We start from the raw sequence: 72,089 nt of genomic DNA, 5'->3' as shown, positions 1-72,089 counted from the left end.
AGTAAATAAGCGAAGAACAATATATGGAAAGCTCGTAGGCAATGGATCGGTGATGGAGAATTATGCCGGATGTGGTTCATCATGTAATAGTCATAACCTAGGGTGACACAGAACTAGCTCCAGTTCATTGATATAATGTAGGCATGTATTCTGAATATAGTCATACATGCTTATGGAAAAGAACTTGCATGACATCTTTTATCCCACCCTCCCGTGGCAGCGGGGTCCTTACGGAAACTAAGGGATATTAAGGCCTCCTTTTATTAGAGAACCGGAACAAAGCATTAACACATAGTGAATACATGAACTCCTCAAACTACGGTCATCACCGATAAGTATCGCGATTATTGTCACTTTGGGGTTAACGGATCATAACACATAATAGGTGACTATAGACTTGCAAGATAGGATCAAGAACACTCATATATTGATGAAAACATAATAGGTTCAGATCTGAAATCATGGCACTCGGGCCCTAGTGACAAGCATTAAGCATAGCAAAGTCATAGCAACATCAATCTCAGAACAAAGTGGATACTAGGGATCAAACCCTAACAAAACTAACTCGATTACATGATAGATCCCATCCAACCCATCACCGTCTAGCAAGCCTACGATGGAATTACTCACGCACGGCGGTGAGCATCATGAAATTGGTGATGGAGGATGGTTGATGATGACGATGGCGACGGATTCCCCTCTCCGGAGCCCCAAACGGACTCCAGATCAGCCCTCCCGAGAGGTTTTAGGGCTTGGCGGCGGCTTCGTATCGTAAAACGCGATGGTTTCTTCTCTCTGATTTTTTTTCTCCTCGAAACACAATATATGGAGTTGGAGTTGGAGTTGGAGTCGGAGAGGCAACAAGGGGGCCACGAGGTAGGGGGCGTGCCCCCCACCCTCGTGGAGAGGTGGTGGGCCCCCTGGCCTTCATCTTTTGCAGGTATTTTTCATATTTTCTGAAAAGTTGCTCTGTGATGTTTCAGGTCATTCCGAGAACGTTTGTTTCTGCACATAAATAACACCATGGTAATTCTGCTGAAAACAGCGTTAGTCCGGGTTAGTTCCATTCAAATCATGCAAGTTAGAGTCCAAAACAAGGGCAAAAGTGTTTGGAAAAGTAGATACGACGGAGACGTATCAATCATAAACCCACAATTCATTAGATCTCGACAAACACACCGCAAAAGAAGATTACATCGAATAGATCTCCAAGAGAATCGAGGAGAACTTTGTATTGAGATCCAAAGAGAGAGAAGAAGCCATCTAACTAATAACTATGGAGCCGAAGGTCTGAAGTAAACTACTCACACATCACCGGAGAGGCCATGGACTTGATGTAGAGGCCCTCCGTGATCAATGCCCCCTCTGGCGGAGCTCCGGAAAAGGCCCCAAGATGGGATCTCTTGGGTATAGAAGGTTGCGGCGGTGGAACTAGGTTTTCGTGGTGCTCCTGGATGTTTTCGGGGTACGTAGATATATATTGGAGGAAGAAATAGGTCGGTGGAGCAACGAGGGGCCCACGAGGGTGGAGGGCGCGCCCAGGGGGTAGACGCGCCCCCTGCCTCATAGCCTCCTCGATTGTTTCTTGACATCTACTCCAAGTCCTCTAGATCACGTTTGTTGAGAAAATCACGTTCCCGAAGGTTTCATTCCATTTGGACTCCGTTTGATATTCCTTTTCTGCGAAACACTGAAATAGGCAAAAAACAGCAATTTGGAATGGGCCTTCGGTTAATAGGTTAGTACCAAAAATAATATAAAATTGTATAAATAAGCCCATTAAACATCCAAAACAGAATATATAATAGCATGGAACAATCAAAAATTATAGATACGTTGGAGCTGTATCAGATCTCATCCGGGACTCCGAACAAACTTTGGTCATCAAATCACATAATTCATAATACAAATCGTCATCGAACGTTAAGCGTGCGGACCCTACGGGTTTGATAACTATGTAGACATGACCAAGACACATCTCCGGTCAATAACCAATAGCAGAACCTGGATGTTCATATTGGCTCCTACATATTCTACGAAGATCTTTATCGGTCAAACCGCATAACAACATACATTGTTCCCTTTGTCATCGGTATGTTACTTGCCCAAGATTCGATCGTCGGTATCATCATACGTAGTTCAATCTTGTTACCGGCAAGTATCTTTTACTCGTTCTGTAATGCATCATCCCGTAACTAACTCATTATTCACATTGCTTGCAAGGCTTATAGTGATGTGCATTACCGAGAGGGGCTAGAGATACCTCTCTGATACACAGAGTGACAAATCCTAATATCGATCTATGCCAACCCAAGAAACACCTTTGGAGACACATGTAGAGCATCTTTATAATCACCCGGTTACGTTGTGACGTTTGATAGCACACAAGGTGTTCCTCCGTTATTCAGGAGTTGCATAATCTCATAGTCAGAGGAATATGTATAAGTCATGAATAAAGCAATAGCAATAAAACTTAACGATCATTATGCTAAGCTAACGGATGGGTCTTGTCCATCACATCATTCTCCAATGATGTGATCTCATTCATCAAATAACAACACACGTATATGGTCAGGAAACATAACCATCTTTGATCAATGAGCTAGTCAAGTAGAGGCATACTAGGGACACTCTCTTTTGTCTATGTATTTACACATGTACTAAGTTTCTGGTTAATACAATTCTAGCATGAATAATAAACATTTATCATGATATAAGGAAATATGAATAACAACTTTATTATTGCCTCAAGGGCATATTTCCTTCAAAGCGTGCGGACCCTATGGGTTGGAGAACTACGTAGACATGACCGAGACACTTCTCCGATCAATAACCAACAGCGGAACCTGGATGCTCATATTGGTTCCCACATATTCTACAAAGATCTTTATTGGTCATACCGTAATGAGAACATACGTTATTCCCTTTGTCATCGGTATGTTACTTGCCCGAGATCCGTTCGTCGGTATATTCATACCTAGTTCAATCTCGTTATCGGCAAGTCTCTTTACTCGTTCTGTAATGCATCATCCCGCAACTAACTCATTAGTCACATTGCTTGCAAGGCTTATTATGATGTGCATTACCGAGAGGGCCAGAGATACCTCTCTGATACTCGGAGTGACAAATCCTAATCTCGATCTATGCCAACCCAACAAACACCTTCGGAGATACCTGTAGAGCATCTTTATAATCACCTAGTTACGTTGTGACGTTTGATAGCACACAAGGCATTCCTCCGCTATCCGGGAGTTGCATAATCTCATAGTTAAAGGAATATGTATATGACATGAAGAAAGCTATAGCAATAAAACTGAACTACCATTATGCTAAGCTAATGGATGGGTCTTGTCCATCACATCATTCTCCTAATGATGTGATCCCGTTCATCAAATTACAACACATGTCTATGGTTAGGAAACTTAACCATCTTTGATTAATGAGCTAGTCTAGTATAGGGTTACTAGGGACACGGTGTTTTGTCTATGTATCCACACATGTATCAAGTTTCCGGTTAATATAATTCTAGCATGAATAATAAGCATTTATCATGATATAAGGAAATAAAAAATAACAACTTTAATATTGCCTCTAGGGCATATTTTCTTCAGGCGGGAGCATGGCGCATCTCTAAAAAATCGGCGGGACAATTTCACATCACCGCCCGGCACCCACCGATTCGGTCGCCCTATATAGCCAAGGTGACTGCCGCGAAAAAACTCCCGCCACCATTTCCCCCATCTCGAGCTTTCCCTCTGGTGCGGATCCATTTCGTCGACGAGGTAAGCGGCGCAACTACCCTGGCGACCGGTTGACTGCAGCGATGGATCGACTGCTCCTCTTCTCCGACGTGCCAGGAACCTCCTCCGTGGCTCCTATGATGGCGTATGTAAGTTCAATCACCCACTCTTCCCTACTAGTTATAGCTAGATCTGTCCATGTGGTAGGGTTAGATCTTTCGATCTGTGTGACTGTGATGTTGTAGTAGTTAGTTGTGATGGATTTGAAGCATGCTAGGGGGTATTTCCATGTCGGCAAGGATTGATATCTAGTAGTCATGGATGGATTGGTAGTATGCTTAGATGTGTGGTCATCGATGTGTCCATGATTACTGTTCCGTTCTGTTGTGTTGAGCTGTTGTATGATTTGATGGATTTGGTAGTGTTGTCTTGAACTAGGTCATCCATGTGTGCATGTGTTACTGCTAGTTCAATATGTCCATGTTTACTAGTAGTTCCTACTATCGATGTGTAGTGTGTTATGGTGTTGATGACGCTTACGTTTGTAGGAGATGAGCATGCAAGAGTTTAGTCAGGCCATCGTGATGTCCGAGAGCCAATTCCCGGCGTCCTACATCGAGGACTCCCAGCCTACCATCGACCAAATGCCTCCTGATTTAGATTTTTTCGAGGTGTCGCCTACGGTTCCTCCATTTGTGTTGGCTCAGCCCAATTAATGATGTAGCTCATGATGCTGCACAAAAGGCTGCCAAAAAGGAGAAGGAGGATGGCAGGGAAAACAACATGAAATGGCAGTCGTTTCTCTCCACTTTCGGGCTTAACAAGATGTGTGAGATCATAACTAGTGGGGGAGGACTGACAAGGGCTTCAAGGATGTGGACTTGAACGCTATGGCAAAGTAAGTGTTCGAGTTTTGTGGATAGGAGGTCACCTCAACCCAGGTCTACAACCACCTTAGAAAGTGAAGAGGGAGGTGGATCACCGCGTCCAAGGTCAGAGACCTGAGCGGTGCTTCATGGGATGAGGACATCTGTTCGATCCTTTTGGAGGCAAAGCACTACCAAGGCCACATCACGGTTAGCTCACAAACCATGTCATTCTGAATAACGAGATGTTTAAACCTATGAACCATTGCCATACTAACTAACCATTCTACCCTGTTTCTTTCCTAGGGTCACCCAAGGACGCAGAGTTCCTCAACACACCTATCCAGAACTACCACAAGATGCAGCAGATCTTCTCCTTCGGGCTGGCAACCGGCAAGCATGTGCTACTTGTGAGCTGTGTTGGGATTTCATTGAAGAGGAGAAGATGATGCAGTACAGTAGAGATAAACATTTCCCTCGGTTAAGAACCAAGGTTATCAATCCAGTAGGAGAACCACACAGAACTTCGTGAACAACAGATGCACACACAAAAGCAAATACTTGCACCCAACACAAACAAGAGGGTTGTCAATCCCTTTGGCAGTTACTTGCGAGCATTAAATCTTGTAGTGGTAGATAATAAAGTAAATTGCAAAACAAAATAAAAGAAAAATAAAATTGCAGCAAGGTATTTTTGTGTTTTTATATATGTTAAAAGTAGACCCGGGGGTCATAGTTTTCACTAGAGGCTTCACTCTCGAGGACATAGCATACGGTGGGTAAATTTTTTACTGTTGGACAATTGATAGAAAAGCACATAGTTATGACGATATTCAAGGCAATGATCATGTATATAGGCATCACGTCCAAGACAAGTAGACCGACTCCGTCGTCCATCTACTACTATTACTCCACCCATCAACCACTATCCAGCATAGCATACAGTTACTTCAAAACAATATGAAAAAAAACTGAAACTTTGGGGGACCACACATTTTCCCTTCTCAAAGCATTTCCTATGTGCACATTAGTTGAAACACAATTACACTACGTATATTTAGTGAATTTGCATACTACTATTGTTTGAGTAGAAGAATATTTCCCAACTTTAAATTGTTTTATCAGAATATAACAATGTTGATTCTTTTGATATGGACGGGCAAAAGTGATTATATTTTCATGACTGGTTTGGGGTATTTTCCTTTCTACAATATTTGTTGCATCACGTGTACTGAGAGGAGAGCTTCAACAATCTCAAGTGAGTATTTTTTTTCTAGCATGGAAGAAGATGGTATGCATTTATTTGATTAATATGTAAGTAAACAATAGTAAAACTGTGTATATTACAATATTACATTCTACTTATACTTATGTATACATTAATGGGGACATTCATCCACGGAATTACAAATCGGTGAAAAAAAGGAGCGCGCGGATGCAACATGCTATAGTGTAATGGCCAACCTCATCGCCTTGAAATTCATCATGTTTACCATGATTAGGTGGAATACATAACCACCATCGACGAACGGGAGAAGTGTTTACCATGATTAGGTGGAATACATGACCACCATCGACCAACGAGAGAAGTGGCAAGATCGATGTGTCGCTAGGTATGTGCAAGGATTTTGTCCACCCGTTGCAATGCACGGGCCTTTTTGTTGGAAATATGAGCAATTTACCAAATGATTTTATTAACAGAAATACTAGATAAAGCATGACTAATATAGAAGAGATAAAACAAGTCATGCGTTCTGATAGACAGAAGGTAAATAGCTTTTGCATATATGAACCGTAGCCTACCATATCTAAAACAGACAGTATAGCAAGTAGCATATATGAAGTAGAACCTAACATGTGTAGGACGAGGACTAGAACAAGGAACTGCGGCAGAACCTTTAACAGGAAAGACAAGAACACGTACGGGACAGCAGCAGCAGAAGCGCTGGACTTGGGGTCGGTGTCCTCGCCTGCCATGTCGTCAAGGAGGTCGTGGACGTCGGGGAAGAAGTCGTCAGTGACCGGATCGTCCGTGATGAAGCAACCAGTAGTCGCGCTGAGTGATGAAGCTATGTACCTAGGGTAGGGTCACGGACCTGTCCTAACTGCCCTACTCAAGGACACCTCTAGAATAAATCACCTTTCAATCGACTTGAAGGTGTTCCACTCGACAGACTCGAAGTCACTCGACCAAGAAGCGATCACTCGACCAAGATCCAACCACTCGACGGCCAGGAGACCTAAAGTCACCCCGCACGCTAACGGTCGGTCATTAAATAGCTTTTATGGTCATCATAGCATTTTATTACTAGCGTTACCAATAACGCCCTGCCTTAATGTACATTGAACCCTTCGTAACGTGGGCGGGCCGGGGTCCTGGCGCACTCTATATAAGCCACTCCCCTCCTCTAAGACAAGGGTTCGCACCTCTGTAACTCATACTCACATAATCCAGTCGACCGCCTCCGGGCTCCGAGACGTAGGGTTTTTACTTCTTCCGAGAAGGGCCTGAACTCATAAACCTTGCGTCCTTACAACTTCTCCATAGCTAAGATCTTGCCTCTCCATACTTACCCCCCTACATTACTGTCAGACTTAGAGCCACGACAGTTGGCGCCCACCGTGGGGCAAGTGTTTTAGCATTTTGTTGGAGGAGTTGCGATCTTTTCCGACCCGAATCATCATGGTTTTCAACGGAGTTTTGGTGGAGGGCCCCGAGATCCGTCTCGGCGCGCTCACGTTCATCGCCGACGACTCCGCCTGGCTTCAGGAGGCTCCGCTCGACATGGACGCGCTCCCTGTCCGCGGGGCAACGCACTTTAGTGCGTGCGTCCGCGGTGTTCTCCTGCGGCAACCGTCGACCCCCTACCGGTCGGCTCCCGTGTTGTCCTCCCTCCCCGTTTCCCGCCGGCGCAAGCGCTCCGGTCGGTCGAGACTTCAGCGGTGGGTGAGACACGCGGTGGCCCGTCAGTCGGCCACCCCTCAAGTCGCGGCTATCGAGCCCGGCGAATCCCTCTACGGCCTGTTCGACCTGTCGACTGGCTCCGAAGAGACTGCATCCGAGTGCGACAGCAGCGATCCGGCGGCGGAGGTTCTGATGGTCGATGGACCGCCCAGTCCCCCCGGTTTTACCCGCACCAACGGAGGTGCAGGAGGAGGCGACCCGTCGCGTCCCCATGAGGAGTATCTTCCCGAGCCTCTCATGTCGCTGCAGAGAGAAGAACTTCGCCGCCGGAACATGGATGCGCTGCACACTCCTATCGTTGGAGAAACCCCCGAGGCTCGCGCCTTGGAGGACGCGCGCCTGGCAAACTTGGCCGAGCGCACTCGATTGGAGAACCGCCAGCGAGCACTCGACGAGAGTGCGCGACAACGGGTTCCCGAATCCAGTCGACGTCAGCTCTTCCCGCCCCCGCAGGTATATCGGACTCCGATTCAGAATTTAGCAGCTGTGGCCCGTATAGCGGAGTCGATTCAGCCTTCCTAGTCGAAGGCTGGCAGAGGCTTGCTGCAGATCAGAGCATTACTCCGGGCAGCAGGAGATCAGAATTCCGCTGTTTCTCAGTCGCGGAACAGAATTCACAGCAGATCCGTTGCCGCGGACACAGTCCAGTCGGCTCACAGCCCGAGATCGCCCCCGAGGCGTGAGGGACGTGGAGACCGGCGTGACCAGTATGGGAACCATGAGTAGTATGATCACTGAGTCGATCATGACGGTCGACGTCGAGTGCCCACGCCTCCCTCGAGGAGCGGGTCGTATGTGCCTCGCCAGCAGGATGACAGGCGCCTTCATAGTGGTGGGCGAAGGATTCCAGTCGACCCCAGAGGGCCAGGCTTTGACGCGAGATCCATCCTCGTCCAAGGTCTGGTCGACAGAAACAGGGCTCACCAAGAAGGCCACGACAGAGATGCGCCTGCCAGCAGCAGAGTACATGTTTCGGGGCTAGAGTGTTTTAGTAGAGCCATCAGGGCTGCTGTGATTCCTCCCAATTTCAGGTTGGCGACTGGAGTCAGTAAGTTCACTGGCGAGTCCAATCCCGATACTTGGCTTGAGGACTACCAAGTGGCCGTCCAGATTGGCGGCGGCAATGATGAAGTGGCCATGAAGCACCTGCCTCTCATGTTGGAGGGCTCGGCCAGAGCGTGGCTAAACCAGTTAGCACCTAGCAGCATTTACACTTGGGAAGATCTCTCCCGAGTGTTCGTCACCACATTTGAAGGCACATGCAAGCGACCGGCAGGACTGACGGAACTGCGGTCCTGTGTGCAAAAGCCGAATGAAACTTTGAGGGATTACATCCAGAGATGGATCACGTTACATCACTCGGTGGAGAATGTGCCTGACCACCAAGCAGTTTGTGCTTTCAAGGAAGGCGTCAAGTACAGAGAACTGAATTTGAAATTCGGTCGAACCGGAGATATGTCCCTGAATCGGATGATGGAGATTGCTACCAAGTACGCTAACGACGAAGATGAGGATCGACTCAGGAGTGGCAAGCTCAAGTCAGTCGCCCAAGAAACTGGAGGCAATTCCAGTCGGAAATAGAAGCGGAAAGCCGAGCCAGCGGCTCCCGGGGAAGCCTTAGCTTTGGCCCAAGGAAAGTCTAAAGGGAAACCTAAAGGGCCTTGGAACCCCAAAAAGGGTAAAGACCAGGAGGGAAATGATGTGTTGGACTTACCGTGTCTCGTCCACACGAAGAAAGATGAAGAGGGTAATTTTATTTACCCGAAACATACCACTCGAAAGTGTCTACTCTTGATCCAGCAGTTCCAGGGCAAGCAGCCCAAGGGTAAGGAAAAGGAGTCAGACAAGGTCGAGGACAAAGAGGACAGTGATGACGGATACCCTCAAGTCAATTCCACCCTGATGATTTTTGCAGATGTTGAGAGCAAAAGTCGACTGAAAGTTATTAACCGAGAGGTGAATATGGTCGCTCCGGCGACACCTAGTTACCTGAAATGGTCTCAGACTGCCATAACATTCGACCAGTCCGACCACCCAACGCACATCGCCACCCCTAGGAGACAAGCTTTGGTGGTCGACCCAGTTGTTGAAGGCACTCGACTGACCAAAGTCCTGATGGATGGTGGCAGTGGTTTGAACATATTATACGCTGAGACGTTGAAGGGGATGGGCATTCCGATGTCCAGACTCAGTGCCAGCAACATGAGTTTCCATGGAGTCATTCCTGGGAAGAAGGCTGAATCACTCGGCCAGATTGCTCTTGATGTGGTTTTCGGTGATTCCAAGAATTACCGCAAAGAAAAATTGACATTTGAAGTTGTAGACTTCCAGAGTGCCTATCACGCTATTTTGGGCAGGCCGGCTTATGCATGCTTCATGGCCCGACCATGTTACGTGTATCTCAAATTGAAGATGCCTGGCCCCAAAGGTGTGATCACCATTACGGGCAATCGGAAGAAAGCGGAAGAATGTTTTCAGAAGGGTTCGAAGATCGCCGACGCATAGATGGCAGTGGTGGAGTTGCAGGAATACCAGAAGACTGCAGACCCGAGTGATCTGTTGCGAGCCAAGAAGCCCGCTACAGAGTCAGCTTTCCAGTCGATTGGCGACACGAAGACAGCTCACATCCACCCGACCGACCCCAGCGCCGCCCCGACTCATATCTCGACAACACTCGACTCCAAATAGGAAGAAGTGCTCATCTAGTTCCTCCGTGAGAACTGGGACATCTTCGCATGGAAGCCTTCTGACATGCCAGGTGTTCCCAGGGAGCTGGCTAAGCATCGCCTAAGAGTCGACTCAAAAGTAAAACCTGTCAAGGAACATCTTCGACGGTCCGCCGTCCAAAAGAGAAAAGCTATTGGCGAAGAGGTGGCTCGGCTCTTAGCAGCGGAGTTCATCCAAGAAATCTACCACTCTGAGTGGCTCGCCAACGCTGTCATGGTCCCCAAGAAGGACAAGTCACTTCGCATGTGCATTGACTTTAAACATATCAATCGGGCCTGCCCGAAAGATCATTTTCCTCTCCCCCGCATCGACCAGATAGTCGACTCGACTGCGGGATGTGAGCGACTGTCTTTCTTAGACGCCTATTCCGGGTACCATCAGATCCGTCTGTATGGACCTGACGAGATCAAGACAGCTTTCATCACTCCATTCGGGTGCTTCTGTTATGTTACCATGCCGTTCGGCCTCAAGAATGCCGGAGCCACATTCATGAGGATGATTCAAAAGTGTTTACTCACTCAAATCAGTCGGAACGTGGAAGCATACATGGATGATATTGTGGTCAAGTCACGGAAGGGTTCCGACCTGCTGACTGACCTTGCTGAAACCTTTGCCAACCTCAGGAGGTATGATATCAAGCTTAATCCATCAAAGTGTACATTCAGAGTCCCTGGCGGAAAGTTACTCGGCTTTCTCGTTTCCGAACGGGGAATCGACGCCAATCCATAAAAAGTTGGCACTATACTCCGAATGAAAAGCCCTGTGTGAGTGCACGACATCCAGAAGCTTACTGGTTGTTTGGCCGCCCTAAGTCGATTCATATCTCGTCTCGGTGAAAAGGCATTACCTCTTTACCGATTGATGAAGAAGTCCGACAAGTTCGAGTGGACTCCCGAAGCTGATGCAGCGTTTTCAGAGCTCAAAGCTCTGCTCTCCACCCAGCCGGTGCTTGCTGCCCCAATCAGCAAAGAGCCTTTGCTGCTTTACATTGCAGCCACGGGACAAGCCGTCAGTACGGTACTTATAGTCGAGCGGGAAGAAGAAGGGAAAACCTTCAAAGTTCAGCGCCCAGTATATTATGTTTCTGAAGTCTTGACCCCATCGAAGCAAAGATATCCTCACTATCAGAAGCTTGTATATGGGATTTATATGACCACCAAGAAAGTTGCTCACTACTTCTCTGATCATTCCATTACAGTCGTCAGCGACACTCCATTATCAGAGATCCTGCATAACAGGGATGCAATTGGTCGAGTGGCAAAATGGGCGATTGAACTCCTTCCCCTTGGTATCAAGTTTGAGGCAAAGAAAGCTATCAAGTCCCAAGCAATCGCAGATTTCGTCGCCGAGTGGATTGAACAGCAGCTGCCGACTCAGATTCACTCGGAGCATTGGACTATGTTTTTCGACAGCTCCAAGATGCTGAGTGGTTCCGGTGCCGGAGTGGTGTTGGTCTCCCCCAGAGGAGATAAAATCAGATATGTTCTTCAAATCCATTTTGATTCCTCCAATAACGAGGCAGAATATGAAGCACTTTTATATGGGTTGCGCATGGCCATCTCACTCAGCGTCCGTCGCCTCATGGTCTATGGCGACTCAGATTTGGTGGTTAATCAGGTGATGAAGGAGTGGGATGTCAGAAGTCCAGCCATGACTGGTTATTGCAATGCAGTGAGAAAGCTGGAGAAGAAATTCGAGGGGTTAGAGCTTCATCACATACCCCGACTGAAAAATCAAGCAGCTGATGATTTGGCAAAAATAGGTTCCAAAAGAGAAGCCATTCCCAGCAATGTGTTTTTGGAACACATCCACACACCATCAGTCCAGGAGGATCCCTTCACGGAAGAGGCCCCGCAGCCAAAAAGCGCCACGGATCCGACTGAAGTTAAAGTTCCAGCTGTGGTCGATCTGATAATGGAAGTGCTGGTTATCACTCCCGTTTGGACAGAACCGTACATCGCGTACATCCTAAGGAAAGAACTCCCAGAAGACGAGGAAGAGGCTCGACAGATCGTTTGTCGATCCAAGGCCTTTACAGTCATAAAGGGACAGTTATATAGGGAAAGCGCGACTGGGGTCGGCCAGAAGTGTATCACACCAGAAGAAGGTCAAATGATCCTTAATGATATCCACTCGGGGACCTGTGGTCATCATGCGTCCTCTCGTACCATTGTGGCTAAAGCATACCGAGCGGGGTTCTACTGGCCAAGGGCCAATGAGATGGCTAAAGAGATAGTCGACAATATGAAGGGTGTCAGTATTACTCCAATATGCCGCACAAGCCCGCGTCAGCCCTGAAAACCATTCCACTCGTCTGGCCCTTCGTTGTTTGGGGGCTGGACATGGTTGGGCCACTGAGAACAGGCAGGAGCGGCTTCACTCATGTGCTGGTAGCAGTCGACAAGTTCACCAAATGGATTGAAGCCAAGCCTATCAAGAATCTCGATGCTTGCACCGCTATCAGTTTCATCAGGGAGTTGATATTCAGATATGGAGTTCCGCACAGTATCATCACGGACAATGGGTCAATGTTCGATTTCGATAAGTTCAGGGCCTTTTGCGCCTCTCAGGGCACTCGGGTCGACTATGCTTCGGTCTCTCACCCCCAGTCGAATGGACAAGTAGAAAGGGCAAATGGCCTAATTCTCAAAGGACTGAAACCCCGATTGATGCGCGATCTCAAGCACGTAGCAGGTGCATGGGTCGACAAGCTCCCATCAGTCCTTTGGGGATTGAGGACAACCCCGAATCGATCGACCGGAAGAACCCCATTCTTTCTGGTCTACGGAGCCGAGGCAGTCTTACCGAGTGACCTGCTTCACAACGCTCCCAGAGTTGAGCTCTACTCAGAAGATGAAGCAGAACAAGCCCGGCAGGACGCAGTCGACCTCCTAGAGGAAGAAAGAGAAATGGCCCTGATCCGATCGACCATCTATCAGCAAGACTTGCGTCGATTCCATGCTAGAAACGTGAAGAGCCGAGCCTTCCAAGAAAGAGACTTAGTCCTTCGAGTAGATCAGCAGAAACCACACAAGCTTGCTCCTACTTGGGAAGGCCCCTTCATAGTCACCAGAGTCCTCCACAATGGAGCATACCACCTCTACAATGTCGATTGCCAGATTGATGAGCCACGAGCCTGGAATGCGGAGCTACTCCGCCCCTTTTATACTTGAATTCTCACTCGGATGAGATGTAATAAGAAAAACTCCTGTAGTTTCTTTATCAAAGACAAGAGCGTTATAATTTTCCCAGTGATTATTATTGTTTTTTTTGCGTAAGAAATCCCCCAGTGGGTGGCTTAGCTGTGAATCCGCTTCGCCTAAGTTTGAAAAATCCTACCAAGTGGAGAGCAATCCTCCCACTCGGGGGCTTAGCTGCGAATCCGTTTCGCCTAAGTTTGAAAAATCCTACCGAGTGGAGAGCAATCCTCCCACTCGGGGGCTTAGCTGCAGTCCAGTACTCGCCTAAGTTCTCCCACTTAGAGACTTAGCTGCAGTCAGGCACTCGCCTAAGTCTGAAAAATCCTACCGAGTGGAGAGCAATCCTCCCACTCTGGGGGCTTAGCTGCAGTCCAGTACTCGCCTAAGTTCTCCCACTTAGAGACTTAGCTGCAGTCAGGTACTCGCCTAAGTTTGAAAAATCCTACCGAGTGGAGAGCAATCCTCCCACTCGGGGGGCTTAGCTGCAGTCCAGTACTCGCCTAAGTTCTCCCACCTAGAGACTTAGCTGCAGTCAGGCACTCGCCTAAGTCTGAAAAATCCTACCGAGTGGAGAGCAATCCTCCCACTCGGGGGGCTTAGCTGCAGTCCAGTACTTGTTGGAAATATGCCCTAGAGGCAATAATAAATTGGTTATTATTATATTTCCTTGTTCATGATAATTGTTTATTATCCATGCTAGAATTGTATTGATAGGAAACTCATATACATGTGTGGATACATAGACAACACCATGTCCCTAGTAAGCCTCTAGTTGACTAGCTCGTTGATCAATAGATGGTTACGGTTTCCTGGCCATGGACATTGGATGTCGTTGATAACGGGATCACATCATTGGCGGAATGATGTGATGGACAAGACCCAATCCTAAGCCTAGCACAAGATCATGTAGTTCGTATGCTAAAGCTTTTCTAATGTCAAGTATCGTTTCCTTAGACCATGAGATTGTGCAACTCCCGGATACCGTAGGAGTGCTTTGGGTGTGCCAAACATCCCAACGTAACTGGGTGGCTATAAAGGTACACTACAGGTATCTCCGAAAGTGTCTGTTGGGTTGGCACGAATCGAGACTGGGATTTGTCACTCCGTGTAAACGGAGAGGTATCTCTGGGCCCACTCGGTAGGACATCATCATAATGTGCACAATGTGATCAAGGAGTTGATCACGGGATGATGTGTTATGGAACGAGTAAAGAGACTTGCCGGTAATGAGATTGAACAAGGTATCGGATACCGACGATCGAATCTCGGGCAAGTACAATACCGCTAGACAAAGGGAATTGAATACGGGATTGATCGAATCCTCGACATCGTGGTTCATCTGATGAGATCATCGTGGAACATGTGGGAACCAGCATGGGTATCCAGATCCCGCTGTTGGTTATTGATCGGAGAGTCATCTCGGTCATGTCTACATGTCTCCCGAACCCGTAGGGTCTACACACTTAAGGTTCAGTGACACTAGGGTTATAGAGATATTAGTATGCGGTAACCCGAAAGTTGTTCGGAGTCCCGGATGAGATCCCGGATGTCACGAGGAGTTCCGGATTGGTCCGGAGGTAAAGAATTACATATAGGAAGTGCTATTTCGGCCATCGGGACAAGTTTCGGGGTCACCGGTATTGTACCGGGACCACCGGAAGGGTCCCGGGGGTCCACCGGGTGGGGCCACCTGCCCCGGGGGGCCACATGGGCTGTAGGGGTGTGCGCCTTGGCCTATATGGGCCAAGGGCACCAGCCCCAAGAAGCCCATGCGCCAAGAGATAAGGGAGAGGAAGAGTCCTAAAGGGGAAGGCACCTCCAAGGTGCCTTGGGGAGGAGGGACTCCTCCCTGGCCGCACCCTTCCTTGGAGGAAGGGCCAAGGCTGCGCCCCCCCCCTCTCCCTTGGCCCTATATATAGTGGGGGGAAGGGAGGGAAGCAATACCTAAGCCCTGGCGCCTCCCTCTCCCTCCCATGACACATCTCCCTCCTCCCGCAGCGCTTGGCGAAGCCCTGTTGGAATCCCGCTACTTCCACCACCACGCAGTCGTGCTGTTGGATCTCCATCAACCTCTCCTCACCCCTTGCTGGATCAAGAAGGAGGAGACGTCGCTGCTCTGTACGTGTGTTGAACGCGGAGGTGCCGTCCGTTCGGCGCTAGGATCATCGGTGATTTGGATCACGACGAGTACGACTCCATCAACCCTGTTGTCTTGAACGCTTCCGCGCGCGATCTACAAGGGTATGTAGATCCACTCCTCCCTCGTTGCTAGATGACTCCATAGATTGATCTTGGTGATACGTAGAAAATTTTGAATTATTGCTACGTTACCCAACAGTGGCATCATGAGCTAGGTCTATGCATAGTTTCTATGCACGAGTGGAACACAAAGTAGTTGTGGGCGTTGATTTTGTTCAATATGCTTACCGTTACTAGTCCAATCTTGTTTCGACGGTACTGTGGGATGAAGCGGCCCGGACCAACCTTACACGTACGCTTACGTGAGACCGGTTCCACCGACTGACATGCACTAGTTGCATAAGGTGGCTGGCGGGTGTCTGTCTCTCCCACTTTAGTCGGAACGGATTCGATGAAAAGGGTCCTTATGAAGGGTAAATAGCAATTGGCATATCACATTGTGGTTTTTGCGTAGGTAAGAAACATTCTTGCTAGAAACCCATAGCAGCCACGTAAAACATGCAAACAACAATTAGAGGACGTCTAACTTGTTTTTGCAGGGTATGCTTTGTGATGTGATATGGCCAAGAAGAATGTGATGAATGATATGTGATGTATGAGATTGATCATGTTCTTGTAATAGGAATCACGACTTGCATGTCGATGAGTATGACAACCGGCAGGAGCCATAGGAGTTGTCTTTATTTATTTATGACCTGCGTGTCAACATAAACGTCATGTAATTACTTTACTTTATTGCTAACCGTTAGCTATAGTAGTAGAAGTAATAGTTGGCGAGACAACTTCATGAAGACACGATGATGGAGATCATGATGATGGAGATCATGGTGTCATGCCGGTGACGATAATGATCATGGAGCCCCGAAGATGGAGATCAAAAGGAGCAATATGATATTGGCCATATCATGTCACTATTTGATTGCATGTGATGTTTATCATGTTTATGCATCTTATTTGCTTAGAACGACGGTAGTAAATAAGATGATCCCTCATTAAAATTTCAAGAAAGTGTTCCCCCTAACTGTGCACCATTGCGAAAGTTCGTCGTTTTGAAGCACCACGTGATGATCGGGTGATAGATTCTTACATTCGAATACAACGGGTGTTGACGAGCCTAGCATGTACAGACATGGCCTTGGAACACATGCAAAACACTTAGGTTGACTTGACGAGCCTAGCATGTACAGACATGGCCTCGGAACACAAGAGACCGAAAGGTCGAGCATGAGTCGTATGGTAGATATGATCAACATGAAGATGTTCACCGATGTTGACTAGTCCGTCTCACATGATGATCGGACACGGCCTAGTTGACTCGGATCATGTAATCACTTAGATGACTAGAGGGATGTCTATCTGAGTGGGAGTTCATAAGATGAACTTGTTTATCCTGAACATAGTCAAAAGGTCTTCACAAATTATGTCGTAGCTCGTGCTTCAGTTCTACTGTTTAGTTATGTTCCTAGAGAAAATTTAGTTGAAAGTTGATAGTAGCAATTATGCGGACTAGGTCCGTAAACTGAGGATTGTCCTCATTGCTTCATAGAAGGCTTATGTCCTTAATGCACCGCTCAGTGTGCTGAACCTCGAACGTTGTCTGTGGATGTTGCGAACATCTGACATACACATTTTGATAACTACGTGATAGTTCAGTTAAACGGCTTAGAGTTGAGGCACCGAAGACGTTTTGAAACGTCGCGAAACATATGAGATGTTTCGAGGGCTGAAATTGGGATTTCAGGCTTGTGCCCACGTCAAGAGGTATAAGACCTCCGACGATTTTCTTAGCCTGCAAACTAAGGGAGAAAAGCTCAATTGTTGAGCTTGTGCTCAGATTGTCTGAGTACAACAATCATTTGAATCAAGTGGGAGTTGATCTTCCAAATGAGATAGTGATGTTTCTCCAAAGTCATTACCACCAAGCTGCTAGAGCTTCATGATGAACTATAATATATCAGGGACATATATGATGATCCTTGAGATATTCGCGATGTTTGACACCACAAAAGTAGAAATCAAGAAGGAGCATCAATTGTTGATGGTTGGTGAAACCACTAGTTTCAAGAAGGGCAAGGGCAAGAAGGGATACTTCATGAAACGGCAAATCAGCTGCTGCTCTAGTGAAGAAACCCAAAGTTGAACCCAAACCTGAGACTAAGTGCTTCTGTAATAAGGGGAACAGCCACTGGAGCAGAATTACCCTAGATACTTGGTAGATGAGAAGGCTGGCAAGGTCGGTAGAAGTATATTGGATATACATTATGTTAATGTGTACTTTACTAGTACTCCTAGTAGCACCAGGGTATTAGATACCGGTTCGGTTGCTAAGTGTTAGTAACTCGAAATAAAAGCTACGGAATAAACGGAGACTAGCTAAAGGTGAGATGACGATATGTGTTGGAAGTATTTCCAAGGTTGATCAAATATCGTACGCTCCCTCTACCATCGAGATTGGTGTTTGCGTTGAGCATAGACATGATTGGATTATGTCTATCGTAATACGGTTATTCATTTAAAGAGAATAATGGTTACTCTATTTATTTGAATAATACCTTCAGTGGTCTTACACATGAAATGAATGGTTTATTGAATCTCGATCGTAGTGATACACATGTTCATGCCAAAAGATATAGGATAGTAATGATAGTACCACCTACTTGTGGCACTGCCACTTAAGTCATGTCGGTATAAAACGCATGAAGAAGCTCCATGTTGATGGATCTTTGGACTCACTCATTTTTGAAAAGATTGAGACATGCGAACCATGTCTATTGGCATATATGCATGAAGAAACTCCATGAAGATGGATCGTTTGGACTCACTTGATTTTGAATCACTTGAGACATGCAAATCATACCACATGGGCAAGATGACTGAAAGCCTCGTTTTCAGTAAAATGGAACTAGAAAGCAACTTGTTGGAAGTAATACATTTTGATGTGTGCAGTCCAATGAGTGCTGAGGCGTGTAGTGGATATCGTTATGTTCTTACTTCACAGATGATTTGAGTAGATGTTGAGTATATTTACTTGATGAATCACGAGTCTGAATTATTGAAAGGTTCAAGTAATTTCAGGGTGAAGTTGAAAGATCATCGTGACAAGAGGATAAAAGATCTATGATATGATCATAGAGATGAATATCTGAATTACGAGTTCGGCACAGAATTAAGACATTGTGGAAATTGTTTCACAACTAATACAGCCTGGAACACCATAGTGTGATGGTGTGTCCGAACATCATAACTACACCCTATTGGATATGATGCATACCATGATGTCTCTTATTGAATTACCACAATAGTTTATGGGTTAGGCATTAGAGATAACCACATTCACTTTAAAAGGGGCACCACGTAATTCCGATGAGATGACACCGTATGAACTATGGTTTAGGGAAACCTAAGCTGTCATTTCTTAAAAGTTTGGGGCTGCGACGCTTATGTGAAAAAGTTTCAGGCTGATAAGCTCGAACCCAAAGCGGATAAATGCATCTTCATAGGACACCCAAAACAGTTGGGTATACCTCCTGTCTCAGATCCGAAAGCAATAAGGGATTGTTTCTAGAATCGGGTCCTTTCTCGAGGAAAAGTTTCTCTCGAAAGAATTGAGTGGGAGGATGGTGGAGACTTGATGAGGTTATTGAACCGTCTCTTCAACTAGTGTGTGGCAGGGCACAGGGAGTTGTTCCTGTGGCACCTACACCAATTGAAGTGGAAGCTTATGATAGTGATCATGAAACTTCAGATCAAGTCACTACCAAACCTCGTGGGATAACAAGGATGCGTACTACTTCAGAGTGGTACGTAATCCTGTCTTGGAAGTCATGTTGCTAGACAACAATGAACCTACGAGCTATGGAGAAGCAATGGTGGGCCTGAATTCCGATAAATGGCTCGAGGCCATAAAATCCGAGAAAGGATCCATGTATGAAAACAAAGTGTAGACTTTGGAAGAACTACTTGATGGTCGTAAGGCTGTTAGGTACATATGGATTTTAAAAGGAAGACGGACAATGATGGTAAGTATCACCATTAAGAAAGCTCGACTTGTCGTTAAGATGTTTTCCGACAAGTTCAAGGAGTTGACTACGATGAGACTTTCTCACTCGTAGCAATGCTAAGAGTCTGTTGGAATTATATTAGCGATTACTGCATTATTTATGAAATCTTGCAGATAGGATGTCAAAACATTGTTTCCTCGACGATTTTCTTGAGGAAAGGTTGTATGTGATACAACCGGAAGGTTTTGTCAATCCTGAAAGATGCTAATAAGTATGCAAAGCTCCAGCAATCCTTCTAAGGACTGGAGTAAGCATCTCGGAGTTGGAATGTATGCTTTGATGAGATGATCAAAGATTTTGGGTGTATACAAAGTTTATGAGAAACTTGTATTTCCAAAGAAGTGAGTGGGAGCACTATAGAATTTCTGATGAATATATGTTGTTGACATATTGTTGATCAGAAATGACGTAGAATTTCTGGAAAGCATATAGGGTTATTTGGAAAGTGTTTTTCAATGGAAAGCCTGGATTAAGCTACTTGAACATTGAGTATCAAGATCTATAAGGATAGATCAAAACGCTTAATGGTACTTTCAAATGAGCACATACCTTGACATGATCTTGAAGGTGTTCAAGATGGATCAGTCAAAGAAGGAGTTCTTGCCTGAGTTGTAAGGTATGAAGTTAAGACTTAAAGCTCGACCACGGCAGAATAGAGAGAAAGGACGAAGGTCGTCCCCTATGCTTAAGACATAGGCTCTACAGTATGCTATGCTGTGTACCGCACCTGAAATGTGCCTTGCCATGAGTCAGTCAAGGGGTACAAGAGTGATCTAAGAATGGATCACAGGACAGCGGTCAAAGTTATCCTTAGTAACTAGTGGACTAAGGAATTTTCTCGATTATGGAGGTGGTAAAAGAGTTCGTCATAAAGGGTTACGCCGATGCAAACTTTGACACTAATCCATATTATTCTGAGTAGTAAACTGGATTCGTATAGTAGAACAGTTATTTGGAATAGCTCCAAATGTAGCGTAGTAGTTGCATCTACAAGATGACATAAGAAATTTGCGAAGTACATACGGATCTAAAAGATTCAGAACCGTTGACTATAACATCTCTCACAAGCATAACATGATCAAACCCATAACTCATCGAGTGTTAATCACATGGTAATGTGAACTAGATTATTGACTCTAGTAAACTCTTTGGGTGTTAGTCACATGGGGATGTGACCTTGAGTGTTAATCACATATCGATGTGAACTGGATTATTGACTCTAGTGCAAGTGGGAGATTGTTGGAAATATGCCCTAGAGGCAATAATAAATTGGTTATTATTATATTTCCTTGTTCATGATAATCGTTTATTATCCATGCTAGAATTGTATTGATAGGAGACTCGTATACATGTGTGGATACATAGACAACACCATGTCCCTAGTAAGCCTCTAGTTGACTAGCTCGTTGATCAATAGATGGTTACGGTTTCCTGGCCATGGACATTGGATGTCGTTGATAATGGGATCACATCATTGGGGGAATGATGTGATGGACAAGACCCAATCCTAAGCCTAGCACAAGATCATGTAGTTCGTATGCTAAAGCTTTTCTAATGTCAAGTATCGTTTCCTTAGACCATGAGATTGTGCAACTCCCGGATACCGTAGGAGTGCTTTGGGTGTGCCAAACGTCACAACGTAACTAGGTGGCTATAAAGGTACACTACAGGTATCTCCGAAAGTGTCTGTTGGGTTGGCACGAATCGAGATTGGGATTTGTCACTCCGTGTAAACGGAGAGGTATCTCTGGGCCCACTCGGTAGGACATCATCATAATGTGCAGAATGTGATCAAGGAGTTGATCACGGGATGATGTGTTATGGAACGAGTAAAGAGACTTGCCGGTAACGAGATTGAACAAGGTATCGGATACCGACGATCAAATCTCGGGCAAGTACAATACCGCTAGACAAAGGGAATTGAATACGGGATTGATCGAATCCTCGACATCGTGGTTCATCTGATGAGATCATCGTGGAACATGTGGGAACCAACATGGGTATCCAGATCCCGCTGTTGGTTATTGACCGAAGAGTCATCTCGGTCATGTTTGCATGTCTCCCGAACCCGTAGGGTCTACACACTTAAGGTTCGGTGACACTAGGGTTATAGAGATATTAGTATGCGGTAACCCGAAAGTTGTTCGGAGTCCTGGATGAGATCCCGGACATCACGAGGAGTTCCGGATTGGTCCGGAGGTAAATAATTATATATAGGAAGTGCTATTTCGGCCATCGGGACAAGTTTCGGGGTCACCGGTATTGTACCGGGACCACCGGAAGGGTCCCGGGGGTCCACCGGGTGGGGCCACCTGCCCCGGGGGGCCACATGGGCTGTAGGGGTGTGCGCCTTGGCCTGTATGGGCCAAGGGCACCAGCCCCAAGAGGCCCATGCGCCAAGAGATAAGGGAGAGGAAGAGTCCTAAAGGGGGAAGGCACCTCCGAGGTGCCTTGGGGAGGAGGGACTCCTCCCTGGCCGCACCCTTCCTTGGAGGAAGGGCCAAGGCTGCGCCCCCCCCCTCTCCCTTGGCCCTATATATAGTGGGGGGAAGGGAGGGAAGCAATACCTAAGCCCTGGCGCCTCTCTCTCCCTCCCATGACACATCTCCCTCCTCCCGCAGCGCTTGGCGAAGCCCTGTTGGAATCCCGCTACTTCCACCACCACGCCGTCGTGCTGTTGGATCTCCATCAACCTCTCCTCCCCCCTTGCTGGATCAAGAAGGAGGAGACGTCGCTGCTCCGTACGTGTGTTGAACGCGGAGGTGCCGTCCGTTCGGTGCTAGGATCATCGGTGATTTGGATCACGACGAGTACGACTCCATCAACCCCGTTCTCTTGAACGCTTCCGCGCGCGATCTACAAGGGTATGTAGATCCACTCCTCCCTCGTTGCTAGATGACTCTATAGATTGATCTTGGTGATACGTAGAAAATTTTGAATTATTGCTACGTTACCCAACAGTACTCGCCTAAGTTCTCCCACTTAGAGACTTAGCTGCAGTCAGGTACTCGCCTAAGTTTGAAAAATCCTACCGAGTGGAGAGCAATCCACCCACTCGGGGGGCTTAGCTGCAGTCCAGTACTCACCTAAGTTCTCCCACCTAGAGACTTAGCTGCAGTCAGGCACTCGCCTAAGTTTGAAAAATCCTACCGAGTGGAGAGCAACCCTCAAGAACGACTAGGCGCAGGTCGACTGCCACCTTCTCCTCGAGAGCTTCACCACAAATACAATGTGCGCTCCGTCCCACTCTGCAGTAACAGGGTGTGGGTCGACTACCGCCTTCCCCTGGAGAGCTTCGCCACAAATACAAGACATGGGTCGTCTGCTTCCCTCTCCTTCGGGGCTGCGCTGCGAATACAGAAAGTTGTCTCGAATGAAGAATGGTTTCACTCAGCAGGAGACTCATAAAGATATTCAACGGTAAACCAAGTTGAGATAAAATTCTAAAGGTTCTGGATCACGGATCGAGGTACTCGGGCATGCAGCCCGAAAAATTTTAATGGTTACAAAAACCACTCGGCATTCCGAGGCAAATTTAAGGTAGGACACAAGAGTTTATTCACTCCGCGAGAGGAGGGCTGGCAGGCTCAACGAACTCATCCAGGTCGACGCCATCGGCAATCCGAGTGGCGGCAGCTATGAAGGTCTCCATAAAAGTTCGGAAGTCGTGCTTCTGGGTGTTTGCGACCTTGATTGCGGCCAGCTTGTCTTGTCGCACCTCCTTGCAGTGGACACGAACCAAGGACAGAGCCACATCAGCGCCACAACGAGCAGAAGACTTCTTCCACTCCTGCACTCGGTCAGGGATTCCGTTAAGTCGAGTCATCAGAGACTCAAGATCGTTTTGGAGCGTAGCCTCTGGCCAGAGTGCCGGGTCGATCCGTGACATGGCGACCTTCAGTTGAGCCAAGTAGTCCACAGCACCGTCGATGCGAGATTCCAGTTGGAGCAGATTCATGGCAGTTTCATCTTTCACTGGAGAGTTGATTGGATCCAAACCTGGTTCGATCCTCCCAGTCTCTTCTTCAAAGTTCTGGCAAAACTCTGCATTCACGATCCAAGGATAAGTCAATCTTCATACACTGAGTCGACACAAAAAAAATCAGTCGGAACTAAATGTGCACCTTCAAGCTTGATATACAACTTCTTGGCAAGGCTCCTCAGGTAGCTCTCCAGATCGTCCCTCCTGCGAGCGATGCCTTCCATCTTTTCGCTCAGGTTGAGGTTTTCGTTCTTCCAGCGTGCGCACTCCCTGTTGGCTTCATTCAGAGCAGTCTTCAGCCTGGTATTCTCTTCTTCCAACTGGCCGACTGAAGCCAGCTTCTGTCCAGCCAGAGCGGTCCTGTCGTCAGCCTCCTTCTGGGCAGCAGCCAAATCTTGATCTTTTTTCGCCAAAGCTTCCCTTAGTTTTTCTGCAAAGAAATGACGATTGATTCAAAAATAGCAGAAGGATGCTCGAGCTAAAAACTGACCAGTCGACAAACTTGTCTTACCAGCGACGCCGTCTCTGACTGTCTGCAGTTCTGTCCTAGCCAGCTCCAAGTCAAGTTTCAGTTGAATCTGCTGCCTCTCCAAATCAGTGAAGCGAGCTCCAAGATCACAAGATTTCTGAAATCAAAGGGGAGAAATTATTCCATAGCAAAAACGACAAATACTAAGACTATAGTCGACTGCCCGCAGTCCACCATAGTCTCGGGGACTACACCCAGTGGGTGCACTTTGCGTGCCCCCACCGGTTCTAATTCCACTCGACCGGCCCGCCGGAGTCGAGTTCAAAAAAAAGCGAGACAAAGTAGAACTCAGACCACAGTCGACTGCCAGCAGTCGACCGCGGTCTCGGGGACTACACCCAGTGGGTGCACTTTGCGTGCCCCCACCGGTTCTGATCCCTCTCGACCGGATCGAGCGGAAGAAACAAACTACCAGTTCGGTTTTACTTGACAAAATACAAAGACTACGGTCGACCGCCAGCAGTCCACCGTAGCCTCGGGGACTACACCCAGTGGGTGCACTCAGCATGCCCCCACTTGTCCAAAACTTCAATCGACGCACCCAGTGGGTGTACAGATGCAAAGATTTTTGGAAAGAATCTTCAGATAGCCGACTAACCTGAACGTTTCTCTGGAGAGCCGAGCTGGCATCATAGGCGGCTTGGCTGGCGTCCCGCACCGTCTTCATCTTCTCCATCATAATGCCCGCCTGGCATATGGCTTCCCTAGCAGCATTCACCTCATCCTCTGGGACATGATGGTCGCAAAAACTAAAGGCGGGTCGACAGGGGCCTGAGCAGCCGACGAAGAAGGCAAGGCACTCGACAGGGGCTTGGCGAAGGTAACAGAACCCTGATTGATGTCACCAGTGTCCTGAACGACTGGTTCCGCCCTCGGCGTCGACTGTGGCGCCTCGCTTGCAGGAGCTCGCCTATTCTTCCTCGTCAAAGGCCTCTCGGGCTCTTCATCGTCACCAGGGAGGTCAGTAATGTTGGGAGCTGTGCAAAGTTCAAATTGCCAAAATCACGTCACCCAATGATGCATGATGCAGTTGAATCGACCAAAGAAAGATAGTATGGCAGAAATCATACCCGGATTAGAAGTGACCACATCCTCCATCACCTCATCATCATCCCTGTAAGCTGAGGTCCCGGAAGTGGCAGCGCTAACAATTCCAAAGTTCGTCTAGTTAAAACAAGAAAAACAAACAGCGTGGAGCATCGAGTGAATACAAGGAGAGACACTCACGCGGAGGCGACAAGGATATCGATCTTGATCTTTGGCAGCGCCTTCCGAGTCTTCGGCTCTGCAACTTTGGGGTGCTTTGGCGCCTTCTCAGTCGGGGTTGGTGAAGAGACCCGAGGACGCTTCGAAGACTGACCAGCCTGAGCAGTTGCCTTGTCGCGGGCACTCGGCCGTTCTTGGTCAAGCTTGGATCGTCTCTCTATGCGAGGAGGCGACTCGACTTCTTCCCCATCACTTGAGTCGTCACTTCCACCATCCCCTTCACCATCGGAAGTCCACTCGCCACTTTCGCCACCACTCGCCTCGCCTTCCAGAGCTTGCTCTTGCTCCCCGTTGGGCATCGAATACATTTCAATAATGGCCTGAAAGAAAGCAGGGAGAACAAAGTCAGTCGACGCAATACAGACAGCTGCGCGAGTGAATTCAGATTACAAGCAAAAACTCAGAATCAGACCTGCTCTGGTGCACGCGACTGGTCGAATGGGGGAACTCTCCTGGCTCCTCTGGGATTGTCCTTGTTCTCGGTAATGCTCGATAGCCACTTCTCCAGCGTGTCGTCATCGACCTCCTCTGGGTGGATCCGAGTGGAGTCTTCTAGACCCGAATACATCCACATCGGGTGGTCTCGAGCTCGGAGAGGCTGGATGCGCCGCTGAAGGAAGACCTCCAAGAGATCCATACCAGTGACCCCGTCACGAATGAGCTGGACCACTCGGTTGACCAACACCTTCACGTGCGCCTTCTCCTCCGGGAGCACCTTCAAAGGGGAGGGTTTTTCCACTCGGTCCATGGTAAAGGGAGGGAGGCCAGTCGATTGCCCTGGCGTCGACTGGTCTTTGCAGTAGAACCAGGCCGACTGCCATCCGCGAACTGAATCGGGAAGAATCATGGCCGGAAAGGAGATTTTTCCCCTCGTCTGGATGCCAAGACCCCCACACATCTGGATCACTTGGGTCCTCTCGTCACTCGGATTAGCCTTTTTCACTGTCTGGGAGCGACAAGTGAAAATATGCTTGAAAAGACCCCAGTGGGGTCGACAACCCAAGAAGTTCTCACACAAGGAAATGAACGCGGCAAGATAAACGATTGAGTTGGGGGTAAAATGGTGGAGTTGAGCCCCAAAGAAGTTCAGAAACCCTCGGAAGAAAGGATGAGGAGGCAAGGAAAACCCACGGTCGACGTGGGTGGCAAGAAGAACGCGCTCACCCTCCCGGGGTTGTGGCTCGGATTCCTTCCCCGGAAGCCGCGCCGAGTCGTAGGGGATCAGCCCTCCCTCGGCCAGGTCGTCGAGGTCTTCTTGGGAGATCCTCGAGTGGATCCAGTCACCCTGTATCCAACCCCTCGGTAGGCCAGTCCGCGAGGAAGATCCGCCCCGGCTCGTCGCCTTCCCCTTTGACCTCGCCGTCGCCTTCTTTGCCCGCTCCAGAGCCGCTGTCTTCTCCTTCACCATTGTCGCCGACGAGACGCGTGTGGCGCGGTGGCGCTGGAGCGAGAGCGAGCGCAGAGGAGAGGCATGAGGAGGAGAAGAGATAATGGGGCGCACTGTTCGGGAGACCCCGGTCCAACGCCTTATATGAGGCCGCTTCCGAGTGGCTGACAGGTAGGCCCAGATGGCTCTGTCAAATCCCGTAACGACCGCACAAGCGATACGTGGCGAAAAAGGTGGCACGGGGATCGAGGCGGCTCCGCTCTATCTCGTCCGATTACTGCGGCCTCCCCCGTGCCACGCGCTTCCCAAAATTCGGATCCCACTAAATCCGCGGGCAGCAAATAACTTGTCAGACCAAAGATCTCCTCTGCACCGTCACTCGGGGCCTTACAAGTAAAGAAACTCACTCGGCAAAGAATTAAGAATGGATCAAGGCGACTGAAAAGGGAGTTGTTGTCATCACTCAGGTCCGTTGATCCAAAACAAGATATGCTCACGGCATAGAAAACGAGTCGGAGAAGTCCTCAACTCCTTCCCCACTCAAACCTTGATCCATTCGGGGGCTAATGATGAAGCTATGTACCTAGGGTAGGGTCACGGACCTGTCCTAACTGCCCTACCCAAGGACACCTCTAGAATAAATCACCTTTCAATCGACTTGAAGGTGTTCCACTCGACAGACTCGAAGTCACTCGACCAAGAAGCGATCACTCGACCAAGATCCAACCACTCGACGGCCAGGAGACCTAAAGTCACCATGCACGCTAAGGGTCGGTCATTAAATAGCTTTTATGGTCATCATAGCACTTTATTACTAGTGTTACCAGTAACGCCCTGCCTTAATGTACATTGAACCCTTCGTAACGTGGGCTGGCCGGGGTCCTGGCGCACTCTATGTAAGCCACCCCCCTCCTCCGAGACAAGGGTTCGCACCTCTGTAACTCATACTCACATAATCCAGTCGACCGCCTCCGGGCTCCGAGACATAGGGTTTTTACTTCTTCTGAGAAGGGCGTGAACTCGTAAACCTTGCGTCCTTACAACTTCTCCATAGCTAAGATCTCGCCTCTCCATACTTACCCCCCTACATTACTGTCAGACTTAGAGCCACGACACTGAGTGCTCCCCAAATTTAGACATCGGCTCGGCTCATTCCCGCAACCCGCGGCGCGGCGCGGCGCGGCGGCGGCGGAGGAGCGCGCGTGGATGTCCCTCTTGTTCTCTTGCTCATACATGTGGGGAAAGAACCTCCCTTATAAAGAGGTCCAACTCCCTCTAAACTAGCAAAGTGGGACTAAACTTTTGTTCCACCTCTTGCCTTGCACAAATGGGCTGCGTGGGCCTCTAGGATTTATTAGTAATTTCTGAAACTGTTATTGGGTTAGGCCCAAAATAGACAAAATTCCAGCACTTTTTTCTAGTAAATAAATAAAAGGGGTAGCAACCAAAATCATCCACTTGAAAGTCAATGACCCAAAATACAAATAATCGCCGTCTGTTTCAAGTATAAGATGTTCTATTTATTTTCTTTAAAATTGAATGTAGGTAGATGCATCCATATTAAAATATCTAAAATATCATATAATTAGGAATGAAGGTAGTAAAATAAATGACTCATTAGTAAGAATACATCTTACATGATTTCACAACCCAAATTACAATGTTTTCGAAAAGGGGTGCTTTATTACTTAAAAGATTTAAGCATTACATTCGGCATCTGCATAACTAAGATGTACACAGCTAAATAATATCCTCTCACACAAAATAAAAATAAAAAGGCGAATTACAACGAAACATGTACAGTCCGTATAACGCCTAATGTGGAGGGGGAAATCCTTAGATCATGATGCCACCCATGTTGGGTAAAAGTATCCCTCGCTGTAGCCTCCAATCGTGTATACACCTCCGTAAACAAGCCTCGATTCTTCACGCGTTGTAGAGAGGACCATAAACGAAGAGTCCGAGTACATCTGTACATAACCTACAACAGAGAAGTACTTTTATCATTAAAAACCTTATCATTTCTACATAGCCAAAGCGACCAAATAACGGCAAGCGCTCCCACCAAGCGCTCCCACCCTGAGAAGAGTTCTAAACCTGTGATCAATCTCATGTAACCAGTTGCCAAATACATTAGCAACACTACAGGGAGGATACAAGCCAGAAGCTATTTGGATGACTGACCATATGGAACGAGCCAATTTGCATTGAAAGAATAAATGTTTTATTGTCTCCTCATAGTGACAAAATACACATTGCGGGGTTCCATGCCAATTCCTCTTGATAAGGTTATCTTTAGTAAGAATGACTCCGCAACGAAGATATCATGCAAAGATTTTATTCTTAAGATGTATCTTCATTTTCTAGATCTTCTTGTTATTAACAACTGGCACATCAGACTGAATTAACGCTCTATACATAGAATCCACTGAGAATTGTCCATTCCCATGAAGGTTCCATCGGAATACATCAGACCCATGTGACAATTGCACCGTGGACAACCGTTGGAGCAGGATATTCCACGATTGGAGTCTGGGTCCAATTAACTCTCTTCTGAACGTCATATTTGGCGGAAATGATTCCATTACCGTGGCGATAGTATCACCTTTGTGGCGTACAATGTTGTTTGCCCGATTTACATATTCTGGAAATTGTAAAAGCGAGTATAACAGGTTGTAACTTATTCTAGACGAAGAACCTGGACAAGAAACATAAGAAACACTAGTCTTATTTCAAAACTAATCACAACATTCTTTGTCCCGATTTTCATATTCCAATACATCTAAAATCTAGTGTAATAGGATGTAACTTGTTCCGGGCATAATAACCTACCAATGAAGTAGGGACGCGGGCGGCGCGTGACAAACAAAAAAATTGACAAGAACTTCAAGAGCCTCCGCCCACCTTGCTTTCTCCATGTGTGGGGTAATATCGAGCGGACATGGTTGCTCTCCATTTTCTCTCTCCCTCTGTTCTCTCACTGGACCATACTGAGCAAAGCTTGGCATGTTAGAGCAACTCTAGCCGAGTTGTTATATCTCTGATTGTCATATGAGATATTGAGCGCGCTCCATATGGATATGGAGGCCACAACCACTGTGCGCAAACATAGTCACCATAATGGGGCATCCATAAATTTCATCCTTTTTGTCATTTGTTCAATTTATAGGGGCAATTTAAGCTCAAATTAGTCTAACCAAACACATGTATTAGCACGATAACTTAACAACTATATTCAGTGGCCAAAATGCGTCTTTACATATAATTAGTGACTTGACATGGTGTTTAATAGCATTTTCAAAATAAGCAATGTCGCTATTTGAGTGACATTGCTACCCAGTACCACCTACACTAGTTGGTGGCCCGGTGTCGTCTAGTCATCACCCTCCGTCTCGTCATTGTCCTCCTCCTCCTCCTCGACATCCTCGAGGAAGGCATAGGTGTCAGACTCATGAGCGGAAACTGCAAGCTGCCGTTGCTCCTCCTCGTTGGTAAGTGTGGGAGCGTACTCTCGGAGGATGTGCTCCTCATTGTGAGCTTCGAGAGCGAAGAGCCTCAACACGGTGTCGAACGAGCCCTCAGGCCCCGGCACCGGCTTTGTTTGGGCCTCAACAGGGATGAGCGTTGTTCACTGGGACGAGGCGACTAGCGGAGCCGATAAGGACATCGTCCTCGTTCACCTGGAGGAGGGGGCTGGATCCCACGTGTCCTTCAGATTCGCAACTATCGCTGGAGGAGGATTTAGCGGCAACCGCGACTAGTGCACTACAGGAAGAAATCATGCCGGTGCATCGTGTTTGGGATAGGAGGTTTTGATCCATCATCAAGTTGAGCTAATAGGATGCGTTCTTGTGCAGTGGCATTGTCTCCGATGATGGATAAGATGGGAGAGGAGTAGGCGGCGGGGATGGGGAGTAGGCGGTTAGGGCTTTGGTGATGCGGATGACATGCCGCCGGAATTTTATAGCCGAGGATGAAGATGTGTAGTGGGAGCGGTTGAGACCATTAATGGTGGCTGGTTATCGGTCATGTTGCCCCGCTCGTCGATCAATCGGAACACATAGATGCGTGTACGAGCGGCGTGCGGCTTCAAACCCGGCCGTAGCACGAGGAGGAAGAAGTTGAACCTCCCCCCCCCCACGCAACTGAGTATGGAGCGAGCTCTATATCGAGGCTCCTCAGCCTCCAAATATGAAGCCTACGAGGTTGTTTATGAAGCAGAGTTTCGGAAATTGTGGCGATCGGGAGCAATATGGCGACTCTGTTAGAGTGATATTTTGACCAAAGTTCACCGTATTGTCTGTTAAAAATTATGACAATAGGGAGCAATATGGCGACTCTGTTAGAGTGATATTTTGACCAAAGTTCACCGTATTGTCTGTTAGAAATTATGGCGATCGGGAGCAATATGGCGACTCTGTTAGAGTGATATTTTGACCAAAGTTCACCGTATTGTCTGTTAGAAATTATGGCAATAGAGAGCAATATGACGACTCTGTTAGAGTGATATTTTGACCAAAGTTCACCATATTATCTGTTAGAAATTATGGCGATAGGGAGCAATATGGCGACTCTGTTAGAGTGACATTTTGACCAAAGTTCACCGTATTGTCCGTTATTATGGTGATGGAGGCCACATGACGACTCTGCTAGAGTTGGTCTACAAGCTGATATGTTGGAAAAAACTTGCAACCAGTTCCATGCAACAACAGTAACATAATTCAATCCAAACAATTGAGCTCTTCGACTAAACTGCTTTGGGTCAAGGTTAGAAACTACTACTCCGTCCCATAATGTAAGACGTTTTTGGAAGCTAACATAGCTTGTAAAAATGTCTTACATTATGAGACGGAGGGAGTACTAATTAGGGAATAGTTGGGCCAGAAATGGACACACCAACATGAGCAAGTGACGAAGCAAATGGCACAAAAATTTGAATGAATCCGCAAAAGAAATCAGTTGACTGTAAAATAGCATAACCGAATTCTTTCAGTACAACCTTACCGACATGGTAGAAATAGGATGTTTTTTTCTTCTGAATTCCATTTCTCCCCTTTTCCTCCATAATTCCACTGATCCACGGACGTCACAAAAAATTGCACTTGTATGGTTAAAACTTGGGTGCAACGGGAGGCCATGCCACAAGCAAACTCAGGCTGGGTTGGGTTTAGCCACTACTCGAAGATGGTTGCTGAGTATTGATGCAGTAGTTGAAGAGTAGACTTGCAGCAGCATCGTCAAGCAGGTGCGCGCTTGTTTAATCCAGGCGGTCGAGTTAATTGATTCCCAGCAATTCTCCATGACCCAACTGCTGCCTACATTAAGCTAAGAAGTGGCCTGCCTTTACGTTGCACCATACAACTGCAGGTAGCAGTACTCCACTTGGCCTTAACAATTGCGCAGTGGCAACAAAAAGGTTCACCTAACCAGTAACCACTGATCATGCATGGACCGGCCAGCAGTTGCATCAGCCATCAGCAAGCCTCCAGCCGTTTGCACGTTTGCCATATTATATTTAGATTGCCTACTAATCCTTTTCATGATCCCTGCGGATAGTATCACTATGCTATTGATTGATACCGCTGATTTCAAGGAAAGGTTGATTGGATCCCTGCAAAACAGAGAAGGTTGATTGATATGGTGAGAGCAAGTACGCACTCCCTCTGTCCGCATGCAAAGAGAGCCTTGGCTCAGTGGTTGGGCATGCGGTTGTGCAGCCTAACGACCCAAGTTCAATTCCTAGAATTGACAGGTGATGCACAGGGGTTTTCCCCCGTTTATTGAGGATCAAATTTGGTGTGTGGTGAAACCACTCATCAAGAAATATCTTGATACTCATTTAAAAAAATCTGAGGACCATGTTTATCTTGGTACTCATACTAAAATGGTCGTATGCATCCCTGGTTGGTGCAGAGGCCGGGAAGAGAAATTCTCTCCCATTTTTAATCAGAGAGGCTGGAGGTGGAGCGGCTTCATCTTGCACGGAGTTTCGGTGGAGATGTCAAGTCATGCCTGACCGACAGGTGCTACGCTTTGTCATGCCTGGTCGGCAGGTGCTACGCACGACAGATCTTCCAAAGACTTCAAGTTGTGTCGGCTGGTGGTACTTGGCAGCATGGTGCTGAGGTGTATCAGTGGCGACCGCGACGTCCTCGGATGTTTGCGCGCAGGGAGGAGGTGCCGTTGGGCGCCGTGGTGGCGTCGACGATAGCTGGACCGAGTAAGGTTGATGCATTAGTACAGTTCTGAAGATGGAGCGGTGGAAGTTGGTGGCGGCGGCCTCTGAGTGCATGCCGGACCAGTGAGACCCATGCCCGGCAGGCGTCCTGGATGGGATCTCAGGTCTTAGATGTTAGGTTTGGCTGCGATGCCTGTTTAGTATTAGGCACAGGCTATCTGCGCCCCTTCATCAACTGGATAGAGTGGCTTAGACGGCGGCTTTAGTCTTACTGTTGTATTTCTTTGTAAGGTCTTGTGAGAATAATTAATAAAGTGGTCGTATGCATCGCCCAGATGCAGAGGCCGGGGGTCATCCTCCTTTTCTAAAAAAAACTCCCTCTGTCCGCGAATAAGTGTACATCTAACTTTTGTCTTAAGTCAAAATTAAAACTTTGACCAATTTTATAGAGAAAAGTAGCAGCATGTATGGCACTAAATTAGGATCACTAGATTCATTATGAAATGTAGTTTCATAATATACCAATATGATGTCATATATGTTACTATTTTTTTCTATAAAGTTGGTCAAAATTTTAGAACTTTGACTTAAAACAAAAGGTAGAAGTACACTTATTCACGGACGGAGGTAATACAATAGAGCCGGGTCAGCTGGCTATAAGAAATAAACTAGTATATACTTACTTAGTTGAAGGAAAGAAAAGATGAGAAAGAAGGTAAGCGGGCTCATGATGAAAAGCTAGCTCTAGCACGTACTCCTATGTACTTTGTGAGAGTGAAAGATTGGTCATATAATAAAAAATAATACATTTTTCTAATCAACTATTATATATATTGACTATAAGATGGACTATAAATGATATGTAAATGACTTATAGCCAGCAGTTGGTTATACTATTAACCACCTCTGATGTTTCAGTTTGACAGATCACTTGATGTTAAAATGGGGCATGCAAAAGCTTGACAGTCAGTACATATGCTTCTTTTACTCGTCGTCTAGCCATGCTTAGCTGCAACCCACCACGGACGCGGTACTAAAGTGCACACGATAGCTTATTTAAACAGAAGCACACCAAGTTTCCAGTTCATCGACCTCCTGAGTCCTGATGCTACTCATTATAAAAACTAATTGGGTGATTCAGCCTGCACAAACTAGATGCGATTTTGCATCATGGCAGAGCGAGAGAGATGCATCGTGATTAGGTCAAAAGAAAACAGGGGAGATAGTGGGCAGAAGGAAAATTTTGCTGCTACTAGATCTTAGGCACCCTCCTTTTCTCTAGGACGGGATTAGGTGCTTAATAGAAAGAGACATGTCATGGTGCAGAAAGAGGTGTGATATATGGCGGAGAAAGTAAAGTACATGCTACAGGGCCGTGTTGCGGAAGCACATTTCATTTCATCAGCCTGTCGGTGGGTTAGGTTGATCGATTAGGTAACTCACGGAAACTAAAGAGGTAAATACACTAGGAGTTATAGAATTTGCACGTGACGGTCAGTTTGGTGCACAAAGTTGTAAAATACATGTTTCTGGTCATCAAACTTGCACAAACGTTCATATACGGTCACATTTCATGTACGCAGACGTATCCATAGCCTATGTGGCATGCCAGCATGGCCAGGGCCCACTGTAAGCCCACCACGCATGGTAGATCTGTAGGCTTTTCTTTATTTACGTATTATGCACCTATTTTTTAACTTATTAAGCCTCTAAAATAAAATGATTTTTTATTTACGTATAAAGCCCCTAAAATAAAATGGAAAAATAAGGGATGGTTCGGTTACAAACTAGGGACGTGCCCCTACTAGGCTTGGGTTAACAACCACCAAACCAATGACCATTCATGTCTAGATAGCACGAATAGTTTTTATATCATATAACACGGCCGAAAAATCAATTTTGCAAGAAATGTAACTCCAAAAAAGGGAGCACCATGGCTCGACTATGTGACCTCGTGGTCAATGTTAACTAAGATTACCACCGGGCTTCGACAACACAACATATCAAATGGGATAAATATTTTTCATGTTGTTACTCCTTCTTGTTCTATGTAAGAAAAAAAATTATATTATTGTGTTTGTGATATTTAATAAATGTTTATGTGTTACAAAAAAAGGTGTGTGACATTTAAAAAAAATAAACATTGTAAACCACATTTGTGTAATTAAAATGATACGTTGCATTTTAAAAATGTTCATGCATTCCAAAAAAACTGGTCATGACATTTTTTAAATGCCTATACAATGTATAAAACAGTTTGTGTAGCTTTAAAATGTTTCGTACCATCCGAAAATGTTAAAAACATAGTTGAAAAAAGTTTCAAGACTTTTCAAAAGTTGTATTTGAAAAAAATGCCAATCATACACTTAAAAAGTATTAAGCATATATTTTTTAAATACTCCAAACATAGATGTATACTGGAGTATTTAAAATATATGTGTATCAAAACATAGATGTATACTGGAGTATTTAAAACATCAAAAGATATATGTATCACATGGAGTATATGTTTCAATACACATAAGTTTCAAAACTTGTATTTGAAAAAATGTTAATATGGACGTGTTGTGTTGATTAACATTTTTCCAAATACAAGTTTTTGAAACTTTTTAAAATGCCGCGTACCTTTTTTGTAACACATAAATATTTTTTGAATGTCACAAACACAAGAATATAAATTGTTTTCTTACATCTGGACATGTTGTGTTGTCAGTGGTAATGTTAGTTAACCTTGAGCACAAGGTCACATGGTCGAGCCACGGTGCTCATTTTTTCCGTGTTACATTTCTTGTAAAAATTATTTTCAGTCAATGTTTATATGATACAGAAATTAGTCATGCTACATAGACATGAATGATCAGTAGTCTGGTGGTTGTCCACGTATGACTACTAGGGCACGTTGCAGCTTCAAGACCCCACATCGCTTGTTTTTTCATTTTATTTTTAGGGGCTTAATACGAAAATAAAAAAAGCCAAAGGCTTCTCTGCAGATCTACATGCTACAGCGGATGACAATGGGCCCTGGCCACACTGGAATGCCACATAGCCCATGGATACGTCCGTGTACATGAAATGTGATCGTATATAAACGCTTGTACAAGTTTGATGACCGGAAACATGTATTTTATAAGTTTGTGCACCAAACTAACCATCGCGTACAAATTCTATGACTTCGGGTGTATTTACCTCGAAACTAAACCGTACTGCGAGCTGCAGTGGTACAAGTACAACAGCATGTCCTCTTATTTAGAAGGCAAGGTAAGGTATGCGATAAAACATTTCGTGATGCAGCTCACCGGGCTGCTTTCAAGTGGTTTCGAGGATAAATTTGAGTGTTAACGTCCATTAAATTTTTGCAAAAGGTGTGGATAGGTCTCAGTCGACTAAGATTTAATCAAGTCTTAGTCGAATGTTATAACATGTAAGAAAGGACAAAGAAAAGACTAAAAAAATGCACGGATCTAATTGTATAATCTCATGAATATAACGTCGGCAAAGAGTCTGAAACATAACAAAGTTTTAGTCTATTGAGACTTAGCAAGGCTGTTTTGCGTTTGGGTGACACGGGAAGGGCAAGAACACAAGTGGAATTCCCATGAAACCGAGACAGATACTGCATGGCAGCAATATTCTCTGCCGGGCTGCTGCCGCCTGCCAGTGCCCCCTGGCCAGTCAATCAGCCCTGCTAGATTAAGGAGCAGGAACAGCAGAGACGCATCAGCATCAGAGACTGCAAAGGAGGAAACTGAAAACGAGCCATCAATGCAAAAAGAGAGAGAGAGAAATGAGACAGAGTTGCTAAACAAACAAACCTGGAGGAGTGGTGCCAACAAAAGCGAGCCCAAAGGCGAAGCTGAAAGCTGCCTTCCCATCCATCCATCAATCCGCGCGCTTTCTTTTCTTTTAAAGCGCCTCTTCTCCCTCCTCATCCTTCCCTTTCCCTGAAGCCACCAGCCGCCACTGCTGCCTGCCGGAGCGGGACAGGACTAGCAATGAAGAAGATCAAGGCGGCGCGCGGGGGAGCGGCGGCCACGGCGCCGACCGACCTGCTCGTCTGCTTCCCCGGGCGGCAGCACCTGGCGCTGATGCCCAAGTCCATGTGCAGCCCGTCCAGGGCCGCCCTGGACAAGGCGGTAGCCGCGCGCCGGAGGCAGCTGCAGCTCCCGGCCGCGCCCGCCGCGCGGTACGGGGGAGGAGGGCGTGGCAGTACTAGTAGCCCGCTGTTCCGCGGCTCTAAGGCGAAGCAGAGTGTCGGGGACGACGAGCCGCAGTCGCCCAAGGTGACGTGCGCCGGGCAGATCAAGGTCGGCCGGCCAAAGAAGCCGAGACCGGTGGTGGAGAAGCACGGTCCTAAGGGCGACGGCGGCAGTGGCAGCAGGTGGGTCACCGTGGCGGAGGAGATCGAGCGGCTGCAGGAGCGGAGGAAGAAGGCGAGCTGGCTAGAGACCGTCGGGATCAGGAGGGACGCGCTGCCCTTCCTCGGCGGCGCGCTCTGGAGCCTTCGGCACAAGGTGAGGTGCTTCGGGTCGTCGCTCCCCGCCGCGGTGGACTCCTCGACGGACGACGACGATGACGTGGGGGAGCGTGGGCGCGAATCCACCGCCGTCGGAGGCAGCGCCGCCGCGAGCGTGTTCTCCAAGTGGCTCATGGTGCTGGAACGGAGCCATGAACCCCACGAGCAAGACGACAACGACGACAAGCCAGACCAAGAAGACGGGCGGCCGAGCAATGAGGCGGGAGACGACTGCTCCAAAGCGCCGTCAGTGCCGCCGCCGAACGCTCTGCTCCTAATGCGGTGCCGGTCGGCGCCGGCGAAGGGCCTGACGAGGAAAGGAGCAGAACCGGCCGGCGAGGAGGCCGCGCAGGAGAAGGGGGGCGTGGAGGAGAAGAGGGACGAGCTGGTGTTCATGAGAACGGCGCCGGACTTCCTGAAGCTGTCCATCGACATCGCCAAGGAGACGTGGGTCGTCGGCGGCGTGGACCCCCTCGCGCGCAGCCGGAGCTGGAAGAGGTGACCTCTAGTCGCGCGCCGGTAGCCGTTGTACAGAGCTCTACGTGTGCCTTCCCTGTGCCTCGCCGGTTCCAGTGTTTATTTTCCGCTTTGCAAAGCATAAACCCGAGCTACAGAAAATGTTGTACGGTAGTATGTTTCTCCGCGATTCAATGTCGACACGATCGTAAGAGAATCTGTGATTGAAGTGACGCGGTGGTGAAAGGGACATGGCTTCTTGCTCTAGGCCCCGCGCATTGGAATGCTAAATCAATCTAGGCATCTAGTGATCTGCACGCATCACAATCACAGCCAAAAGAAACAGCAGGAATCAGAACTGCAGAATGTGAAGGAAAGAAAGGTCGTCCGACGCTGCAGAGTGAGAACCTGAATGTCCTGCATCAGAATTATTACTGCGGTAGCCGTCAGAAACACCGCGGCCTCAGCGCGGCAAAACCTGCTACGGTTACATCACCATCGCAAGATCACCAAATAATCAACATATGATAACGGATGGTCTCTAGATCTATAACCCAAACTGCAGGCATCAGTTTACAGCAAACGCACGCCCACAGGTTAGTTAACTTAATCCTACACCGAAGGGTGGCTAAAGATCCGCATACATGTCAACACCTAGCAAAGCAAAAGTAGCGTAAGAAATGAGTGTGCCCAACTTGTAATGGCGGCAGGTGGAGTATGTCCAGCTGTGGCCAGACACGGCATATAGATATCGAGTACCTGCAAAAGGGAAACGGCAGAGAAAGCTACGTTCTACTTCTAGCCCTGGTCACTGCACTGGAAGAACCTACACACCCTTGAAAAGCTAAATCGCTCACAGATCGGAGCGCTTGTGCTGAAAATTTGTTTCTCTGAAGGTATTATCACATGACAGAACATGGGCTGTAAAGCTTCTTGTTCACCTGTTCATCCAAAAGGCATTAATGAGTTGCTGAGTCCGTGCTACGGAGCATGATTACATCTGGTTTCAGCGCATCGAGTTAGATGAGGACACGATGGTGTGAAAATCACTCAGGCAGGCATTGCCAAACTGCAGGTGGTTTGTAACTTCGTAAAAACATTCGTCGTCCCGTGAGGCACTCTACACTTCTGCTCAAGTCTAGTTATACAGCAAAGAGCGAGGATAGGAACAGGATCCTGAATCACTCGAAGGCAGGGCAAAATGAAGGGTTCGCCATGTCACCGGCAAAAGGCTGCACAGGAGTAGGGGATGACCTTCGGAGCAGACATTGGAAACTACCGATACCGAAGAATTAGGCCCTGGAAAAGTTGTTGTAGCGAAACTGTGTTAGCACCATTACTTAAACTTATACATCAAACTCTTTCATGCACACACACAAAAACTGTGCAGAATATGATGCGTACTCTATCTACAGCACAGTAGAAATTTTAGATGAAAAACAGAAAGATTGTACGAAAAATCTGCCTGTGTATGATCAAGTGTAAGTCTTGATCAAAATAACAAGAATAAATGAAAATAATGTGGGGAAAAACACGCTGCCAACAAAAATTGGAAGACACTGACATATTATAATTTTTTCAGCTGGCAGCAGGGTCTAAAACCTAGAAGCAGAAATTACACAAGTAATTGGTGATAAAAATAAAATAACAAGCACTTCTTGACAAGTATTACCAATTAACCATCAGAAGACAAATTCTTTCACCATCACATCTGCAAAGCTACCTAAGATAAGAAAGGTTACAAATCTATTAGTACGCAGCTACTCCAGAAAGGAAAAAGGTCAGCAAATACAAAAAGTACAGGTATGCTTTAATATCTCGATTATAATTAGCTGAAGCAAATAAAAATCAAGAGGTATACCACAGGCAACATACTAGACTACTTTGCTGCTGAATTGGATGCTTTCTGGATCTCCGTTGTTATCGCCTCAGCAAGGTCTGATGCCTTATACTCAGCTCCAAAGCATCTTACTGTCTCCAGGCATGGATCTAGCAAGTACCTATAATCAGACAGTCAAGTTCTTGAATCTTTATCAAAAAAGGAAGTTATATGAAGACTCTCACATGCTCTTACATGTTATGAGAACTCTCTACAATATAATCCTGACCAACTTCACCAACTTTTTTGAAGAAAATGCGGTATTCTTGTGCCATCTGTCTTATTGCATCGACTGAGCCAGTTAAGCCTGTTATTCTTGGGTCGAACTCTGCAGTTCAAATGAGACAAATCATCACTTCCAAATGTAGTGCAAAACTGAAGGTTCCAATGACATAAAACAAGCAGGGAGGCTTACCACTAAGATATGCTTTAAGCTGAGCAGGTGAATCACGTTGAGGATCAAGTGTGACGAAGAGTGGTTTAATCTTGATATCATACTTTGACTCTATGAAACAAAAATAAAAGGTTCGTAAGAGATCATGAAGATAACAAACCAATAAGCAGAATATAGCACACAGAAAATAGATGCTTTAAATTGTGGATTGTCAGCAATTTTAAGCACAACAGGCAATTAGTAGTTCAGGCTGGAGCATGACTGAGATAAGAAAAGGATTAGTTAAAATAGCTTCGACGACATAATTGTGACAAAGAACTTAATACTAAGTTACACAAAGAACTATATATGATTGGGAATTAGCATCAAATGTTTTAGCAAAATTGGATGCTTTTAGCCCAAATGCAATGAACAAAACATGCATTTGTGCACTCATAGACCAAAATAATCATATGCAGTATGCATAATAATGGTGTTAACTAATATTTTGGAACGGAGGTAATAGATCTGTACAAGAAGAACAGAGAGATAATGATATGATAAAAAAATAACAATATGTCAAAAGATGAGGTGCCTCCAATAGTGTATTCAGGATGTGGTATATAGCAACACACCTAACAGCTTAACAACATCAGCGATCTTCTCAACTTCTTTCGGCCCCACATCTGGGGATGACGTATAGCCAAAATACATTAGCGTCCAATTCCCTCGAAGCTTTGATTCAGTCACCACATTGTTTTCTGTATCATAGAGCTTAAATGGTCCTCCGATTGCAGGTCTGTTGGTAGTGCACCTTTTGGGAATACTGGTCTGCTGTGCTTGTTTACCTGGAAACACCATGATATGAAACAATACAGAAATAATAATAAACTCAATAAGACACAATAAAAGGGTTAATGAAAACTGGTTTTCTTTCAAGCTAAGCTACAATGTACAGCTGAAAAGTAATAATGAAAACTGCATCTCACAGAAGCTAAGAAATTTTGGTATTCTGATATCAAGATTTTTTTTAAAGCAACACTGACTACCAACGTTGAACTGGCTGAAAAGATTAATACATCAAAATGTATTACTTCAGGAAATAACAAGAAACATCACTTCTGAAGAATTTGTAAGTACCTAAGGGAACTGCACGCCTCTCATCATTATAGTGAACATAAGTGGCTAGTCCAACAAAGGCTAGAATGGCAGATGGCTGCAAAACCAACATTCACATGTACATAAGAATATGATGTTTGGCCAAATCACAGTCCACATGTCAAATAAGAAACTATCGAAGTTCACCAACAAGCCATGATAATAGTTGGCAATACCATAAAAAGTATGATCAATTGTAGTTAAGGGGAAACTGATAAAATAGGAAGATTGAGCAGGCCAGGAAAGCAACATACGACAATGTAATATATTAGTGGCTGAGAATTTGACTCGTTCTCTTCAGCAAACTGTCTCATCGGTCTATCATACTTGGAGCTTCCTCCGGTAGAATAACCTCGAGGCTGGTAACCCCGCACCGGAAATTGCCTGCACAACCAAATTCTAAGGATTACAAGAACTGCAGAGTTAAACAAACAGAAAATGCCTAGGTTGAACAACATACATGCAAACAGGCTTGTGAGAATATTGACAGGTAGGAAGCATTCAGATCATTCAGGTTTTAAATTAAAGCTTATAATAAAGTAATAAAATGATGAGTAATGACTAATGACATTCAATTCAAGGTCTACCATTCATAAGGGGCGGGAAAATGATTATCAAATGAAATTCGCCATGGCATAGCTTCAATAATTCATTCATACCATGATGTAGGCACTTATGACAGTCAGAGCCATCAACAACAGAGCATGTAAATCAACTACAAAATGTTAAACAACAGAGCATGTAAATCAACTACAAAATGTTAAACAGCAGTGCAGCGAAACTGAACAGTAGGACATGATCATAACCGACCCACATATCAAAAGCCATTTTAAGCAATCACTAATCACATACACACAAAAAATGCAGCACCTGAATCTGAATGAAGAACCCAGACTGCATAGTGAGACATAAAGCGTGCAGGGGACACACAATTGTGGCGATTCACTAACCATACTTCACGGAAATTGCCCCCCTAATTATTTTACTCCCAACTCCGACGAGTCTACACAGCGATTGGCAGGCCCGAATCCTCCCCGTTCCTACAACGTACAGACGGCTCGCGTTCTTCCCCAGGCAGAGCAGCACCCTACGGGCCTAACCAGCAACCGAAACGAGGACCGGGCCGGACGAACTAAGGAGGCCGCCGCGGAAACGCCCGATGAGGCAACGGCACAAACAGGTAGCGCGCGCAGGACAGGAGCATCACGCGGAAAAAGCGACCGAGACACGAGGTAAGCCAGCCGTACCTGGTCTGCCACGGCGGGGGCACTCCGGCCGCACGGGCGGTGCCGAGGCGGCGTAGCAGCGAGAGCTTGAGGAAGCGCGCGGGCAGCATGGCGGTGGCCCGGGAGGAGGCTCCGGAGCGAGGAGGGGCGGGGGCGAGGGATGGAGTGGAACTGTGGGAGGGGAGGAATTGGAATTGTTTTGGAGGTTTTGGGGGGTCTCGGCTCTCGGTCGGCCGTGTTCGACTTCTTCTGGTCCAAGAAAGCAGGTTTGATCTTCGTGCAGCCCAAGATATCGTTTTGCTGGGCTGGCTGGTTCATTTTCACAGTCCTTTATTTTCTGTTTCTGAAAAAAATCATTTATTTTCTTTATTAATCTTTATTTTTTATATAAAAGAAAACAGAGAACGTTTCACTTTTTCACTTTTTGTGAGAAGTAAATTTTACGAGTCACTTCGTGTTCGTTTTATTAGGAAAAAAAATCCTATACGACCTAGGTCGTACGAACGCAAACTGGAGACCCTTCTCCACGCATGACATCTGACAAACCGAATCTCAAAGCAGCACAAGGGAGACCAGCAGTTGGGACAGTGCCGCGAGCTGGACCATCAATGAATGTGGCCTCTTCCAGTGGGGATGGAGCAGCACGAACAAGGGAGTTGTCCCCCGGCGTTGAGGAGCAAGCCCGTGGGCGGATGTGCCGACGAAGGGCGGGACCGTGAGCCGGGCCGCCAACAAACGAGGTCCTTGCCGGCGGGGATGAAGCTCGCCTAGCTGGGGAGTTCCGCCTAGCGTCGAGGAGCACGGCGGTGGCGGTGAGCAGCTGGGGCGGATCTCACCGGCGGCTGGAATATGGAGACGTTGGATTTGCAAAGAGGAATTATGGCTACTGTGTTGCTGCTTTGAGATTCGGTTTGCTACGTGTCATGCATGGAGGAGGGTCTCCAGTTTGCGCTCGTACGACCCGGGTCGTATACAGGTTTTTTCCGTGTTATTACTAGTAGTTTAGGTCAAATTTTGAGATTCCATGGAATTCAAATCCTCCTCATTTTTCTAGTTGTGTGTGCTAGTATGTGTCACATTCATAAAAAATAAATAAAAGTCCAGTTCCAAGCACGTATACACTTACATGACAAAATCGCATTCATAAAAAATAAATAGAAGTCTAATTCGAAGCACGTATACACTTACATGACAAAAAAAAGACAACAAAACGTTAATCTTTACACAAAAGACCATCAGCCAAAAAGTAAAACTACTTGTACAATTAGAAGAAGAAAAAGTAAAAATGCAATCGAGACAGAAGATTATCCTGAGCTTGACGGCAACGTTGTCATCTGCCTCAGGGGCCGCTGTAGCAGCCACCAAGGAAAAATATGACGGATCACCTCTTCAGCCAAGCTTGACGTGACTCCATCGCTGATATGCAACTTTTCAGACCTCAAAGTGGTTACCAAAGGCGAATAAATAGCCTTTGAAAGAATCTGGTCAGGGCAGCACCCTAAACACGCCATCAAACTTCATATCTAGCACTCTCACTCGACTAAAATGTCAAAGGAAGAAACCATATATGCCAACCGCAAACCACGAACCCAGCACACAATCCATCGTTTTCCAAATGTCATCGTTGCAGACTGCAATCAGCCACTCCTGAACTACCTCCTAAGCTCTACGTCGGCGTTGAAACAAACGTCGCCGCAACGGCGGAGACCGAAGACACAAGTCCACCACAAAGATGTCGTCGTTGCCACGACATCCCTGGTTGAACAGACTAGTTCCCAAACCAACATCGATAGCAAGACACCTTGTAGAAGAAAGATCTGGAGCTTCTTTATTTTGTTTCGACGACGTTGTTGTCGAAGCCAAGACGTTGAAACATCGAAAAACCTAAAACTAACTTGGCCCTAAACCTATAGCTACACACCTCCGCACGTGTGAGATCCGACAACCAAGAGTTCGTCAGCAGAGAAGAGTCGTTGGGAAACGACGTCGAAAAACGAGTCGCCCTAGCAGTGGCAGCAAGATCACCTTTCTTTCTTTGGAAGAAAGGAAATTAGTTGTGTCTAAATTATATGAAGGAAAAGCCAGTGGCGATAGCTGTGCTATTCAATCCTCCTCCTCTCTGCAACACAAATGCATAGAATTCCAAAAAAAAATACAAAAATACGACCAAAAAATATGCGGGCATCTTCGACGGATCCCAATTACATAGAGGGAGGAGGGTTGTTGGAGATGCTCCAAGTGCATGTAAAAGTAAGTGGAGGTTTGTTTGGCTCATTATATGAATTGTATATATATGATGTGATGATGTTACATATGCAGTGCGTCCATAAATTCATAGTCTGAGACAGTGGTGGTGCCAGCACCAAAAAGCTATGGGTTCAAATGCAGTAATCTCTCTAAAATGTCTTATTTTTTGCACAAATATGAGTAGAACTAGGCTTGCAATCCAAAAGGTTGTGGGGTCAGCTGACCCCATAACATATAAATAGAATCGCCTCTGGTCTGAGACCCTCCCCGCATCTATGAATAATACTCCTCTCCAAGACCACTAGAAAAGTATGTATCTCTAATCATTAAGTAATAAAACAGACTATTGCTTTGTGCAAGATGGCATATATCGATAATATATTCTCTTTACCTCCAGCTCATCGCCCAAACAACGAGTCCACTATCCTTTTACCCTTACTGAAAATAATACAATTACAAGCTTTTTTCTCTTACCCCTAGAAAAGCTTTTTTCTCTTACTGTCACCAAGATACTCCACTCATAAAGATTAAACTCAACTAATGCACACTCTCTCACCGTTGATTAACCATCTAAATTGGCCAATGATTAAATAAACAATGGAAGAGCAATATAAATCTATAATCCATGGAGAAGCATCACATATAAACTTATCAGAAAGTAAAATTCATCACATAAGCCAACCGCCAAGAATACATCAGATTGATCACAATCATGTGTAGCACAGCTGATGTGATCGTTGTACCAAAGCATTAGGAAGATATTATTTCATGGCTATTGCTATGGACCCGTAGTCCAAAGGTGTACAACTCACACTTTAGCATCGGGGGACCGAATATCAATGTTGATGAAGACGACAATGAATCCCTCCTCCCGGAGAGTATCAGAACAAGGGTGAACTGTTCGAGTGAATAGGTGGGGGTATAAATAAGATGGATAGGAAATCCGACAGTTATCAACTTTATTACATAGCTGGGAGGATCCGAAGGATCAGCTCGAAAGCACTGACATCAATAATGGAGGCAACTTTCAAACGGTTCGAATGGTCTGACCAAAGAACATTCAGAGGATCCTAAAGGAACACTTCAGTATTTGTAGACTCTATGTTGTCACTTTAGAAATTCTGACCAGATGGCTTCAGAAATTCCGACAAGGCAACTGAAGATTTGCTAGACGCTACGGTGATTTTGAATAGGATGTTTGGCAGCTCCGAATGGAAATGGATTTGCAATGACTATATCTTGTAACTATTCAACGGTTCCGGCAAGAAGAGCACAGAAACTCCAAAGTGTGAAAGGTTAGGTCGATATAGTGGAGGAGCTTTGAATGGTTTTGAGGATTTTGGAGTTTGATTTTGAAGCACATGGAGAAAGAAACTCACCACAACATCCTCATACCATTATGGTAGTATCAACATGCCAATGAATTCAATGTGATCTTGAATCATGACAATAATGAAGAATCCACTGGCTTGACCAACAGTTGTTGTTTTTTGTAATTGTAGGGGTCACCTTCCATTCCTATGTTGCACCCACAAGAATCTTCATGAAATAAACTTGTAGTGGGCATTATTTCCTTGAGATGTCTTGACATCAAGTACCAAAATCCATCGAAGGGGTTAGATGCACTTTCAGTATGACGCCATGGAGATGACCATCCGGGAAGGCCTGGCTAAGGTGAGAGAATGGAAATGTGGAATTTTTTAACAAGAGTAAGAAAATTTTACATAGGAGGTGGCGGGTCGAGCTCTTGAGGAAGAAGTGGTAGATGTCACACGGTATCAAGCAGACTAACAATAGGAGATGTAAATATACTGGAGGATTCCTACATCTGCATGGATTAGACGGCTAGGACTCCACAATCAAGATACACATTTTTTGCCTTTACAGAAGAATTTGTTGTTCCTTACGTGTCAAGATGCATCAATATGTTAGACGAATTTCAAGCTATGCATCTACGATTGAATGTGGATGCTCAAAGGGTGCATTTGATTAGTATGTATACTAGAAGGGTTGGACGCGCTTTGTTGTGCCGTTGGTGTTGTTGGGTTTCTTAAAATAATTACTCACTATATTTCAAAATATAAGGTGTATTTAAGAAAAAGTAAAATATTTTAAGTTTGATCAAAATTATAGAGAAATATATCAAAATTCATAATACCAAATCGTATGATTAGATTCATCATGAAATGAATCTTTATATTTTTTTTCTTTAGTATTGTGGATGTCGATATTTTTTGCTTTGAACTTGATCAAAGTTAAAGAATTTTTACTTTCCAAAAAACTAATACCCCTTATATTTTGGAATTGATAGAATATTTAGTTTGGCGGATGGGGGGATGGAGTGTGTTTTATTTTTATTTATAATGCGGCGATTTGATGGGCCTTTCATGGTGTGTGGTTCTATTTATTATCCGCTAACCAACATATATTTATGTGGGGTGATTTTTGCGTCGGTGGCAGCATGTACTATATTGGTGCTACACTATCATATAGTGGCATTTTTTTCTAGGTGGGGAGAGGTTGCACGGGATTGATATGTTTTTATAGGCCGGTTGTTGCTGATTGATTTAAAAAATTGTTGGCCCGATCAAAATTTTAAACTAAATTCAAAATTGAATATCTTAATTGAATGAAAGATCTTCAAAATCAGGGATCATAGTAAATTAAAAGAAATGAACGGGAGAGCTCCTTAAGAAATTGTAGACCAGGTTAAAATTGGGTGACCTAATTTTAAATTGAAAACCTCAATTATTTATGGGACCTTAAAAAGTAGGGAGCATAGTGTATAGTATAAAAGAATTGAATGAGAGGTGTTGGGGATATAACTATCAGGTATGACCCGCCCAGGAGGGGCCGGGTCAACCCCAATGGCGGGCTACGAAAAGAAGCCCAATAATATTCAACATGATAGTTTATTAAGACTTATAGAAAGCCTAAGCCCAGAGGCGGCTTAAGGTCCAATATTGTGAACCGTCATATGTAGAGAAAGACTTGTAAAGAAAGGCATATAAAAGAAGTCACCAAGCCGAACACGTTCTATGAGCCGGCCAGGACTCTGTAGGCCGTCAGGTGCCAACCTGTGTATATAAGGGGACGACCCGGCGACGGCTTAGGACAAGAAACAACAGATCGATAGCCAAGCTAGCGGATTCGCTCCTTGGTCATCGAAACCTAGCAATACAATATCAACTGGACTAGGCCTTATGAGGGAGTCCTGGATTAGGGGGTCTCCGGACAGCCGGACTATATCCTTTGGCTGGACTATTAGACTATGAAGATACAAGATTGAAGACTTCGTCTCGTGTCCGGATGGGACTCTACTTGGCGTGGAAGGCAAGCTAGGCAGTACGGATATGGATATCTCCTCCTTTGTAACCGACCTTGTGCAACCCTAACCCTCTCCGGTGTCTATATAAACCAGAGGGTTTTAGTTCGTAGGACACAACAATAACATACAATCATACCATAGGCTAGCTTCTAGGGTTTAGCCTCTCTGATCTCGTGGTAGATCTACTCTTGTACTACCCATATCATCAATATTAATCAAGCAGGACGTATGGTTTTCCTTCATCAAGAGGGCCCGAACCTGGGTAAAACATCATGTTCCCTGCCTCCTGTTACCATCCGCCTTAGACGCACAGTTCGGGACCCCCTACCCGAGATCCGCCGGTTTTGACACCGACATTGGTGCTTTCATTGAGAGTTCCTCTGTGTCGTCGCCGTTAGGCTCGATGGCTCCTACAATCATCGATAGCGATGCAGTCCAGGGTGAGACTTTTCTCCCCGGACAGATCTTTGTGTTCGGCAGCTTCGCACTGCGGGCCAACTCGCTTGGCCATCTGGAGTAGATCAAAAGTTACGCCCCTGGCCACTAGGTCAGGTTTGGAAGCTTAAACTACACGGCCGATGTCCGCGGAGACTTGATCTTCGACGGATTCGAGCCTCTGCCTTGTGCGTCACGCGGTCACGATGAGTACGATTTAGCTCTACCATCAGATTGTGTTCAGGAGATCGCACCGGCAGCCGCTCTGACCCTCAATTCGGAGCCAGTTGCGCCGTCCATGGACGGGTGGATAGACCCCGCCATGGAGGCCTTACCCTCAGCGGCGATCGAGCCGAACATCGACCTTACCCCGCACGAGAGCCGTGTTGTCAGACTGCCGGATCCTTCTCCGGCCACGGACTCCGAACCGCCTGCGCCCGTTCCTAGCAAATCCGATTGGGCGCCGATCATGGAGTTTACCTCCGCGGATATTTTTCAGCACTCGCCCTTTGGCGACATACTGAACTCATTAAGGTCTCTCTCCTTGTCAGGAGGATCCTGGCCGAACTATGTCCGGCAGGATTAGGATGCGGATGACAAAGAAATTCGCTGCCCACCCACCACCCACTTAGTAGACACTGTCGACGACTTAACCGACATGCTCGACTTCGACTCCGAAGACATCGACGGTATGGACGACGATGCGGGAGACGAAGAGGAACCACTGCCCATAGGGCATTGGACAGCCACCTCATCATACGATATATACATGGTGGATACACCCAAAGAAGGTAATGGAGACGAGACAGCGGAGGATGACCCCTCCAAGAAGCAACCCAAGCGCCAACATCAGCGACGCCGCTCTAAGTCCCGCCAAAGCAGAAGTGTTGATACCGGCACAGGAGACAATAACACTCCGGATAGTGCCGAAGATGGCAACAATCCCCTCCAGCAAGATTTAGAGTAGGAGGATGGAGGAAACATTCCTCCAGAGAGAGCGGCAGATGGAGAGGCGGAGGATGATAATTACATGCCCCCCTCCGAAGACGAGGCAAGCCTCGACGATGACGAATTCGTCATGCCAGAGGATCCCGTCGACCAAGAGCGCTTCAAGCGCCGGCTTATAGCCACGGAAAATAGCCTTAAGAAAAAGCAGCAGCAGCTTCAAGCTGATCAAGATCTGCTAGCTGATAGATGGACTGAAGTCCTAGCGGCCGAGGAATTTAAACTCGAACGCCCCTCCAAAAGTTACCCAAAATGAAGGTTGCTACCCCGACTGGAGGAAGAAGCGTATGATGCGGCTGATCGGCCACCCCATGGCCGCGACAGAGAGGCATTCCGGCCAAAAGCTCAGCCTGCACCCCGACGCCATTCAAATAAAAAGGCATGGGGAAATACGCCAGACCTGCGAGACGTATTGGAGGACAAAGCAAAACATGCAAGATCGATCTACGGATCACGAGGGCGCGCCACTATGCAAGACGATAAACGTCACGCCAGATACAATAAAAGTAAATCCGGCTGGGCCGAACACAGCGGGCAAGACCCATCCGAGCTGCGTCGCGATGTAGCCCAATACAGAGGCGCCACACACCCCTTATGCTTCACAGACGAAGTCATGGATCATCAAATCCCAGAGGGTTTCAAACCCGTAAATATTGAATCATACGACGGCACAACAGATCCTGCGGTATGGATCGAGGATTTCCTCCTCCACATCCACATGGCCCGCGGTGATGACTTACACGCCATCAAATACCTCCCACTAAAGCTCAAAGGACCAGCCCGGCATTGGCTTAACAGCTTGCCAGCAGAGTCCATTAGCTATTGGGAAGATCTGGAGGCCGCATTCCTCGACAACTTTCAGGGCACTTATGTGCGACCACTAGATGCCGATGACTTGAGCCACATAATTCAGCAGCCAGAAGAATCGGCCAGGCAATTCTAGACTCGGTTCCTAACAAAGAAAAATCAAATCGTCGACTGTCCGGATGCAGAGGCCCTAGCAGCTTTCAAACACAATATCCGCGACGAGTGGCTAGCCCGGCACCTTGGTCAGGAAAAGCCGAAATCTATGGCAGCCCTCACGACACTCATGACCCGCTTTTGTGCGGGAGAAGACAGCTGGCTGGCTCGCAGTAATAACATATCAAAGAACCATGGTACTTCGAATACCAAGGACGGCAATAGCAGGTCACGTCGCAACAAACATAAGCGCCGCATTAACAGCGACAATACCGAGGATACGGCAGTCAATGCCGGATTCAAAGGCTCTAAACCCGGTCAACGGAAAAAGCCATTCAAAAGAAGCACTCCGGGCCCATCCAGTTTGGACCGTATACTCGACCGCTCGTGTCAAATACACGGCACCCCCGACAAGCCAGCCAACCACACCAACATGGATTGTTGGGTGTTCAAGCAGGCCGGCAAGTTGATTGCCGAAGACAAAGATAAGGGGTCACATAGCGATGACGAAGAGGAGCCCCGGCAGCCGAACACCGGAGGACAGAAGAGGTTCCCCCCACAAGTGCGGACGGTGAACATGATATACGCAACCCACATCCCCAAGAGGGAGCGGAAGCGTGCGCTCAGGGACGTATATGCGTTGGAGCCAGTCGCCCCAAAGTTGAACCCATGGTCCTCCTGTCCGATCACCTTCGATCGCAGGGACCACCCCACTAGTATCCGTCATGGCGGATTCACCGCACTAGTACTAGACCCAATCATTGACGGATTTCACCTCACTCGAGTCCTTATGGATGGCGGCAGCAGCCTGAACCTGCTTTATCAGGACACAGTGCGCAAAATGGGTATAGACCCCTCAACGATCAAACCCACAAAAACGACCTTTAAAGGCGTCATTCCAAGTGTAGAGGCCCATTGCACATGCTCAATTACACTAGAAGTGGTCTTCGGATCCCCGGATAACTTCTGAAGCGAAGAATTAATCTTTGATATAGTCCCGTTCCGCAGTGGCTATCATGCACTGCTCGGGCGAACCACATTTGCGAGATTCAATGTGGTACCGCATTATGCATACCTCAAGCTCAAGATGCCAGGACCTCGGGGGGTCATCACATTTAATGGAAACACAGAGCGCTCTCTCCGCACGGAAGAGCACACTGTGGCCCTCGCAGCAGAAGTGCAAAGCAGCCTCTCAAGGCAATCCATCAGTTCGGCGTTTCAAGACCCCGACACCTTCAAGCGCGCTCGAAGTAATCGGCAACTAGACCGCCTGACACGATCTGAGCTCGCGTAGCAATGCGGCCCCCACCCCGGACCAAGCCAAACGGTGAAATTCGTGCCATGCGTACATAGTTACGCATTAAAAATACCATGGGCACATGCGGGGAGGGGGGCACAACTACGGCACGCCCCAATACGCGACTTAAACCGCACTAGGGGCATCCCACTTTGTTATTTTTCTCTTTCAGGACTTTAATCTCTGGAAACCCGGTCCGGCAGCATGATTGCCGAACACATGATGCAGCAACCAAGGAGGCGGAAAGCTACGTCACACCACGGAACTCCCAGGTGGATTACGATAACGAGTGAAATATTTGCTTTAATACTATTCCTCAACTTGCCCTTGGAAGGGACATAGTCCTACTTTTTGATTATCGCACTATCTCTATCATTGTGCTTTAACGCACCTTTTTGAATAAACAATGCATAACATTATGACTATTATTGCATTCTTGTTTTATATATATGTGTTCATTAATGACGCCTTGCAACCATACACTTTGGTATGGCCAATACACCAGGGGCTTAAGTACCCCACAATATGGTGTGAGAAGTCCGAACACTTTCACAAGTGCGGCACCCCGAACTTATAGCATTATATGCATCAGCTCCGAATCATGTCTTTGGTCAAATGTTGGGTTTGCCCGGCTCCTATGTTTTGGTACCTTACGTTCCGCTCTATCGGCTAAGGTAGCGCTAGGAGAACTGCTGCGATTGTGCCCCGGTTCTGCTGGGCTAAGCACCTCAGTAGAGAAAGCTAAAACTGACTGTCATGATAAGGCGAGAGACTGGTCGCTGTTCGGCGAGGTTTCGAGTCCCTAAAGACTTATGCCGCTTAGAGCGAGGAGCCGGTCCTGTCCGGCTTAAAGGCGTGTATTGCACCCCAAATTCCGCCTTCCGAATACCAGGGGCTTTGCCGAAACTTAAAATTATAGAATTCTATGGCTAAGTGAGAGTGATAAAGCATTATTAGTCCAGTTGCCTTGCTCGCTGTGCTGAGCACCTCCCTCGAAGGACCCAAAAATGGGAACAAGAGTGCTCAGGTTTATCCCGAACACCCCAGCACTCGCGGCATGGGGGCAGAAGCCGAGGACTAGCCATCTCTCAGATTAGATAAACAGCCAAACAGAAGGTAATATTTTAAATTCAAACAAGCGTTGCATAGCGCATATGAAACAAGTTTTCATCATACAGGATCACACGAGCAAGTTTACTCAAATATACATCCTTTGGACATTCGTCCGCTACAAGACGGGCACCCTTCAGGACACCCTCATAATAAATTTCGGGGGTACGATGCTCCTTGCCCTGCGGCGGTCCTTCCTTGATCAGCTTCACGGCGTCTAGCTTGGCCCATTGCACCTTCACACGGGCGAAAGCCCGGCGTGCACCTTCGATGCAGACGGACCGCTTGACGACTTCTAGCCGTGGGCAGGCATCCACAAGCCGCCTCACCAGGCCGAAGTAGCTGCTCGGAAGGGCGTCGCCAGGCCACAGCCGGACTATAAGGCCCTTCATGGCCTATTCGGCCGCCTTGTGTAGCTCGACCAGCTGCTTCAGCTAGTCGCTCATAGGCACTGGGTGTTCGGTCCCAGTATACTGAGACCAGAATAGCTTCTCCGTTGAGCTTCCCTCCTCGGCCTAGTAAAAAGTTGCGGCATCCGACACGCTGCGGGGCAAATCTACGAACGCTCCTGGAGAGCTCCGGATTCGGGTAAGTAACAGGTAATTTACTTTCACATGCTTGCTTTGCATATAGAATGCCTTACCCGCCGCTATCTTCTTCATCGCATCAATCTCCTGGAGGGCCTTCTGTGCTTCGGCCTTGGCACTCTTTGCACTTTCACGGGCGGCGGCAAGCTCGGACTCTCGCGTCTTCGAGTCACGCTCCAATGCCTCCTGCTTTGACACGAGAGCTTGGAGCTCTTGCTGTACCTCGCCCACTGTCGGTGTCAAAACCGGCGGATCTCGGGTAGGGGGTCCCGAACTGTGCGTCTAGGCGGATGGTAACAGGAGACAAGGGACATAATGTTTTTACCCAGGTTCGGGCCCTCTCGATGGAGGTAAAACCCTACTCCTGCTTGATTAATATTGATGATATGGGTAGTACAAGAGTAGATCTACCACGAGATCAAAGAGGCTAAACCCTAGAAGCTAGCCTATGGTATGATTGTTGTTCGTCCTATGGACTAAAACCCTCCGGTTTATATAGACACCGGAGAGGGCTAGGGTTACACAGAGTCGGTTACAATGGGAGGAGATCTACATATCCATATTTCCAAGCTTGCCTTCCACGCCAAGGAAAGTCCCATCCGGACACGGGACGAAGTCTTCAATCTTGTATCTTCATAGTCCAAGAGTCCGGCCAAAGGTTATAGTCCGGCTATCCGGACACCCCCCAATCCAGGACTCCCTCAGTAGCCCTTGAACCAGGCTTCAATGACGACGAGTCCGACGCGCATATTGTCTTTGGCATTGCAAGGCGGGGTTCCTCCTCTGAATACTTCATAGAAGATTTTGAACACAAGGATAGTGTCCGGCTCTGCAAAATAAGTTCCACATACTGTCGTAGAGAGAATAATATTTACACAAATCTAATCTGCTGACGTATTCCGTAGCGTGTCATCATGCCACAGCCAAGCCTTTATTTGAACCGTTTTTACTGTCCCACCTCAGCGCGTTTTGCGAGGCGGTTTCCTTGGCATGTCTTGTCGAAGCAGAGATCGTGTCCCCTTTATTTACGGGATTCTCATCAATACAGACACGGGTAACCCAACCGCGCCATTGATTACGGCGCTTGGGAGATAAGCGAGTTTTACCAGGCTGGTGGGGACGCATAGTTTCGTCCGCCCATATAAGGGGATAAAGATCCGCCTTTCCATCCACGCCTTCTTCCTCCTTTGCTCATCCATTTTCGCGCACTCAAGCTCCAGCACCCAAGTCCGCATTCCCCACCTCAACCTTCTCCAGCCATGTCCGGAGCGGGAGGCAAGTGGATGGTCTCCTCCGTTACGGAGGGACACATCAAGAAGCTGAGGAAAGCCGGATACTTGTCTGACGACATCGCGCACCGGCTCCCAGACGAGGGGCAGCTCATCCCCACCCCCAGGCCCCAAGAGAGGGTGGTGTTCCTCACCCATTTCCTCCGCGGACTAGGCTTCCCTTTCCACCCATTTGTCCGGGGACTCATGTTCTACTACGGCCTGGACTTCCACGATCTGGCCCCGAACTTCATCCTCAACATCTCGGCGTTCATCGTCGTGTGCGAGGCCTTCCTCTGCATCCAACCCCACTTTGGCCTATGGCTGAAGACCTTCAATGTCAAGCCGAAGGTAGTGGGCGGCCGCCAGGCGGAGTGCGGAGGCGCCATGGTGGGCAAGATGCCCAACGTCCTATGGCTCGAGGGCTCCTTCGTGGAGACCATAAAGGGGTGGCAATCGGGGGGGTTTTACATCACCGAGCCACGTGACCCTGAATGGGTCGCAGCCCCCGAGTTCCGATCCGGAATCCCTACGCGGCTCACCTCCTGGAAAGAGAAGGGCCTGCCGTGGGGTAAAAAAGGAGAGCTGACCAGACTCCAAACATGCGTCCAAAACCTAGTGAGCAAGAAGCTCAAACTTGTTAACATAGTCCAGGTCATGCTCATCCGTCGGATCCTCCCGTGCCAACAATGGGATTTCAGCTTGTGGGAGTTCAACCCGGCCTAGCACCGAACTCTGAGCAGGCTCTTCGACACAACGTACGAAGATGCCTGGAAGGTGCTATTCAAGGGCGTCGAGGCTCCCGCATCTGCTACCGAGGATCGCGGATTCAGCGTGCAGCGTCGAGCCAACGCGGTAAGCTGTTTTTACCTCTTATAGGATATTTGTCTTTCATAGTTTGACTCTATGCAGGATCTAAGCCCCCATGCCTTTGACAGGACTGGCAGAGGACGACCGAACAGATCAACTGTCCGGCTCCTTTGGCCGAAGACCCAGCGGACGCCCGCTTGGCGGAGCTGCTGGTTCCGGCACCTTACATGGTGCCAGAGAAGAAGGCCAAGAAGAAGGCCACGGGAACCCGGAAGAGTTCCCGACGCCAGGTGGAGTCGGACTCATCGTCCGATGACTCCGAGGCGCACTCCTCCCATGAAGACGAGGAGGAGGAAAGAGAGGTCTCTTCCCCAGCAGGGGTAGAAAAGAAAAGGAAGGCCGCCCCAACTGGGGAGGCCGGAGGGTCCAAGAAAGGGAGGACCCTCCCTACAGACTACTCCACCAACGCTGACGACGGCGAAAAGGAGTGGCCGCTCAGGGCCAAGCCCCTGGCAAAATCGTAAGTATTCGGATACCTGAGTGACTCATGGCATTCCTTTATTGCACAGCTTCTCCTGACGCCGAATATAATTATGCAGTCCGCCCAAAGCGCGGCTCGACGTGTCGTCGAGCGGCTCCCTGGATTCGTCGGATGTGAATAGTTTTTCACTTCCGACCGCTACCTCCCCCCACCCTACGGACGACGCCGAGGTGTTGTCCCAAAAGGTTCCAAGCCAGGAGGAGGTGGTCCTGGAGGCGCCGCAAGGCGACCTCCCGGACTCTAGGCGCAAAGGGGAAAACCCCCAAGGGCTCCAAGTCCGGCCCTGGGCCGGACACCGCACCGGAACCTTCAATGGTTCCGGAGTCCGGCAGGCGGCCCCCTAGTAAGAAGGGCAAGCCTACGACGCCGGTGACCTCCGCCCAACCGGAGGCACCAGATAATTTGCTGGAGGTGCTTAACGGCGCCTCCATCAACAAGGAGCACCACACTATTATGAGTGTGGTGATCCAGAAGGTTTAGTCCACCAAAAGCGGGCTGACTGAAGCCTGTGCCAGTCTGCTAACAGGCTTTGAGGTATGTGAAAAATATGTGAAAATATTACCGCATAGACAGTATCCCCTGATGCTCTGTTTGGCGTTTGGAAAGAAAAGCCGAATAGAGGATCTAACAACATTCGCAGGAGTCTAACATAATTAAGTCAATATGCGTATGCAGGCTTCGCTGCTGGCCTCTACCGCACTGACTGCAGACATGGATGCGCTGAGGCAGAGGCTCGAGCAGTCCGAGCAAGAGCTCGGCCTTGCTAAAAAGGAGCTTGAGGAAAAAGAAGGTAAGTAATGCCTTGTGGAGTATATTTAAAAAGATGCAGTTGCAAAAAATGACAGGATCGCTATTGGTGTCCTAGGGGCCACGACTGAGGTGGCGACCCTTAAGCAAGCGCTTTCCGAGGCCGAAAAGAAGGTGGCCACGGAGCGCACCGAGCAGGAGAAACATGAGGCGCAGGTTGGCGAGGTGCAGCAAGAGCTCCAGGCTCTCATCAAAAAACATGAGAGTTTGGAGCTTGACTCAAAGACGCGAGAGTCCGAGCTCGCGGCGGCCCTTGAAAGCGCCAAGTCTGCCAAGGCCGAAGCCCAGAAAGCCCTCTAGGAAGTTGAGGCGATGAAGAAGATAGCGGTGGGTAAGGCATTCTTTATGCAAAGCAAGCACGTGAAAGTGAATTACTCATTACTTACCCGAATCAAGAGCTCTCCAGGAGCATTCGCAGATTTGCCCCGTAGCGTGTCAGATGCCACCGCCTTCTACCGGGCCGAGGAGGGCAGCTCGACGGAGAAGGTATTCTGGTCTCAGTATGCTGAGGCCGGACACTTGGTGCCCTTGAGCGACCAGCTGAAGCAACTGGTTGAGCTCCATAAGGTGGCCGAGCAGGCCATGAAGGGCCTTATAGTTCGGCTGTGGCCTGGCGAGGCCCTGCCTGGGAGCTACTTCGGGCTGGTGAGGCGGATGGTGGATGCATGTCCGTGGCTTGAAGTCGTCAAGCGCTCCGTCTGCATCAAAGGTGCCCGTAGGGCGCTTGCCCGTGCTAAAGTGCACTGGGGCAAGATGGATGCGGAGAAGCTTGTGAAGGACGGGCCACCGCAGGGCAAGGAGCATCGCCACCCCGATATGTATTATGAGGGCGTCCTGAAGGGCGCCCGCCTTGTGGCGGACGAATGTTCCAAAGATGTAATATCTGAGTGAACTTGTTCGTTTTATCCTGTGCGCTGAAAACTTGTTCATATGCGCTATGCAACGCTTGTTTTAATTTAAAATAATACCTTCTATGCGGCCGTTTATCGAGTCTGAGAGATGGCGAGTCGTCGGCTTCTGCCCCCATGCCACGAGTGCTGGGGTGTTCGGGATAAACCTGAGCACTCTTTTTCCCATTCTTGGGTCCTTCGAGGGAGGTGCTCAGCACAACGAACAAGGCAAATCGGACTATAATGTGTTATCACTCTCACTTAGCTAGAGAATTCTATAATTTTAAATTTCAGCGAAGCCCCTAGTGTTCGAAAGACCGAGTTCGGGGCGCTATACACGCCTAGGCCGGACAAAGCCGACTCCTCTCTCTAAGAGGCATAAGTCTTTAGGGACTCAAAACCTCCTAAACAGCGACCAGCTCTCGCCCTATCATGACGGTCAGTTTTAGCTTTCTCTACTGAGGTGCTTAGCCTGGCTCAACCGGGGCACAATCGTAGTAGTTCTCCCAGCGCTACCTTAGCCGATATAGCGGAACGTAAGGTACCAAAACATGGGAGCCGGGCAAACCCAACTATTGACCAAAGACATGATTTGGAGCTGATGCATATAATGCTATAAGTTCGGAGGGCCGCACTTTGTGAAAGTGTTCGGACTTCTCACGCCGTATTGTGGGGTGCTTGAGCCCCTGGCGTATGGACCGTACCAAAGTGTACGGGTGCTAAATGTCATAACTGAACATATGTATTGAAAAAGAAATGAATAGAGAATGCAATAATAAGCTGAAGCTAAGCATTGTTTATTTTAAAAGGCTGTTGTGAAAGCAGAACGATACAAATAGTGCGATAAGCAAGAGATGGGACTATTTGACATGTCCCCCTCCAGGGGCGAGCTGCGAGACGGTATGTAAGACATGTATTTTGTTCGTTATAGAGACCACCTGGGAATTCGACGTAGCTTTCTGCCTCCTTGGTTGTTGCATCGTGTGTTCGGCGGTTGTACTGCCAGACAGGCCTTCCGAAGAGTGGAGTCTGAAAGTAGGAAATAATGATAAAATCGGGAGCCCCTAGTGCGGTTGAGCCGCATTTTTGGGCATGCCGTGGTCGTGCCCCTCCCCCTGTGCCCATGGTATTTTCAGAGCATAGTTGTGTACGTGTAGTACTGATTTCGCAGTTTCGCGAGGGTTGGGGTTGGGGCCGTATTGCTACGCTTGCTCGGAACATGCCAGACGGTCTTGTTGTAGGTTACTCCAGGCGCGCTTGACGGTGTTCGGACGTTTAATAGCCGGACTGGAGAATTGCCTTGAGAGGCTGCTTTGTACTTCTGCTGCAAGGGTCGCCGTGTGCTCCTCTGTTCGGAGAGAGCGTTCGGTGTTTCCATTGACCATAATGACTCCTCGAGGGCCTGGCATCTTGAGCTTGAGATATGCGTAGTGCGGCACCGCATTGAACTTTGCAAATGCGGTTCGTCCGAGCAGTGCATGATAGCCACTGCGGAACGGGACTATGTTGAAGATTAACTCCTCGCTTCGGAAATTATCCGGGGATCCGAAGACCACTTCAAGTGTAACTGAGCCTGTAAAGTTGGCCTCTACACCTGGTATGACGCCTTTAAAGGTTGTTTTTGTGGGTTTAATCCTTGAGGGATCTATGCCCATTTTCCGCACTGTATCCTGATAAAGCAGGTTCAGGCTGCTGTCGCCGTCCATAAGGACTCTAGTGAGGTGAAATCCGTCAATGATTGGGTCTAGAACCAATGCGGTGAATCCGCCATGGCGGATGCTAGTGGGGTGGTCCCTTCGATCAAAAGTGATCGGGCAGGAGGACCATGGGTTGAACTTTGGGGCGACTGGCTCCAACGCGTATACGTCCCTGAGTGCACGCTTTCGCTCCCTTTTTGGGATGTGGGTTGTGTATATCATGTTCACCGTCCGCACTTGTGGGGGGAAGCCCTTCTGTCCACTATTGTTCGGCGGCCAGGGCTCTTCGTCCTCATCACTGTGCAGCCCCTTGTCTCTGTTTTCGGCATTTAACTTGCCGGCCTGCTTGAACACCCAACAATCCCTGTTGGTGTGATTGGCTGGTTTTTCGAGGGTGCCATGTATCTGGCACAAGCGATCAAGTATACGGTCCAAACTGGACGGGCCCGGAGTGTTCCTCTTAAATGGCTTTTTCCGCTGACCGGGCTTAGAGCCTCTGAATCCGGCATTAACTGTCGTATCTTCAGCGTTGTCGCTGTTAATGCGGTGCTTGTGCTTGTTGCGACGCGGCCTGCCATTGCTGTCCTTGGTATCTGAATTACCAGGGCTCTTGGTCATGTTATTGCTACGAGCCAGCCAGCTGTCTTCTCCCGTGCAAAAGCGGGTCATGAGTGTCGTGAGGGCTGTCATAGATTTCGGCTTTTCCTGTCCAAGGTGCCGGGCAAGCCACTCATCACGGATGTTATGCTTGAAGGCTGCTAGGGCCTCTGCGTCCGGACAGTCGACGATTTGATTTTTCTTGGTTAGGAACCGTGTCCAGAATTGTCTGGCAGATTCTTTTGGTTGCTGAATTATGTGGCTCAGGTCATCGGCGTCTGGTGGTCGCACATAAGTGCCTTGGAAATTGTCGAGGAATGCGGCTTCCAGGTCCTCCCAACAACCAATTGATTCTCCTGGCAGGATGTTAAGCCAATGCCGAGCTGGTCCTTTAAGCTTGAGTGGGAGGTATTTGATGGCGTGTAGATCATCGCCACGGGCCATGTGGATATGAAGGAGATAGTCCTCGATCCATACCGCAGGATCTGTTGTGCCATCGTATGATTCAATGTTTACGGGTTTGAAACCCTCTGGGATTTGATGATCCATTACTTCATCTGTGAAGCATAGTGGGTGTGCGGCGCCTCTGTACTGGGCTATATCACGACGTAGCTCAAATGAGCTTTGTCTGCTGTGTTCGGCCCGGCTGGATTTACTATATCCGGCGTGACGGTTATCGTCTCGTGTCGTGGGGTGCCCGCGCAATCCGTAGATCGATCTTGTTTGCCTTGCCCTGTCTTCCAACATATCTCGCAGGTCTAGCGCATTTCCCCGTGCCTTGGTGTTTTTTGAGCGACACTGGGGTGCGGCTTGAGTGGAGGGCCGGGAGGACTCTCTGTCGCGGCCGTGAGGTGGCCGGTCAGCCGCATCATGCGCTGGTGATGTAGGCTTAAGTGCTTCCTCCTCTAAACGGGGTAGCAACCTGCGCTTTGGGTAGCTCTTGGAGGGGCGTTCGAGTTCGTATTCCTCGGCCGCAAGGACTTCCGTCCATCTGTCGGCTAGCAAGTCTTGATCAGCTCTAAGCTATTGCTGTTTTTTCTTAAGGCTACTCGCCGTGGCCATAAGCCTGCGCTTAAAGTGCTCTTGTTCGACGGGATCCTCAGGCACGACAAATTCGTCGTCGCCGAGGCTTGCCTCGTCTTCGGAGGGAGGCATGTAATTATCATCCTCTTCTTCTCTGTCTGCCGCTCTCTCAGGGGGGCTGGCTTCTCCATCCTCCTGCGCTGAATCTTGCTGGAGGGAATTGTCTTCGACACTGTCCGAGGTGTTATTATCTCCCGTGCCGGCATCACCATTTTTGCTTTGGCGGGACTTAGAGCGGCGCCGCTGACACCGGCGCTTGGGTTGCTTCTTGGAGGGGTCGTCCCCCGTTGTTCCGTCGCCATTGCCTTCTTTGGGTGTATCCACCATATATATGTCATATGACGAGGTGGCTTTCCAGTGCCCTATAGGCGTTGGTTCATGTTCGTCTCCTACATCGTCATCCATACCGTCGATATCTTCGGAGTCGAAGTCGAGCATGTCGGTTAGATCATCGACAATGGCTACGAAGTGGGTGGTGGGTGGGCGTCGAATTTCTTCGTCGTCCGCATCCCAATCCTGTTGGCCATAGTCCGGCTAGGGCTCTCCTGACAAAGAGAGAGACCTTAGTGAATTCAGAATGTTGCCGAAGGGCGAGTGCTGAAAGATATCCACGGCGGTGAATTCCATGATCGACGCCCAATCGGATTCGATTGGCAGGGGCGCCGAAGGTTCGGAGTCCGGAAAAGAGTCCAGCACCTTGGAGTCACGGGCTTCGTAGAGGATGAGGCTGGTGTTTGGCTCGATCACCGTTGAGACTGCAGCCCCCGAGGCGGTGTCTAGCCACCCGTCCTCGATCGGCGCAGTTGGCTCCGAGCTAAGGGTCGGAGCTGATGCGGGCGCGGCCTCTAGGGTACTGTTCGGCGGCAGAGCTAGGTCATACCCATCGTGACAGTGCGGCGCGCTCGGCTGTGGCTCGAATCCGTCGAAGATCAAGTCTCCGCGAATGTCGGCCGTGTAGTTCAAACTTCCAAATCTGACCTGATGGCCAGGGGAGTAGCTTTCAATCTGCTCCAGATGGCCAAGCGAATTAGCCCACAGTGCAAAGCCGCCGAACACGAAGATCTGTCCGGGGAGAAAGGTCTCACCCTGGACCGCATCGTTGTTGATGATCGGAGGAGCCATCGGGCCTAAAGGTGACGACACAGAGGAACTCTCAATGAAAGCACCAATGTCGGTGTCAAAACCGGCGGATCTCGGGTAGGGGGTCCCAAACTGTGCGTCTAGGCGGATGGTAACAGGAGACAAGGGACACAATGTTTTTACCCAGGTTCGGGTCCTCCCGATGGAGGTAAAACCCTACTCCTGCTTGATTAATTTGATGATATGGGTAGTACAAGAGTAGATCTACCACGAGATCAAAGAGGCTAAACCCTAGAAGCTAGCCTATGGTATGATTGTTGTTCGTCCTAGGGACTAAAACCCTCCGGTTTATATAGACACCGGAGAGGGCTAGGGTTACACAGAGTCGGTTACAATGGGAGGAGATCTACATATCCGTATTGCCAAGCTTGCCTTCCACGCCAAGGAAAGTCCCATCCGGACACGGGACGAAGTCTTCAATCTTGTATCTTCATAGTCCAAGAGTCCGGCCAAAGGTTATAGTCCGGCTATCCAGACACCCCTAATCTAGGACTCCCTCACCCACCCGTGCCTCTTGCCTTTCCCGCTCGGTGCGCTCCTTGGCTGCTTTGTCTTCGGCCTCGGTTAGCGCTTGCTTCAGGGTCGCCACCTCGGTCGTCGCTCCTGGCAAGTATACGATGATCCTGTCATTTTGCAATCGCATTCTTTTTATGCATATCCATAGATTAGGTACTAGTTACCTTTGTTCTCCTCGAGCTGCCTCTTGGCAAGGCCGAGCTCGTCCTTGGACCCTTTAAGGTCCTGCTTCAGTGCAGCGACCTCCGCAGTCAGTGCGGCAGATGCCAGCAGCGAAGTCTGCATACGCATATTGACATACTTATATTAGACTCCTGTGATATTGTTTGATCCTCTGTTCGGCTTTTCTTTGTGAACACCGAACAGAGCATCAGGGGCTACTGTCTATGCGGTAATATTTTTCCTATATTTTAACACTTACCTCAAAGCCTGTTAGAAGGCTGGCACAGGCTTCAGTCAGTCCGCTCTTGGCGGACTGAACCTTCTGGACCACCGCACTCATAATAGTGCGGTGCTCCTCGTCGATGGAAGCGCTGCGAAGCGCTCCCTGCAGATTGTCCGGTGCCTCTGGATGGACAGAGGTCACCGGCACAGGCGTCTTGCCCCACTTGGAAGGAGGCCGCCTGCCCGAATCCGGAACCGCTGGAGGTTCCGGCGCGGTGTTCGGCTAAGGGCCAAACTCAGAGCCCTCGGGGGCCTTGTCCCCTCTACTCCTGGAGTCCGTAAGGTCGCCTTGAGGCGCCTTCGGGACTGTCTCCCCCCGACCCGGTGCCTCTTGAGACAATACCTCGGTGTTGTCCGTAGGGCAAGGGAAGGTGGCGGTCAGAAGTGGATCTCTATCCATATCCGACGAGCCCAGGGAGCCGTCCGACGATACGTCGATACGGGCTCGTGGCGGTCTGCATAGTCATGATTCGGCGTTAGGAGAAGCAGTGCGACAAAGGAATGCTATGAGTTACTCTGGTATCCGAATACTTACGATTTCCCCAGGGGCTTGGCCCTGGGCAGCCACTCATCTTCGCCTTCGGCGGCGGTGGTAGAGTAGTCTGGAAGGAGAGTCCTTCCCTTCTTGGACCCTTCGCCCCCCAGTTGGGGCGGCCTTCCTTTTCTTGTCTCCCCTGACTGGAGGGGGAGTGTCTTCGTCTTCCTCCTCGTCTTTGGGGGAGGAGTGCGCCGCGGATTTATCGAACAACAAGTCCGACAAACCCTGGCGTCAGGAACTCTTTCGGGTTCCCTTGGCCTTCTTGGTCTTCTCTGGCACCTTGTAAGGAGCCGGAGTCAGCATCTCCGTCAGGAGAGCGCCCGCAATGTCTTCGGCCAAAGGGGTCGGACAGTTAATCTGCCCTGACGTCTCCACCTAGTCCTGTCAAAGGCATGGAGATCAGACCCCGCACATGATTAAGCTAGGGGAAATAAATATCCTACGAGACGTATTGAACTCACTGAACGCGCTAGGTGCTTTGCGCTTAGCCCGCGGTCCTCGGCGAGAGAAGGAGGGACCTCGGCGCCCTTGAACAACACCTTTCGGACGTCCTTGTGCGTCGTATCGAAGAGCTCACTCAGAGTCTGGTGCTAGGCCGGGTCGAACTCCCACAAGTTAAAATCCCGTTGTTGACACGGGAGGATCCGGCGGATGAGCATGACCTGGACTATGTTGACAAGCTTGAGCTTCTTGCTTGCCATACTCCAGATACATTTCTGGAGTCCATCCAGCTCCACCGATGAACCCCACGACAAGCCCTTCTCTTTCCAGGAAGTGAGCCGTGTAGAGAATCCGGATTGAAACTCGAGGGCGCCGCCCATTTGGCGTCGCGCGGCTCGGTGATGTAGAACCACGCCGATTGACACCCCTTTATGGTCTCCGCAAAGGAGCCTTCAAGCCATATAACATTGGGCATCTTGCCCACCATGGCTCCGCCGCATTCTGCTTGTTGACCTCCCACCACCTTCGGCTTGATATTGAAGGTCTTTAACCACAGGCCGAAGTGGGGCCGGATGCGGAGGAAAGCCTCACACACGACGATGAACGCCGAAATGTTGAGGACGAAGTTCGGGTCCAGATCATGAAAGTCCAGCCCGTAGTAGAACATGAGACCACGGACGAATGGATGGAGGGGAAACCCCAGTCCGCGGAGGAAGTGGTGGAGGAAAACTACCCTCTCATGAGGTTCCGGGGTAGGGACGATCTGCCCCACAGCGGGCAGCCGATGCGTGATATTCGTGGCTAAGTATCCGGCTCCGCGCAGCTTCTTGATATGTCCCTCCGTAACGGAGGAAGCCATCCATTTGCCTCCCGCTCCGGACATGTTTGGAGAAGGTTGAGGGAAAGGATGTGGACTTGGGTGTTGGAGCTCGAGTGTGCGAAAATGGATGAGCAAAGGAGGAAGAAGACGTGGATGAAAAGTTGAATCCTTATCCCTTTATACGGGCGGACGAAACTATGCGTCCCCACTAGCCTGGTGTCGGTGTCAAAACCGGCGGATCTCGGGTAGGGGGTCCCGAACTGTGCGTCTAGGCCGGATGGTAACAGGAGACAGGGGACACTTTGTTTTACCCAGGTTCGGGCCCTCTCGATGGAGGTAATACCCTACTCCTGCTTGATTAATATTGATGATATGGGTAGTACAAGAGTAGATCTACCACGAGATCAAGGAGGCTAAACCCTAGAAGCTAGCCTATGGTATGATTGTCGTGTATGGAGTTGATTGCCTACGGACTACAACTCTCCGGTTTATATAGACACCGGATAGGGTTAGGGTTACACAGAGTCGGTTACAATGGTAGGAGATCTTGAATATCCGCATTGCCAAGCTTGGCTTACACGTCAAGGAAAGTCCCATCCGGACACGGGGCGAAGTCTTCAATCTTGTATCTTCATAGTCCAGGAGTCCGGCTGAAGGTATAGTCCGGCTACCCGAACACCCCCTAATCCAGGACTCCCTCAGTAGCCCCCGAACCAGGCTTTAATGACGATGAGTCCGGCGCGCATATTTGTTCGGCATTGCAAGGCGGGTTCTTCTCCAAATCTTGTGTACTTGTAGGAATAATGTCCGATTTTTGTAATGTAGTCCTCCTTGGCTTCCATGCCCAATAATGGCCGTCTTCCGCGTGTTCAAACAAATGCGAAAAGCCGGGGCGTTTTTACATCCACACCCCTAGCCGTATAAACAAGCCGCCTATTAATGGGATGGGGATTTAGGTCCAAACCACATCTTCTCCTTTCCGCGAGTTATCATCAGAGCGCTTCCAGCAAAGGTCCATTCCAACATGACCAGCCGTCGCAGCTCCTCCCCTCGCCCCTCCGGTCCCAAACCCGGGGACTGGGAGAGTTACACCATCCCGCATAGCAAGTTAGCGTCACTTCAGGCCAAGGGATTCCTCCCTCAGGCATACATGGTCCCGGTCCAAGCCAGTCTCGCCACCTATAATGGCGGAAAACAAGCGGAGAGCACCCCCAATCCTTCTAAAGGAGAGTGGGTGTGCCTCGTCCCCTATCTAATAAGGGGACTGGGATTTCCAATTCACCCGTTTCTCCGCGGGCTTCTGGAGTTCTACGGCCTCCAGCTGCACCATCTCACGCCCGCCTCCGTATTGCACATCGTAGGTTTCGTCGCCCTTTACGAGCTATTTTTAGGCGTGGAGGCTCATTTCACGCTGTGGAAGAGGTTATTCTGCCTGGTGCCCCGTTCTGAAAAGGGGTCTATATATCAAGTGGGCGGAGCCGAAGTATGGCGCATCGCCGGGACCGGATACCTATCCGGAACCCCAAAGAAGGCGTCCGAGGACTGGCCTTCGGAATGGTTTTACATAGATGACGTCCCGCTACCGGACCCTATCCGGGTCCGTCTCCCTGAGTTCAACAGTGCCCCATTGAAGAAACGCTTGAGCTGGCGTCCGCGGAGCTCTCAGAGAGAAAGTGACAGAGACGTCCTTTACCTGATGGGACGGATAAGACTGTTGGCTCATTCCGGACTAACCATGATTGGAGTCATGGCCGCATGCATTATGCGGGGGGTGCAGCCGCTTCAATATAGAGGCCACCCCATGTGGGATTTCAACGGGGAGGATGACGCCACACGTTACGGTCGTAAGGGGCCGGACTCAGCCGCCGCCTTAGTAAAGATCTTATCCTCTTTGTATAAGGGAGAAAAGGAGGAATTCCTCCGCGTCAATCCGTAGGCCGGATTTACTATGTATGATCCTCCAAGTTGGGTAAGTGAATAATTGCGCTTGCCTGTTTGTTCTATACTCCCACGGTTAGATATGTAGTCTAACGACTTCAGTGCAGGAACTGCAACAGGAGGTAAAGGATATAAACAGCCGCCCTCCACAGCCCGAGGACCCAGAACGGTCCCTCGAGCCGGACTCCGAAGAGTATCTGGACATATCGGTGGAGCTTATCGACGGGGTGTTCCATCAGCTAAGCAAGGACAATACCTTGGTAGCCATCACGGCTGATTACCCAGGGTTAATCCCGGCCTCCCAGGTGACAGAAGCCGGAGTCTCATTCCCTCGAGAGAGATTGCACTCTCGCGTATTCCGGTGTTTCTGACGACAACCGTGTTTTGCAGGGGAGTTTTCCAAGGCAGGAGGCTGAACCTGCGGCGGCCAGCCAACGAGGGGCCGCAGGGCCCCGTGGGGCAAAAAGGAATGAAGTCCGGACTGAGATGCTGGCGCAAAGGTATAGCGCACCCTCTGTTTCCCTAGTGTTATTCTGTCAGGGCATATTAACGTTCGTGCTATCTTTAGAACGAAGAGACCTCGCCGGACTACATCCGGAGAGGTTGCCAATCGCGCCTCCACCAGCCAGGCTCCAACGGCTGGCCAGGAAGCGGAGGCGAGCACAAGGCGCGTACCGGACGCTCCTCTGACAGAGGATGAGGATAGGCTGTCTGCCACAAATTCCGAAGTGGAGAGTGCCATGAACCACAGGCGTCGCCGGATAGTTCTACGCGACGCTTGTTTCTCCCAAGAGGCTTTAGATGCCTTTAATTCGGGAGATGCGTACCTCCATGCCGCTCAAAATGGTTTAGCCAGAGCCATGGAGCAGTATGTAAAAGACATACAGGTAAGAAAATTTTGGTCAAATATATATATACCAGTAGCCCCCGAGACTTGAAACAGTTAGAGCAACTGATTTAAGGATCTTTTAATATGCAGGTCCTTACAGAGAAGAATACTGTACTGTCCCAGGAGCTGGAAAAGTGCAGGGCCCAACTAGAGGCCGCACTAGCCGCAGCAGGGGAATCCAAAGAGACCCCCTCAGGTAAGATACACTTCGAAAGATTAGTATTGTGCAGTGTGGGTGTAAATCTGACAAATCATATTGCAGATGGCGCCGGATTCGATCCGGACAAACAACAACTCTTATGCCAGCTAAAGGCCGGTGAGAGTATGTTGACAAGGGTGAGGCGAGAGAAGAATGATCTTCAGGATGCCAACACCAAGCTGGACGTCGAACTTATAGATGTTCGTGGCCAGCTGTCGGACTCCACGAAGGAGAATCAACGGCTTCGACGCGGCATTTTTAGTAAGTGCTTGAACGAACTTTGAAAAATGAGTTCGGCGAAGAAGTCGACTAACAGAGTAATGTCTGTAGGTATGCTCACAGGTCGTCCTGCAGAGGAGATGCCCGGTTCTATGGGTGACCTTCTTCCCGAACTCATGCAACTGCACGAGCGAATTCGGCAGGAGATGCGAGGTGTTGCCCAAGCCTTATGGCCTGCCCACTCCATGCCCGAGGGCCTTGGAGAGCTTGCGGAGAAGCTGAAGGGAGCTCGGCGGCGCTTCCGGTTGTGGAAGATATCGGCCTGCCGACAAGGCGCTAGGGAAGCCTGGGCCATGGTGAAGACCCGTTTTACGAAGTCTGACCCAAACCACATGGCCGAGGTCGGACCAGTGGGGCCTGACGGGAAGGAGATCCCTGTGAGCTTAGTATACGGCCAAGTAGAGTTGGCCGCGAAGTATTCCCAGCAGGACTGTAAATTAGACAGCCTGTTAGATGGTATAGAAGAGGAATACAATCAGTCAGAATGACTATGTAATTTTGAATTGACATGTGTAATGCCTTCTAGCCGGATTGTAGATCGTTTTGTCGTTGCCGACCTTTTCGCTTCGACCTCGGGACCTGACGGTCCGGAGTGTGTCCGAATACCATAGCGGTTATATAAGAACCCTGGTATGCATGGAGACCAGGCGTAGGGGTCATTAGTGCTTTATCAGACAAGTGCCCAACTAGTTATGTTATATTACATGGTTAGTAAGAAACATCTTCCAGAGAGAATAGTTCCGTTAGGGGTTCCTTTCGCTGGGAGGCATGCCCTAAAGTGCATGTTCGGTCTGCGTAAAAAGACGCAGAAAAAAGCATCTGGGGGTGCATATAAAAAAAAGATCATCTTTTATCTCACCGACCGAATATTCCCTTAAGAACGCTAGCTTTCGGCTTCACCCAGTCTGAGGTACACATCCGGCTGACCCGGCAGTAACAATCGCAGAGGTGCTCCCTTTACCACCTAGCCGAACAATCGGGATCGTAGGGGTAAGCACAGGAGCCAGTCAACCCAGCTTGGCCAAAACTTAAGTCATATCGATGCATATAATGGTGAAGAAAAAGGTACATGCGGAAGTTTGACGCATGTGTTGGGCGTGAAGCCCGTATAAATAAGCTTCTGTTAAAGAAGCCCCCAGGTTTAATGAGCGCGAGTCACGCGTCACTAGATAAGCCTTTAAGGGCTATAAAAGAAAAGAGGGGAAGGAGAGAAATGTAAGACAGAAAAATGCAAAAAATGGACAGAGGAAGGAGACGAACATAGAGTCTAGCGCTAGGCATAGAATCTTCGGAGACGGGTGGCATTCCACGTGTTCGGCTCGAGTCGGTTATCCGACGCATCTCGCAGGCGGTACGCCCCGCCAGTCAGGACTTGGTCGATTATGAATGGACCTTCCCACTTGGGCTTGAGTTTGTCCTTTTTCTTATCCGGCAGGCGTAGAACTAGTTTGCCAACATTGTAATTTTTTGCCCGTACTTCTCTGCTTTGATATCTTTGGGCCTGCTGTTGATAAAATGCGGAACGGGATTTTGCCACATCGCGCTCTTCCTCCAGGGCGTCCAAGTTGTCCTGCCGATCGAGCTCGGCTTCTCTTTCTTTGTACATGCGCACTCTAGGTGAGTCATGAATTATGTCGCAGGGCAGAACTGCCTCTGCGCCGTACACCATAAAAAATGGTGTGTATCCGGTGGTGCGATTTGGCGTGGTCCGCAGCCCCCATAACACAGAGTCGAGCTCCTCTACCCAGTGCGTGTTAGATTCCTTGAGGGACCGCACTAGTCTGGATTTAATGCCGCTCATTATAAGACCATTTGCACGTTCGACCTGGCCGTTGGTTTGTGGGTGATAGACGGAAGCATAATCGAGCTTGATGCCCATGTTTTTGCACCAGAGTTTTACCTCGTCGGCGGTAAGTTTGTACCATTATCAGTTATGATGCTGTGGGGGAAGCCATAGCGGTGTACCACCCCGGATATGAAGTCTATCACAGGTCCGGATTCGGCCGTTTTAATAGGCTTGGCTTCTATCCATTTGGTGAATTTGTCCACCATGACCAGTAAGTATTTTTTCCTATCGGTCCCACCTTTAAGGGGTCCGACCATGTCAAGCCCCCAGACCGGAAAAGGCTAGGTGATGGGTATAGTTTGGACTGCGGTGGGTGGCATATGGCTTTTGTTGGCAAAAAGTTGGCAACCAGCGCATCGTTGGACTAAGTCCTGAGCGTCTGCCCAGGCCGTTGGCCAATAAAAGCCTGTACGGAAAGCCTTGCTAACAAGGGACCGAGCAGCGGCGTGGTGACCACTGAGTCTGGCATGAATTTCAGCCAGAAGGTTCCGCCCTTCCTCTTCGGAGATGCACCTTTGAAGGACTCCAGTAGTGCTTTTCTTGTAAAGCTCTCCCTCATGGACTCTATAGGCTTTAGATCGCCGCACTATGCAGCGGGCCTCGTTTTGGTCCTCCGGGAGTTCCTGCCTAGTAAGGTAGGCTAGGAATGGTTCTGTCCACGGGGCGATGACCGCCATTATTACGTGGGCTGAAGGTGTAATTTCATTGGCAGAGCCTCCAATTGTGTCAGATTGTTCGGCGTCAAGTCGTGCGGCTGGGTCCGGGCTGTTATTTACGGGTTCCCCCTCCCATGTTACGGATGGCTTGAACAATCTTTCCAAAAAGATGTTGGGGGGGACTACATCGTGTTTTGCTCCGATGCATGCCAGGACGTCCGCTGCTTGATTGTTTTCTTGGGCTATATGGTGAAACTCCAGCCCTTCGAACCGAGTTGACATTTTTAGGATGGCGTTGCGGTAAGCTGCCATTTTTGGGTCCTTGGCGTCGAAGTCTCCATTTATTTGGGATATTGCGAGGTTTGAATCCCCGCGTACCTCTAGGCGCTGGATACCCATGGATACTGCTATCCGGAGACCATGTAGGAGGGCCTCATATTCGGCTGCATTGTTGGAATCCATGTACATGATCTGGAGCACATATTGGACTGTGTCTCCTGTGGGGGACGTCAGGACGACGCCAGCCCCCAGTCCGGCCAACATTTTGGAGCCGTCGAAATGCATAATCCAGTTTGAATATGTGCCGTACTCTTTAGGGAGCCCGGCCTCCGTCCATTCTGCGACGAAGTCGGCCAAAACTTGCAATTTAATAGCTCGCCATGGCTTATAGGTTATATCGAACGGGAGAAGCTCGATGGCCCATTTTGCAATCCGGCCCGTTGCGTCACGGTTGTTGATAATATCGTTGAGTGGTATTTCCGAGGCTACTGTTATGGAACACTCTTGAAAGTAGTGGCGTAGCTTCTGGGATGCCATGAATACCGTGTATGCAATCTTTTGATAATGCGGGTACCGTGATTTGCATGGAGTGAGGACAGTGGATACGTAGTAGACCGGCCTTTGAAGGGGGAATTTGTGTCCGTCCGTTTCCCGCTCGACAACGAGCACTGCGCTGACAACTTGATGTGTTGCTGCAATGTACAATAACATTGGTTCGCCGGTGTTCGGCGCGGCCA

General features: G+C 48.3%; 2 protein-coding genes across 3 annotated transcripts; one reads left to right on the top strand and one right to left on the bottom strand.

The window, feature by feature from the left end:
- The first annotated feature begins 36,941 nt into the window (after positions 1-36,941).
- LOC125509191 (uncharacterized) lies at positions 36,942-38,298 on the top strand. The gene has a single exon (XM_048674103.2). It carries the CDS (start codon positions 37,093-37,095, stop codon positions 38,113-38,115), a length of 1,023 nt encoding a protein of 340 aa, XP_048530060.1. The 5' UTR covers positions 36,942-37,092; the 3' UTR covers positions 38,116-38,298.
- An 811-nt stretch (positions 38,299-39,109) lies between these two features.
- HCC2 (Thioredoxin superfamily protein) lies at positions 39,110-42,956 on the bottom strand. Of its 2 annotated transcripts, none has more exons than XM_048674106.2 (9): positions 42,727-42,956; positions 41,734-41,863; positions 41,462-41,537; positions 40,957-41,169; positions 40,364-40,453; positions 40,144-40,276; positions 39,945-40,069; positions 39,742-39,792; positions 39,110-39,368 (listed from the first exon to the last, which is right to left on the bottom strand). In XM_048674106.2, exons 1-7 carry the CDS (start codon positions 42,813-42,815, stop codon positions 39,949-39,951), a joined length of 852 nt encoding a protein of 283 aa, XP_048530063.2. In that variant the 5' UTR covers positions 42,816-42,956; the 3' UTR covers positions 39,110-39,368; positions 39,742-39,792; positions 39,945-39,948. The 2 variants fall into 2 exon arrangements, with proteins under 2 accessions (XP_048530063.2, XP_048530062.2); XM_048674105.2 differs by having other exon boundaries at positions 39,931-40,069; positions 42,727-42,955.
- Positions 42,957-72,089: the final 29,133 nt, after the last annotated feature.

The sequence above is a fragment of the Triticum urartu genome, chromosome 5A (assembly GCF_056163025.1).
Source record: "Triticum urartu cultivar PI428250 chromosome 5A, HENAU_Tu73, whole genome shotgun sequence".
NCBI lineage: Eukaryota > Viridiplantae > Streptophyta > Magnoliopsida > Poales > Poaceae > Triticum > Triticum urartu.
Note: the sequence above shows the minus strand (reverse complement) of the source record. Positions and strands in the feature narration are given on the sequence as shown.

What these genes read in the sequence shown, in the direction of transcription:
- HCC2 (XM_048674106.2), bottom strand. Translation starts at nt 42,815, where the DNA reads ATGCTGCCCGCGCGCTTCCTCAAGCTCTCGCTGCTACGCCGCCTCGGC. An exon ending in CACTAATATATTACATTGTC is followed by an intron (nt 41,538 to 41,733) that starts GTATGTTGCTTT and finishes TTGGTTTTGCAG; the next exon opens with CCATCTGCCATTCTAGCCTT. An exon ending in GTAGAGAGTTCTCATAACAT is followed by an intron (nt 40,070 to 40,143) that starts GTAAGAGCATGT and finishes GTCTGATTATAG; the next exon opens with GTACTTGCTAGATCCATGCC.
- LOC125509191 (XM_048674103.2), top strand. Translation starts at nt 37,093, where the DNA reads ATGAAGAAGATCAAGGCGGCGCGCGGGGGAGCGGCGGCCACGGCGCCG.